The sequence below is a fragment of the Acanthochromis polyacanthus genome, chromosome 10 (assembly GCF_021347895.1).
Source record: "Acanthochromis polyacanthus isolate Apoly-LR-REF ecotype Palm Island chromosome 10, KAUST_Apoly_ChrSc, whole genome shotgun sequence".
NCBI classification, from domain to species: Eukaryota; Metazoa; Chordata; class Actinopteri; family Pomacentridae; genus Acanthochromis; species Acanthochromis polyacanthus.
Window position 1 is genome coordinate 28,040,408 of NC_067122.1, and position 71,820 is coordinate 28,112,227.

The following is a 71,820-nucleotide window of genomic DNA, read 5'->3' on the forward strand; positions in this document are numbered from 1 at the left end:
ATGGATATTCACCAAAAGCCTGATAAAAGGTTGACTCAGCAGTTGCATGGCGTTACCTTCAGTTGTGCTAATCTAATCTAATCTTGAACTTCCTATTAAGATTTGAGAATGGCATCAAACTTCTCATTTAACTCATCAAGACATGAGCAATTGCTAAAACTTTCAACTATTCCTCTTACTGCTACGAATTGTTTCATCAATTCCTACTGTTGCGAAATGCATGCATGGACATGTATTGTTCTGCAGCTTGCAACATGGCAGAGCAGTAATGGGATGTAAAAATGAGTTTCTCTCCTGTTCTGGAGAGTGGCAGGTGCAGAGTTCAGCTCTCCCGGTATGAAAGCAATTTGCCTAACTGAAAGATCAGGAATTAGTCGGGAGTTTAAAATGATTGTCCCCCGTAGCCAAACATGGAAATGACAGACGGTATCAAATAACCGGCGCAGATTACGTGTGTCTGCAGACAAAGGGCAGGCTGTTTGATAGCACTGCACTTGATCGCTGGCCGAAACGTGGGCCATCCCCCCTTTTGCCTCCAATTAACTCCTTCCTGCTATTTCCACGTCCAGCGCACATTAGCTCGATGCCACGCTCAGCCATGACAAGTAAATTGCTGTTTGGTTATGACCGTTTGTCGGGAAACAGGCTATTTCCCCCAGCTTTGCCTAAACCGCTGTTCCTAGCTCTGCTGAAATGCAAGGAGGGAAGGATTGGTCTAGAGTCTGAACTGAAGGCAGGAATTATCACATCAGCGGCTGAACGGGCGTGCCCTCCTTTGGTTCGGACAAAAAAACACAGCGTTATATTTCCCCACAGTAGAGAGTGGTTTTTATTCGACTCCCTGTTCTTTATGAAATTCCCTTTCTCTGAAAAGCCTTCACCATGACTCCACAAGTCAAGCAGCAGTATTGATTTTCTGTTGATCCTGGAACAACATTGCAACACAGCAGCGATGACACGGCCGCTTTGGACTGTTTCAGAGCCTCGCTCCAGCCCTGTAACAGACTAATAAAGGTCTCGGTAGAATAAGCGTTTCACCTCCATGCATCTCTGATTAGTCCTATTATTGGTAATAAAGCACAGGAATGGAAACTGGCTGCCTGAATTCTGGCAGCTGTTGTTTCTTCCTCTAAAAATCACAGAGAGACTTGATGAGCTCATGTTTTTAGTCGGGGGGTGGCCAAGCCTGATACTGAGATTCAACTCAGGAACACAAAATACGCCTTTGTTCAGTTTCAATGAATGCTAGCTGCTAATTACAACATAATATCCATCCTATAATCATTTCTTGTTCAAAGTCACTTCCTCTGGTACAACATGTGTTTCATTTTGCAACAACAGAACTGGGAAACATGGAGAATGTATTTCCATCTTTCACTTTCTTAAGCCATATTGAAAGTTTGTCTGGAAGAAAATCACATTTTTATCTTGATTGATCTTTAAAGACATGAAAAATACTTTAATAATGGTCAGTTTTATCAGTCCTTGTCATGTTACATACCTCAGGTCGTACTGCTGATGCTCTTTGGTAACACCACTGAAGAGGTTAAACAGGGAGACTGAAAGAGACAGATTCTGTGTAGCAAAATAAATGGGCTTTCTGTCCCAGATAAAAATCTGCTTCCTGCCTGAACAGAAATATTTCTGTTTACTCCACTGTTGGCCTCTGGATGCGTGTGCAGAGCTGCTGGTTCACTTTTATGTGCTGGTAAATCCAACACAGCGTATAAAATTGTTTTTTTTAAATACAAAAACGTCCCTGCAGCCGCACTTCTCTTTTGAGTCTCGCTCGAATGGAGAATCGTCCCCCTCTGTTTTGTTGCAATAAGCTTTGGCTTGTTGCTCTCAATGGGCCGGAGCCTGCAAGTGCGGTCCAGCTGTCAGAGGCAGTGGTTGGTGGTCGGGTGCCACGGAGACTGGCGCAGCAGACAGTCTGTGGTGTCTTCGGCGAGTTTGGCGTGCCGGGAAATAGCTGTGAGTTGGGGGTTGAGGGGGAAGCTGTAGTGGTAGAGGCAGTAGGGGCCCGCAGTGTCGGAGAGACGAGGGAGGAGAGAGGGCCCCTGAGGGCTGAGGGGGCCGTGGAGAGGGATGGGGCAGGGGGCCTCCGGAGACCCGTGAGGACATGGGTCCCTGCAGTGGGGAGGCTTCTTCCCCTGCAGCGCTGAGAGGAGCGGGAGGTCTGCTAGCGGAGGCAGCGGGGGGAGGCCTCTCAGTCTGTCGGCTCCCAGGGAGGAGAAGGCTCGGCTGGGCAGCGGGGAGATGGCGGGTGAGGCGGGGGACGTCTTGCTGTAGAGGGGGAGGGTGAGGAGAGCGGCGTCCTGGCAGGTGAGCGCTGAGAACGGGTGAAGGGGCGAGGATGAAGAAAAAGGAAGGAGGCTTTTCACTCCGCTGCTGGGCGACGCTGAGCTCCCTGTGAACAGACGTCAGAACCACAACATTAAAAAACAAAAACCTCAGTTTGGACCAGAGGAGGAAAAAGAGCCGCTACCTTGGAGCTGTATGGTGAAAGGCTTGAAGTCCAAACTGAGAGGGCCTCTCCAGGGATATGACTCCAACAGGCCATCCAAAACCCCCCTGTTCATACAAACACACACCCACATATATACTGTAAAAGCAGCGACAAATGTTATTCCAGGTATTTAAATATTGATTCTGAGAGGTGTGAAATTCTGCACTACACAGTTTGGTTTTATTTGAAGGTTTTATGTGGCTTCAAATTTCAGAGGTTGAACTTAAAATCCCTCTTGGGTCCTTTAGTGGAGTGCTTTCTGAAGTTAAAAAAAAAAAGAAGTGTTCAGTGAGGTTGTTCTGTACCTATTCCTTCCTGGATCTCTGAAGCCTTTGGCGAAAGGGTTCCTGTCGATCTTCAGTTTTGTGATCTTGCCCGGGAGAGAGGAACAGACATGGGTTAGAGGGGACGTGTCAGCCGCTGACGTGTTAAGCTAACAATGAGCTCAGCTTTACAACAGCGTGGAGAGTGGCACAGCTCCCCCCTCTGGGACTGCATCTCCCAGCAGCACCCAGGGCGATCAGCCATGTCAAACAGGGCTCTTGGAGAAAAGGGGGTTGGGGGTCACGGAGTTTTATTCGGCACTTTAATAGGCTGTGGACTCCAACAGTCGGCACAGTCACAGCTCGTTACTGAGTTTCTGTAATAATACGTTCACTGATAGTAAAATGAGCCCTGATGAAAAGAGCTGGTAGTCCCGGTGGACGGCTCTGTTACTGCAGGAATGGTAGCCAGCAGCAGGGTCAGCTCCCCTGCACAGGAACACACACACCCGCTCTGAGAATCTGGCCCCGGCAGAAAACCAAGACACCGTAAATTTATGATTTCGCTGAGACCGCATGGAATTAGGCCTCATCAGCTGCACAATGTGCAGATTCAAACATTTAATGGGAGGTCAAAGAGCCCGAGCTGTTGACGGGATCATCGTAACGACCACTGTGTCGCTGACAAAGACCAAACATCTGCTTTTTGAATTTTTCTGGCACACAGAGGATGGGAACTGTAAATTAGTAATAGAGTTACTGGCTCATTTCTATAAAATATTACATTTTTTTTAGCTTAAAGAACAGAACCAACATTCTCAGTTTATCTTTAGTGCTTAATTTGAAAACGCATGTTCAGGATGATGCTACACAGTGTTCTACTGCTTTATAGGCTAATGCAGTGTTTTTTAGAGTTACCTGTTGATTCTGATAAGCTGTGACGGTGGTGAACTCGGTTTCTGGGAAGGAGAAGCTGTGAACTCCCTCAGCAGGCAGCGACTGGATCTGAGACAAATCCATCCGAGGGTTGTGCCGGATGATGTGGACACGTGGCTTGTATTTGTGCATCGACTGAAGAATAATCTGGATCAAGAAGATGAAAAGGATATTAAATTTTTAGCAGGTAACCTCTGCTAGCTAACAAAACTTTGGTCACAAACAAATAGGACTGTGACTCGTGATTATTTTAGCTATTTATCTCAGAATCAATTATTTTAACGAATTGTTTAGTCAATAAAAGGGAAGAAAACTGAGAAAATAGAATTTACTGAATCTTAAAGCATCATCAAATTGCTGCTTTTGTCATAACAACAGTTAAAAAAGAATTCAGCTTTTATTTTAAAATGAACTGCTTTTCCTAACAGTTTCCAGTATTTGCTTTCTGTCGTTAAGCTAGTTTATTTAGCCTGCTGACTAACTACTTGGCTCTGTTGTTCAGTTAGTAGTCCAGTAGTTTGTTGCCAAAGCTTCTGTTTTGAATTACTTTAAAAAATATTAATTGTAAAAAATCTCAGAAAATTGGTTTTTCATGTTTTTCTCTGCTTAAATCTTTTCTGTTACACTTACACAAATGAACTACAGTAGACTCATAAAAGTAACATGATAAAGGAACAAAACATTTTAAAGTCAAACATGCATTGTTGTCTATAAAACACAATAATGCACAGACTGTAATAAATGTAATGTAGATTTAGCCAAAATGTGCAATTCCATAAACAAAACAAATAAATCAACACATATCATTTAAGTTAATAGAGCATATCAGTAATAACTTAATAACTATTTCACTAAAATCAATTCGATCTCAGCGCTGATCTTCTCTCACATGCACAAGAAGTTACTTGAAACTGATTTCCAAAAAGGTATTTTTGCAGCTCATAGTAAAGCTTTTGCGGCACATTATGTTTCTTAGTAATTTGTGACATTATTATTTGTGTGCGAGCATAACTGCACAAGGGTTTTCTAATCATCATTTAGCATTTCAACACCATTAGCTAACACAATGTAGCATTAGAACACAGGAGTGATGGACGCTGGAAATGTTCCTCTGTACCCCTATGGAGATATAACATTTTAAAAATCAGCCGTTTCCAGCTAGAATAGTCATTTACCACATTGTCTAGACTGTATTTCTGATTAATTGACTGTTATCTTCATTGAAAAAAAAAGCTTTTCTTTCAAAAAAAAAAAGGACATTTTTAAGATATATATATATATATATATATATATGCACAAATAAACACGTTTGAACTCTTCACTCTGGAAGAGAAGCCAAATAAATATATATATAGTGATGTAATATATCTGAGGTTTCACCGTGGAGTTAACAGATTATTTTAAAAAGTACACAAAGCAGCTGCACAGACAAACACAGTATTAAACAGGAATATGTTTAAGGAAGGTACTACAATAAACTTTATCGGTGTTTAAAACTAAAACGAGCTAAATGACACGCTTCCAAAGAGGCCATAAAGTGACCACAAGAGTATCAGGGATTATGAGGCTGCTTTAGAGGAGTAAGTCTCAGCTCAAGTGAAAACAGAGTTTCTGAATCCTACGTTGGAACAGTGAACGTCCCGTACACACAAATGCCAGGGCAGTTTCATAAACACGAGGATTAGGTCGAAAGCCTCTTAGGGCCTCAATGGTCACCACATCTGCACATCACTGATTCTTCACAGGAAGTTTTGGAGCCAAGACAGGAATTGTAATTCCTCTCTCTAGTTTTAACTCAACAGACCTTCAAGGTGTGTATTAGAGTGATTTAAGGAGGACTGAAGCAGATACTGGTGCTGTGCTTACAGACACCAGCAGCACACTGTGAACAACGCTTCTCACCCATACACAGTCTGGAAGGGCTGCAGGAGAGCACCTTCAGTCACAGATTAATTCCTCCTCAGTGCAGGTCTGAGCGCAACAGGATGTTTTTCTGACCAGCTGCAATCAGACTTTTCAATTCTCAGTAATTCCTATCAATATCTTTAATTTGTGAGTATGCTGTGTATATGTTTTAACTTTTATGTATATTTGTTCTAACTATTACAGATATGTGACTAGTAGATCAACATTTAAACTACTGGTTGGTGTTCGTTGGGTTTGTGGGCTGTCTGTGTATTAAATGCTGCTGTTACAAATAATTTCCATGTTAGGATCAATCAAGTACGTATTCTATTCTATTCAAAATATAAAGAAAACTACATTTTAAATACAAATCAAGGATACATGGAATAATAAACAACATGACCTGGGATCCAAGCACCCATTTTATGTGCTGATTATTATCATTACTATTATTATCATAATTATATTGTTGTACAGAATTTACACCGCTTAATATTCTCATTTTATTGTACCAGCACCAACTGTTATTTCTTGCACCTTAACTTAATCTTCTACCAGCACAAGTTTTGCACCTTATTTCTTTTTAGCAGCAAGATTTAGGCATTTTTTTCTTCTATAAGCAAGACTTATGCACTTTATTTTTTCTATAAGTAATATTTACGCATTTTTCTTCTAAGAAAGATTTATGCACTTTTTTCTTCTACAAGATTTATGCACTTTATTTTTTCTGTAAGTAATATTTACGCATTTTTTTTCTTCTACAAGCAAGATTTATGCAATTTATTTTTTCTGTAAGACAAATTTACGCACTTTATTTCTTCTACCAGAACATTTACATAATGGTTTCCCAACTTTTGTGAGCTACTGGATACCTTGCATTTCCTCAAGGGGATTTATAAAATATCTATCTATCTATCTATCTATCATATCATATCAGTTTGATCCACTCTTTTCAGCACAGAGAAAGAGGAAGCAGCTCATCTGTTACCTACATGTCCCTTGTCGTCCATCTCGTTGTTGGTGAGTTTGACCCGGTCAAAGCTGATGACTTGCCGCATCCACGTCTCTCCTGCGCACGGCGAGTCCGGATGCACGTAGAGGCGCGGGGAAATGCACGAGTGGTCCGTGTTTCCAGCCACCATCCACTGCGAGCTGTGGTACACGTACCTGAGGAGGGGTGGATACGTGTAAGAAAACGGGCAGATGGAAGCATATACGTTGGAATAATTTCCTAAACTCGCACCTGTAGCGTTTGGAGTCCACCGGCATGACGTCCATTGCGATGTAGTACTGCTGGCAAGGGTCCAGGTTGCGCACTTTTACGCGCACAGAGGGAAACATTCTCCTGAAGAAAAGAAAGAAGAAGAAGCGTAGAACATTTTTATTTTTTGCAATTAGAAATAAGAAAATAGTTGTGAAATATTTTTGAAACAGACAGAGATGTCATGGATTTCCCATTATAATATGGCACAAAACCAGGCAGAAAAAAAACTTTCCTGCCTGTATCAGCCAAGTTCAGAGGAACGTTCAGGGACCTCGAGAGGCCTTGAGGGCATCTTCACTGCCGAGATTTATAGGTTGTGTTCTCGGTAATTGAATAAACGGAACCGAGATTTCAGCAAGTAGTTATGTTCCATTAACTCATTTCTGGAGGAACAGAGGAGGACGCACATGGCTGATAGCGGACCGTAAATGAATGTCTTTGAAACTGAAACATCAAGATAATTTAATCGACCTACACCCGGAAAAATCTCTGTGTCACAAGGTTTCCTCATGCAGTTGGCAGTCCTGTGTCACATCCAACAGGTCTGCTTGCAAATGTTTAAAATTCAGTTCCATTAAATGTAAGAATTCGTTTTATTTCTTTCCGCATTTTTCGGTTTTTTCAAAATAAGAGCCAGGACTCCCATGTGGTGAAATGATATAATTTTGCATGTTTACCAGGGACAAGGTAAAAAAAATGACACTTTCAGTTAGCCTCGATAATTCCCAGTTCATTTGTTTAGAAAGCATAAAACTGCCAGTTCTTCTGCTCCCCTCTAATTGGCTGCGGCGCCTTTTTACACCTGATAAAGACGCACCTGTGACCGCAGAACAGTTCATGTAAAAATCATATCACACACTGATAAAGACTAATTTATATGAATCATAACAGATAAAAGGAGCATTAACTGAAATAAAAAGCAGATAGGTGGTCCTTGTTTAAACAGTCACGGCCCTGACGCAGAAAATAGTATTTCTACGCAACAAAACCGAGTTTTATTTCATTTTTTTTCTTCAAATTGCTGCTCATAACCTCGATCTCATCAGAAAGTTGGATTTTTGTTTAATTGAAGTTAAACTTTCTCAAAATAAATACATAAATCGTCTCATACAGACCAAACTATATCTTGCAGATAACTTCTCCTTTCAACCTGTAAGGCAAAACAAATCTGCAGAGCATAGCATAAAGCCAGTAAAAGGCCACATTCCTTCACAATAACAGCTACAGATCCCACTAAAATCTGTCTTTTTTCCCTCTGTCTTTCTACCTGCCAGCTTTAGTGATGATCATCTCGGTGCCGATCTCGTAGAATCTCTTCCACAGCTCGGAGCCCTGCAGCTCTACTCGGACCTCTCTGTCCGGCCGGCAGTCGCTCTCCTTCGGCTTGTTCTCTTCGCAGGCCTTGTCCGAGGGTTCGGTCCTTGAGCTGACCGTCTGCTTCTGCGGGTCACAGGAGGAGTCCTCCGGCCTCCCCGCTGTTGAACCTGCGCTCTTCAGCTGACTGTTGGGATATTCGTGCTGCCCTGAAAAATGCAAAAGAAAAAAGGAGGAAAAAAGGGGGAAGATGTTGAGAAATTTTCACTTTTGTTAAAAGAGATTTAGCTGCAACTTTAGTGATTTTTTTATTTTTATTTTGACGAAACTTTTTTATTTTTTGAATACCAGAATATTGTTTCATGAAACTTTGTTGAGGTGTTTGATATTTGCAAACCTTTTTCCTCTAAAGTAGTTTTGATATTGTCATTTGGGCTTTAAATTAAATTTATTAAAGCTGTGAAAGTAACATGGAAGTGAATGTGGCCTGAAGATGAAAAACTTTTGTTGTGCGTTTTACTGAACTCCAAACTGCGTAAAATGTTTGGAACCAAAAGCAGACATGCTGCTGAAAATTCAACATCCGTGTCCTTGTGTCTCACCGGTGAAGATGCTCCTGTCTCCGCTCGTGTCTCCAGCAGAACTTGGCTCGAGTCCCTCCGAAACTTTCATCCTCTTGCAGGGTTTCCCGACCAGCGCCTCCACCGAAAACGCGTGAGCCCGGGAGCTCAGGCCCTGCATTCTGCCGAAGACACCGTCTCCACGAGCCGTATATCCGCCTGAATTTTGACTTTGTCCCGCACAGGGTTCGGTGTCCCGGGTCAGTCAGACCAAGACGGGGGAGAATAAGCACCAGCAGCAGCACCTCAGGGCGCCCCTCTTCTCTCACAGCGGCTCCGTGACGCTGCGTAATTGATCCGGTGCGTTCCCATGTGTTCGCCGAGACGCGCGCCCTCATCCAAAAGTCCTGATTATTGTCACGCCTCTTCTCACTACAATATTTCCCTCTCTCCCCCCCTTTATCCGTTTCAACGTCTCCCCTTCCCTCTCTGTCTCACTGAAGGCTTGTTTCTCTGGTTCCCCTCTGGGCGTCACGGAGAGGGAGGGCAGAGTGCAGCGCGCATTCCTCCACACAGGCCTGCGCTGCAAAAAATATCCATCTTTGCTCTAATCTCGATCTTCAAATCGGATTCCTTGACCCTAAGGCAAAAATGTTCCACGACCAAAGTGAAAAAAAAAAATTACTTTTCTGCCTAAAGTAGATGTTTTAGACATGCCAATACTAAAAAAAAAAAGAACAACAAAATAAGGCAGATTAGTCATCAGCTGCACCAACCGGCGACACCTGAGTCAATTCGCAATTAAATCATTTTAAAGGGAACGAGTTAAAAAAAAAATTCCTTCAAGTTGGAATAAACTAATGAGACTTAATAAATTAGGGATATTTCTTGCAGTGTTCGTTGAGTATCCAGGACAACCAGTAGGAGCATCTTTACGCGCCACTGTCTTGTAGAGATAAATTTAGTAAATTCAGGAGTATTGTGCATGAAGTTTATGCCATTTAGAAATCTTATGCAAGTCCAAGAAATTATCAGAAGTAAAATGCCAGAGAATTAGGCCAAGAAACAACTATTGAAAAAGTGATCTGCTTTTCTGTTATGGTCTGTCTAGAACGTGTTCAAGGGGATTTTGTTAGACATCTTTCCTCGAGGCAACATTTTTAAACAGAAACAAGCCTTTCAGTTGTTTTCCAAGTTGCTTCCCTCCATTTAGAGAGCCGACAGATAAATAAAGTGATTTTTTTAGAGTATTGGAAGTGGAGTCGAGGCATAAATATTTAAGTCTGTTAATTCGGACCATCTGGAAGGTAAAATATCTCCGTGAAACTCGCTGCGTTTTTGTTGAAGCTAACATTTCCTATATTAATTTGGAGGCTTTCCTTAGAGCGCTCTCTTGTCTCCTGGTTCTCCGGTATAGAAGTGGGATATTCCCCCCCCCCCCCCCCCCCCCCTTTCTTCTTCCTTTTCTGTTGTGGTACCCGGTGAGGGTGTGCGTCAGTCTGGTTCTCATAAATGCGGAGATCAGATGGAGTTTGGCGCACAGGGGAAAACTGGGCTGTAATGACAGCTCGGGATTATTACATTACTGCTCGACATGAAATAGATCCGCTTTACACAAATACAAGTCAGCGAAGGCTCTATTTAAAATGTTTTTTAATCACATGCTATAATTGCTGTGAGGAGAAAACAAATGAGGGCTGTGTTTACGGCACGGTTGGTTTGGTTGGTGATGGAAATCTCTGACAACAGCCGGGAAATGGAGAACTATGACCAACCGGAATCACATGTTCTCTGTCATCATAACCTGTTTAAGGACTGCGGCCTGGATCCGTGTTTATTCTTTCCAAACTTCTCTTTCAAAACTGTCACAAAGTGCATCTCAAACGCTGCGTCCTGCGAAAGGAAAATGCGCAAAGCTGGCTGCGCGCGTAAAGGCCCCGCTGCTGCTGCTGCTGCTGCTGCCTTTCATTACAATAAAACGCGAAAAACTGATAGAAATAGCCTGTGTAGTTTCCCTGAGCGATTGCTTTTCCATTCTGTCTGCAGCAGTCAGCTCATAAATCTTCCTCATGGGATTATGGGATGTCAGTGGAGTGATGACGGGCGTGCAGGCCTGTGATCGCCTCGCCTGCCTTTGCTAAGCACAACAGGAAGCTCCTTCTCGCTGCTTTCTGATTCGTAATCCAGTGCAAATCTGCGTTTGTCCCGTTCAGGGATACTTGGCGCACATGTTTCCTCTTATTAAGCACAATACGGCGGTTTGGCGGAAACAAGAGACTCAAATCCAATTTAGAGAGGCCTCAGGTTCCCATTCATGCGGAAGTTTGATGACCAGTTTGCAATTAGGCTTTCCCATCATTTTGCGCCTTCAGGCTCGCTGGCATGCTGCTGATTTGTAGTCTGATTGATAATCATTTGCGGATAATTGGTTTGCCAATGAAGCCTGGTGGTATGGAAGGTCTTGAATACACCCAAATAAAACTCTAGCTCAAGTTAAGTTGAGCTAAAATCCGTCTTCCTCCCCCTCCTCTTTATTAAATTAGGTATTTTTCTCTATTTCAGTACAGATGCTTTATTTATTCAGTGTCATTTGTTTTTCACTGTGGCTTGGTGCAGCTGAAAGTGTGTGTGTTTGGAGCTGCAGGCCGGTGCCCAAACAGTAATCACGACCAGCAGTGCAGCCATGCGAGGCGTCTGTCTGTACTGTATACGTGCACACGCTCACAACTTTAAATGTATCTGTGCGTGTGTGTTTATAAACAGGCCTGTCTGTCTGCAGCTCAGTGCTGAATGGATGTGACGGCCCCCTGATGGTTTGTTTTAAGTTGGATCCTGATGCTGAGCAGTTAGTGTGTGTGTGCGTGTTGTTGTGCAAGTGTGTATGAGGGTTATTCTGGGCATGAGCTGCTGGAGCGGATGCCCGCTCACTGCCAGACGTCAAACTTCCACCACCAGTCTGCTGTGACTTTTGGAGAGTGTTTGAACGCAGAACGCTGTGCACACTTAGTGTATTGTGGCACTAATGGGATGTGAGTTCTCTGCATTGGACTTGAATAAAAGCTCACCTGGACAACAGACACGCATACACTGCTAAGGCAAGGATATGCTAATTGTTTCTAAAGTTGGTTTTCTAGTTACTATGGATACAAATTCTTAAACAATGTGCTTAACTAATACCTGCATGATCAATCAATAATCGCTAATCATGATAATGTATCAGGTATAGTGGACCTTTTTCCATTTGCCGATGAAGTCATTGACATTTAACCATTCAGCGACATAAACATTGTCCTAGTAATATCAGACTTGTCTTCATAAACTGACTGCAGGGCATTAGCTACTACAAAAGTCTCTGTCATGGTGGCCCTTGCTAGCTAAACGTGAAACCACCTCCTCTGGTCACTACAGTGTTAAACACAGCAAATGAAATTCAGTCTTCCATCCTATTAAACAGTAAGAGGTTCCACCTACAGTAGTAGCACAAATGGTGACTACAGCTAATGTAAAGTACATTTTCTGACATGCATGACCTTCTTCTTCTGTCTTGACACATTTAGCCACCACAATATCATCCCTATGGACCTCACCTAACTTCATAAAGGCAAGTCTTTCTGCCAGAAAGCCCTAAAATGCAAATTTCTCCCTTCACTGCGATACTGAATTGACATAAAAGTGTGATTTCTCAGAAGAAGCATTGAAATTTTCGGGTCATTCCAGAATTGGAGGACATTTGGGCTTCAAAATGTTTGAAAAATAAGCCTTATCTTTTACAATTTTTCTGCTCCATATCCATCAAATGCTCAGCTTACATGTCAGTGGTCCTATTTTTATTCCATGTTTTATTTGTTGTTTGCTAACCCTACTCTAATCACAGTAACAGGGATGCTAATCCATGCTAATGTTAGCTTTTTCTCAGCAGCAGAAGCTAGATATTTAGCTAGCTGTTACTGCTGACCAAGAGAACAAACTGACTGATGGAAAAAAGAAAAAATAATTTGTCTCATCCTGATAATATCAGGTAGTGAGACATTCAATCAAGGCTTACGATGTTATGAAAATATGAAAAGTAGAAGAGAGGACATAGCTTTGCTCTACCCATTCTTTAGGAAAACTGTTTGATGATGTTAATTTCCGCATATCTTGTGATTCAGTTTTCTTCTTCTTCTACCAGCTAAAAATTCCATGCATGATAATTATTTAAAATATTATGTTGATTAAAAAATGCTCCCACAATTACAAAAGACATCAATGAAAATAAGGAGATCTAAATTTCATTTTTGCCGTTTTATTTGAGATTCAATTTGCCATCAAGGGGGTGGGACAAGAGAAAAATGGCATTTTAGGGTGAACTCCAGACTTATTTGAGGTTTTAAAAAATATTTTCAAACATTTTTTTCTCCTAGTTTTTTTAGATTTGGTCTCAGGACAAGAACATTTACACAACAACTGCATGTTTTAGTATTTTGTACATAGATTATTTGAAATTTGATGGGTGGGACGTAAAATGTCCTCCAGTTTTGAAATGACCCATTTAGGAGCTAATAATGTCGTATCACTTATCGTTTGTTCCACTAAATTACCATGACTCCGCCTTCAATAACATTGCAGTTGTCATTAAAAGTAATTTCCCTATTTGGTCTCCTTTGCAGCTCTATGGAGATAAAGAGTATTGACTGTAACTTCACCATTTTATGCCATTGAACTACACTGAAATATATCTAAATTGGGAGAATACATTTGATAGCAATGCAACCAAACTTAACTCATTTTTGTACATTGTTGTGTAATTGTTTGAATTAATAGGATTTCTGGGCTAACTATATTTTTAATCAGTAATTATTAACATCCCTAATAGCTACATTAGATCAGGCATTGAGCTGTTTGTTGTGTATTTATATTGTTGTTGCTGAAAATGTGAAGAACAATGAGTAGGAAGACAGAGGAGCAGGAACAGATCAAAGGGAACTAGTCAAAGCTTTTCACAACGCGACCAATTACAGAGTGACAAATTCCTCTGACCCTGACATGTCATCAGCTCCATGATGTGTGCATGTATTTATGTACGAGTGTGTGTGTCACATCTGCTCCTCATAACCTCCGTCTTGTCCCTCTCTCAGGGGGTAAAGCTCAGCTGTCGGAGGTCCTCGGCGTCTCTCAGGCTGTCAAGTCCCTGCAGGAATCCTCAGGAGCAAAGTCTCTCTGGTACTTCTTTAGCAGCTCTGACAGAAGATGCTGATCACATCCTTCTCTGCCTGTAGGAGTTAATGGACTGTGTCTGCCAGCATAGCTGCCACTTGATTTGCTGTTGGAATGAATCCAAATACTCTCCTCAGATTATCTGTCAATGAGAGAAATTTGCTTTATGATTTCTTTTGATTGCCGTCTTGATGTCTGGATGAGAAATAGGAAAGTCTTACCTGTTTAACGCCCTGCATTCCTGTTATTTGTGAGGCATCTTTCAAACAAGTTAGTGCAAATCCAACTGTTTTACAGATTGCTGAGGAAAAGTAACAAAAATGTGAACAAAACAATCAAGATAAAAGACTGAAAAACATTAAAAAGAGAAAAAAATAACTGAAAGAAAAAGAGCCAAAAGGGATTTTCACTTTAATTTGATCTAAAGTCTTATCAACAGCTCTAATAGGAAAAGCCACAAAAGATCAACTGATCTGCTAACAAAGGTTGCTTGTGTATCCGAAGCCCAATGTAATCTCTTCCTGTCCTCATTTAAAAGCACACAACAATAGATGCGCCAGCTGATATGCTTCTTCGCATCAAAGAATAAGGGCACTGTGGTTTATTTTAAGTCAAAACCACGTGGAACATCCTGCACATCAGCTGCAAGAAATCCCACCCAAATCATTAATTCACATTATTTTAGCACTATTTATGTCACATTTGCCAAAGTCACCTGTTTTGCTACATTACTGGCCTTTTTTATTTTAGATGCACATTTTCAGAACTAACTACTGGAACAGATCTGGAGCTGACAGTAGAGAGGCAGACAAAAGCTCTGTTGGAGCTAATTTTACATTGGATTTGTTGACATTTCAAATATACTGAATATTGCCAGCCTTGGCCTTTGAAGATATCAACACAGCTGCTCTCAAATCCTCTGGCAGTCTGTTCCAATGACTTGGAGCATGAAAGGCAAAAAGCTGCCTCACCAAATGTTTTTGTTCATTTCAGAACAACTTAAGGACTCGTTCCAGAAGCTGTGAAAGGCTTTTCTAGTTCACACATAAAAAGCATTTCACACAAATATATAGATGCAGGATGGCTAAGTACTATATAAAATAGTACACTGTAAGCACATATGAGTTGAATTTACTTCAAAAAATTGAGGGAAATAGTTGCCTTTAATGATTAATAATTACTAGTAATGTGAAATGAAAACTTTAGTAATTCTAATTTAAATGCACAAAGACTGCACTGTTTATGACAAGTTGATTTACCTCAAAAAAAATAATAATACTGACTTTTGTTTTCACATGAGACACAAAGTTCCTGGGTGAAATCTTGTGTTTGACCTATCCATCCACCCCAACCTCCTCCCTATGTGGATTTAGTCACTTTTTTTTTAAAGCTTTAATGCTGAATAGATATGAAAACATATTTCAGGGGCTAAACTGAAACATTTAGGAGCTAATCATGTAGTCCTGTATATTTATTTCTAAAATTTAAATAATCTTTGTTTTTAAAAAAAGTAAAACTACCATTTAGGCTACTATACAACTAAAGAAGTGTGCTCATGACTAAAACTAAATCATATGAAGCCATTTAACTTAGTTTTTCACACATTCAAATATGTCTAAATAAGTGGAATACACCTGTTAGATATGCAGCCATACCTAAAATATTTTTGTGCATTTAATGCAATTTTAAAATGAAATTATCATCTTGGGCTAACATTAAAAATTGTTTCTAAATCAGTATGAACAATTAAATAGTGTAGTGACTTCAGATGTTGAATACTAGCCAGTTTGTTGTAAAATAAATTCCTTCGTGGTAGTTTTACTACAGTCCAATGAAGACCTGCTTGCATTGTGGGAAGTGTAATATTCAAGGTTTTCAAAACTCCAGTGAATAAACAACCCTATTTCCTAGAAATTATGTGAATACACTGCAGATTTTTAGTAAACTTGTACTTTGTGCTGCAAGCATCTTTTTCTTTAATTACAAGACCACAACTGAATCATGTGTTATGAGGCCAAACAGAACCACTAATACTGTTTAGTCAGGCTAGATTTGCTAAAGAGAGAATTGAAACGGTGTAAAGAGAAAGAAAACAATAAGTTATCTTTCCAGATGTAGCAGTTATACAGTGGGGAAAATAAGTATTGAACGCGTCAACTTTTTTCTCATCACATTTATTTCCAAAGATGCAATTCAAACAAAATTTCTACCAGACATTGATATTAACTCAAATAATCCACACATGAAAAGAAATCACAACGTTCAGGTCCATAAATAATGATTATGTGGAATTAAGTGCGATAACACAGGAAAAAAGTATTGAACACGCTAAGTGAGACTCATCTAATACTTGGTGGAGAAGCCTTTGTTTGCAATGACAGCTTCCAGACGCTTCTTGTATGTTTTAACTAATCGCCCACACTGCTCAGGTGTGATTTTAGCCCATTCCTCTGCACAGATTGTCTTTAAATCTTGAATATTCTTTGGTGCCGTCTGGTGAACCCCTTTCTTGAGTTCTTTCCACAAATGTTCAATTGGATTTAAGTCAGGTGATTGACTAGGCCATTCTAACAGATTGATTTTCTTTTTTGAAACCATTTGAGAGTCAACTTTGCCGTGTGCTTTGGATCGTTGTCCTGCTGGAAGGTCCAGCCACATCTCATCTTCATCATCCTGGTGGATGGCAGCAGATTCATATCAAGAATTTCCCGATACATGGCTCCATTCATTGCTCCGTCAATTATATGAAGTTTGCCAGTACCATGTGATGAGAAACAACCCCATGCCATGATGCTTCCACCTCCAAACTTCACTGTTGGTACAGTGTTTTTTGGGTGATGTGCAGTGCCATTTCTCCTCCAAACATGGTATGTAGTATGACAGCCGAAAAGTTCAATTTTGGTCTCATCTGACCAGACACATTCTCCCAGTATTCTACAGGCTTGTCAAGATGCTGTTTAGCAAACTTTAAACAAGCTTCAACATGTCTTTTGTTGAGGAATGGAGTCTTGAGAAAAAAGTTGACGCGTTCAATACTTGTTTTCCCCACTGTATTATTTAGTAACATTCAGGTAAACTATTAGCCTAGCCATGCTAGATCCCATGTTTCTGACGGCACAAGGGTCTAGGGAAGCTCGACAGGGAGGGAGGCGGGCAAAAAGGTTGTCTATCAAATCCCTCTGCAGCAATTGGGTAGGTATACAACCAATCAACGCAACGAAAAGGCTGATGTAGTTCCGAGAGCACCGGCGGATTGTGTGGCCAAGTCCCATTAGCTTCCCAACAAGCGGAGCTAACTGGTATATTAAGGATTTGCCATATCCCGTCGGCATAAGTCCAAATACGTCTTTCTTCTCAATGAAACACTTCAATGCCATCCTTTGTTTATCTTTCAAGTTGAATTTTAGCTTCAAATCTTTAAGGGCTGTGGCCAAAGCCGAGTCGAAAGATAACTGCTTATTGTGCGCCGGTTGTTTCTGTCAGAATCGTCGCGCCTCTGTCGTCACTTCATTACGCCCGCCTTCTGACTCTACACTTCATGGTGATTGGTCCGGCCAGTTTTAGGAGAATCCAGCCTCGAGCCTTATGGAGGGTAACTAGACCCACCCTGGCAGAGAATTAAATTCGTTGCCGTGGGTTGTCTAGCGCGGCTAGGCTAGTAAACTATCACATTTGTAGCAAAGTGTATTTGCTGGTGCAATTCAGTACAAGAAGTCACTAGTATTAAAATATCAAACAAGAAAAGCACTCAGAGAGTGCAGTACTCGATCAAGGCTGCTCAGTCATATCATTTCCGACGGATGAAATCTTGAAAAAAATTTGTGGCAGAAATCACAGCACCATAGAATGTGTCCTTTTAACGTAGATGTACCCACAAACAAAATGACCTCATGCTGAGCACAGGCGTGTGTTATGAATGTGTACATTATTTACCAAATCACGGGATCTAAATATGTAGCAGGAATTGATGGGACTTGGAAACACCCCCACAATTTAATCAGTTGTTCCTTGTATGATTTCCAATGGAAGAGTCCTGATAAGTCTGCAGCGGTGGATTTGTAGTAGGATCACAATCATGTGATCGCAGCAGGCAGCTGTTGTCGTAGTTACAGTGACATCGTGACACTATCTCACTATGTTACAGAACTCTTTAACAAATCAGTGGATCCAGACTATAAGCCGCATCGCTGCCAAAATCTAATCAGTTGATTCTTGTGGCATTTCTGACTGTCTCTAAAAATTTCATCCAAATCCGTTAGTCTATTTTTGAGTAATGTTGCACACAGACAGACAAACAAGCGCCAATTGTCACATAACTGTGCCGTACCTTGACGGAGTAAAAAAAAAGTCAGCCTCAAAATGCATAAAAAATATTTGCTCATTTTCTGCTCTTAGTTAGAAGCTAAGAGAGGCAGCAAACTACAAGTCTGCTTTTGTCTTTTTCTGTGAATCAAGTAGGAGAGCGTTGCAGTGGTCACATAAAAGTGTGTCTGAGTCTCTTTTCTTTGTCCTCCGTGCGGCTCTTCTGCTCTATAGGTTTCTGGCTGGCAGCGTCAGGGGATCCTGGGCATGAGGCCTGGTACTACCGCCTTCCCCCTGCCCACAGTGTAGGAAGATTTAATGGCTCATGTGCCATGGCATCCAGCCTTTACTGGCTCCTTCTGCTCCTGCCTGGTCGGGTGGGTAACAAGGGATGAGGGCAGGAGAAAAAACAGTGAAGGAGAGTAACATCCCTGCCAAGATGCAGCCTCCTCCTCTCACCACAAGTGTGTTGTGAATTATCTTCTCCCTCTCCCTCCCTCTTTTCTCCTCCTAAGCCTTGAGTTATCCCTTGCTACTCACCCTCTTCCTATTAAACACATATAGATCTTCATCTGTCCACAATGCTTTCATGAGGCCAACTGTGAAGCTGACTCCATGGCACATTCATCTCACTTGTTTGGATAGCTAATTCTTTTTGATGAAAATTGCCTTTTCTCTCTCTCCCAGTCTCTCTCTTCCCTGCTCTCTCGCTTTCTCTCACACTGCCAGTAACCATGTGGTTAATGGCTGCGGTAAAAAGAAACAAAAACAGACGTAATTGATAATGAGAGTCAGACTGTGCATGTGAGGATCTCCGTGGAGCGTCTTCTCTCCGTCTCGGACGTCCCAGACGGGCATTTCTGCCAAGCAGGAATCTGATTGAACAGGGCACCGGCATCCACGGGGCTCTGGGGATTTGGGATTTGGGAATACAGCTCTGGGAATGAGAATTCTTCTTCCCAGAAGGATGTCAAGGGGTGGAAAACTAATCCGCAGGGTGTTAGTGTGCAATTTCCTAATACTATAATGTGTAACTAGCACATGATTTTTCACTATTTGGATAAAATAAAGCATAAAGGTGAGCAATGCTCCAACAAAAACACACTTCTGGATTGTTAGCAGACTTACGCAGGAGTTTGATATGTGTTGAGGGCTTCTTTTGGTGTTGTTAACATGTATGGTGAGGGGAAGTAGTAATTATTGAGGGGAAATCCATCGTTTTGCGTGCATGTGGTGGAAGGTTGTTGAAGGACCCCACAGTCACACATGTCTTTATCTGTTTTTGTCCTGCTGAACACAATCACTCTGAACACAAATATTTTTGATCAAAACCGCACCACAGCGGAGGGGAAATATTTTTAGATTTCTCTGATAAATGAGGGGTTTCACATATCTGGATGTGGTTGGTGAGGTGGGGGCAGAAGAAGAGTGAAAATTGAGAGAAAAGAGAGAAATAGTTGGGGGGGGGGGAAAACCTGGCACGGTCACAAAAGCTTTTAAAACAACATGTGAAAAATCAGCAGTTCTTTAACAGTTAGCTTGTCATTTTTATTTGCCTCTTCAGATGGTGGCAGCGGCCGTCTTTCAGGCTGTGCCAGCTGGGATTGGCTGCTGGCTGGAAGACGCAGGCCTGGCCCCGGTTAGCACTCTTATTATCATCACCACACACTGTAATTCACATGCCAATCACAGCTCTGAGCAGCGCAGGGCCGAGGGGAGAGGGGCTGGTTGGAAGGGGCCGCCGGCTGGGGTGATGGGCCGGGCGGGGTGGAGACTGTACGCTGAATACTTCCAGCAGGCTCTAATCGGACCTTTCATTCCCACATCTCTTCAGAACGAGCCTGGATAGTGGAATGATTGGTTATACAGGGCTGTCCTGAGCTGAAGCAGGAGACTGTGCTGCCATAAGAACAGGACTGACCTCTGAGGGAGGTTAAACTGTCAGAGTTTGGCTGCTCTGGCCTGGCTCGAGTTAGCTGGGATAGACAGGACAGACTGAGCAAAGAATGACAATAGAGGAAATACTGTTAATCTCACAAGAATTCTGCTTTTCAGCCAAAAGTCACAAAGATGAAAATGGGCCTGTTTAGGCTAAAGAACAGTGGGTCATACTGTACATGAAGGCAATGTGTTTTAATGGGAAGATGATATTTCCATTTGGGGAGAAAAAAAAAAAATCAATGCAGCAAAAGATGTTTTTTTTTTTTTATTCCAACGTTCTTTCTCCAGAGAAACTCTTCGACCTTCTATGGATGAGAGGAGCTCGTCCCCGTCCTTCGTTAAGTTTAGTTATAATGCTAAAAATCAAAACCCATGATAATGCACCACACATGGTTTATACACAGAGATTAGCTGTCTAATTCTAAATCATATCAGATTTTTCGTAATGAAGGAACAAAGTTCAGGCTTTGGATGTTTGCAGGATCAATTTTTTTTGTTTTTTGTCTTTTCATGGGATTTATTGATAATTTAAAAGTTTGATTTGACATTTACCACCATAAAATTGTCATTTTTGGATGCTATTCCACATTTTCTGATGCTACTATGGCCTGTTCACACAAATTTTTCAGCTCTCTCTTTTACATGATTTTTAACCATTTGCAGTCAGCGGACACAAGCTGATATGGCAAACTTGTTGGTGAACAGCTGCTTATTTGCACATCCATCAATTCCAAAGAAATGCTGTCCTTTATGTGGAGTCATGTTTTAGCTACCTGATGAGTAAGTAAGGAAATAAAGTACATGTATAGAAATCATTAACTGTATATAAAATTTAAATGACAAGTCAGTGCAGAAGTGCTTTCAATCTGCATCCTTTCTAATGGCCAGCAGGGGGCGACTCCTTTGGTTGCAAAAATAAGTCAGACTGTATAGAAGTCTGTGAGAACATGACCCAACTTCTCACTTGGTTTGTCACCTCAATAAAAATGTTCTTACTGGGTTTGTGGTGTCAGTTGTTATTTTCAAGTCTCCTTCAATAAAGCATGATGTCATTTATTAAACTTTAGTCCCATTTAGAGTAAAATTGATGATATTTTAGGGTGTGGACACTGTGCTCATCCGGTTTCAGAAGACCAGGATGGTGATGGGAAAATTCCAAACTCAAGACCTTGAAACGACAGTCCACAAATTATTGGGTGACGTCACAGTGGCCATGTCCATCTTTAATAAATTATACAGTCTATGATAAAAAAGCATAGTACACAATTTTGTAAATCCTTGCAAGGACCAGTTGCAGCTGCTGGAAGCTAACTGGTAAGCCCCCTTGTAATTTCACTGCATGTCATCACCACTTATGCTGTGTGACACAACACCTGCAGGCATGAAAATTCACATATAAGGCTTCAGCACTGATGTGGAAGAGAGAAAGACTAATTAATCCTGCTGCTGTGCCAGTGAAGTCAAAATCCAGAAGAAAAATCAGAGCCATTCAACATGCGTTCATTCAAAATGTCCTTGCGTATATTGAAAAACATTTTCTCTTTTCTGACTTTATTCCCACCCGAAAAGACTCTGCAGCCCTGCAGAGACACTATAATTTAAAGGCTGCCGAAACGGGAACTCGAAAGACAACATGCTATTTCAATCAAAAGCGCAGTTCTTGCCCCATCATCCTGCCTGCCAAAGCATGGTGTAGCTCACACATACACACAGACACACAACACTCACAAGGGCTGGCCTGCCAACGTGTGGTTTGCTTTCACGATGCCTTAATGCCTTGTGGTTAGTGCTCTATCAGGGCCATGAGAAATGATTTATTAGTGGCTCCCGCCTGTATTTATAGATAATGAGCCTCCGTCAGTGTTAATAAAGAGATCCATTCTCAGCCTGGAAACACAGCACCTCTTTAAAGGATTACTGTCAGTGTTGAACAATAGCCCGTCCTCCAAAGATAGCTATAGTGTTAAGCTGTGTGTTAAAAGTGTATGCTGTGGGCATGCAGTCCATTGTAGTGGGAGAATTCCTCCTTCTTGACAGAGGATCACTCACTACGGATACACATTTATCTTTCCCGTTATTGTTGTAGTCACAGCTTTTCATGCAGACTCTAAACTGACGGTTTTTATAGGAGCTCATTTGCCTTGCCTCAGATGTTGGAGAGGACTGAAGCAGCATGAATAAGTGTTTCCCTCACAGGCCTGCTTTTGCACTTTTATCTGTCTAAATGTCAGTCACATGTACACGTTTGTGTGTGTGTGTGTGGCGTTGATGTGGATGAAAGATGTGGAGACACATGAGAGCTCTGGCAGCAAAGTGTGTTTGTGTGACATCATTCTGTCTCCCTCTGGTTCCAATCAGCCCATCCTCCCCTGTTAATGACACCTGATAGATTAATGACTGATAAAGAGTGTGTGTCTATATGTGTGTGTGTGTGTTTGGTAGGGGCCCACAGAAAGCCCGCAATCAGACAGCTCTCAAATTAGCGCTCCATAACTACATCCTGACCAGGGATTTTTAGACTTCTGAAACACAGGAAAGTCCTTCCAGACAATCAGACACACACATACATGCACACAGGCTATCGGTTTCATCCTCCGTATATCACGTCACATTTGTCTTCTTTCTAGCATGGTGAACTCTGACATGGTGAGAAACAGGGGTGGTGCTGGGGAGGTCAGCAATTGTGGCAGCTCACTCTTATATCCTCCAACTCCCCCCTTCCATTAAATACACACAAACATCTCACACATAGCACTACAACACTAGCCTAGTCGCGCTAGACCCATGTTCTGAAGACGCAAGGGTCTAGGAACGCTCGACAGGGAGGGCGGCGGGCTGAACGGTTGTCTTTCAAATCACTCTGCAGCAATTGGGTAGGTATACAACCAATCAGTGCAACGAATAGGCTGACGTAGTTCCTAGAGCGCTGGCGGATTGTGGCCAAGTCCCATTAGCTTCCCAACCAGCGGAGCCAACTGGTATATTAAGGATTTGCCATATCCCGTCGGCATAAGTTCAAATACGTCTTTCTTCTCAATGAAACACTTCAGTGCCGTCCTTTGTTTATCTTTCAAGTTGAATTTTAGCTTCAAATCTTTAAGGGCTGTGGCCAAAGCCGAGTTGAAAGATAACCGTTTATTGTGCGCCGGTTGTTTCTGTCAGAATCGTCGCGCCTCTGTTGCCACTTCGTTACGCCCGCCTTCTGACTCTACACTTCATGGTGATTGGTCCGGCCAGTTTTAGGAGCATCCAGCCTCGAGCCTTATGGAGGGTAACTAGACCCACCCTGGCAGAGAATTAAATTCGTTGCCGTGGGTTGTCTAGCGCGGCTAGGCTACTACAACACCAACAACAGGCGGCTTTCCACTGCAGGTACTCGAGGCAGGCATAAGGTGGCTCTAACGCTTATAGGAAATGCCCCGTAATCAGCCCTTGCTGCATCTCTTTGTCCTAGCAAACCACAACAAAAAGTAAATAGTAACTGCACCTAACTCTAGTGTTATGAGCATGTAAGAAATAGAACAATGGAAGCTTGTTAAGTTAACCTATAGGGTGAATCTGACGTTGCTGATGGCGACATTAGCGAGAAGACTTCTATTCAAAGAGGACATCAAAGAGGGCAGAAAAATTTGTTTTCCTATCTCGATTTAGTCAATCAGCGTTTGTGTTCTTTGAGTTTAACCAATCAGCATTGAGATTCTGAAAGCAGTCGGGGTATGGTACTTTATTTCACCTGCAAAAACAAGAACGTGTAAGAGGTTCTGTGGGGTGGTTCTAACAGTCTGAACATGAACAAAGGTTTGGGGTGCCATAAAACGTCTCCCAAGTTTCTGAAAAAAAAAAAAACAACATAAAATGGCCTAAGGGTGCTTTAAAGATTAAAATTTTTTTCTGACCTGCAAAAGACTATGCATTTCTCACAATGACCATTCACATACAGGGGTGTCTTGACTTCCGTTCCTACAGCGCGACGCAATGTAGTTTTCACTGCAAGTTGGAACTCACAAATGCACAGAAGTACCTATGTCACTCACCTATGCTAACACAGTGGTAAAGTCATAATCTAGAACACAAAATCATTGTACAGTAAAAATACAAAATACATTTTAAAAAGAGAACAATTCCTTAGCAACTGGCTGGTGTTCGCTGTGTTTCACCCTTTTCTGAGTGTTATATTGTATTTAGTTTCACTTCCATGCAGATAGCTTTCCTTTTCTTCGAAGCGCTGCCTTCAGAAGAGTCTCATTTACGCTTGGGAGCCATAACGAAGGGCAAAAAGTTTCCAAAAACAACACAGACAAAAGAAAGCCAATGTAGCACAATCCCACGTGGTGTACAACCGTCGAACGTAAGCAAAGCCGCCTTCGTTTTATAGTGGCAACATATTCGTCCGCTCACTCGCCAACTAGCTCCCACGTGAAACTTGTTTTAACGTTGCAAATGGCATACGTCGGAATGATGGAACAAGACTTTCTTAATAAATTATGGGAGATGGAAACATAACCACGGAACACCATAAGTTGAGGACATCGTAAACCGAGGACCAAGGAGAAAAACCTTTTATTAGTTTGTTATAGTCTTCTAATAACAGCGATAATCATCATAATTACCCTGAAGAGATTACAATTGCGTTACAGAAAGGCAAAATGTAAAAACACTTAGAGTGCAGGTAGATTTTTAAAAGAACATACAGATAACTTACTAAGGGATTATAGTTATGGGGTAATAAGCCAATATAAGAGTAAATGCCTATACCACAACACTATTTATAACGGCTTTTAGTGGTTTATGATGGATCTATGAGTTTATGAGCAAAGCTTACTCACTAGGTGCTCACTAAGTATATTTATACAGTGTCTCCTTTGTTTTCCACTAATGTCTTTATTGATATCGAGCATCTGGGAGATTCACAGCACAGCTGTGGTCAACATTCAACCACAAATTAGTCTGTTGAAACGGCCAGTGGTCATTGGCACATCAACTGCAGTTAGAGAGTAGAAGCAGTGTCACTCCTCCCCCTGCATTTTCCCTGTCACCCTGGGATATAAACCAACAGCCTTCCAGCGGCCTCTTCAATAACCTCTGCAGGCTGCTAAAACCTTATTAGGGGCACTTTAGAGTCCAGCGGGGACTATAGCCCCATAGCTTTCAGCCATAGGATGTTAAGTCTGTCACTCCTCTGCTGTACTCACAGAGTGATGTGAGGATAGTTTCTGTCTGAGCTAAGTAAAGGAGCTGGAATAAAAAGCCTTGAAGTGACCTCTGTGTCATAATTGAAGAGAAAATACAGACCAGCCCGTTGCCCTCTGGTCGAAAGGTGTTCTGAGTGTGTTTGTGTGCTTTCTGCTCCTCCTGTGAACCTGACAGAGGTGACGTCACTGAATCTGGAAGTGATTCGTCCAGGCTATGATGCCATTGGCCACAATTCAGCAGAGGGTGTGTGTGTGTGTGTGTGTGTGTGTGTGTGTGTGTGTGTGTGTGTGTGTGTGTGTGTGTGTGTGTGTGTGTGCTCCGCCGATGCAAAGTCAACATGGCTGCAGTGTTCTCGAGCAGTCTCATGATGAGGTAATTTCCCTGGAGTTTAACCCTCAGGAACATAACAGACATTCGTCCATTTCCATCCCTCTATTCTCTCTCTCTGCTTTCATCCGCTGTGATTCTTCCACCTTTCTCTTTCTACCTATGCCAGTAGCTTACCTTGACTTGTATGTACAGTATGTGTGACTCACCTTTTTCCCCTCTTCCAATCATTCCTTTTGTCCTCTAATTCACTCCTGAGCTTCAAAAATCCTTTTATCCCATGGGCTTCCATCTCAATCTTTTTCTGTCTTCAAACAGACAACATGGACAGACAGGCAGGAACATTAGGTCATAAGTGAGGAAAAACAAAACACCCATTCATTTTAAATATGACCAACTTATTGTATGTTCAAAAGTATCTATAAGTAAAGGAGCTTACTATGTAGAGATTTGTTTATAACTAAATTAAAACTGGCTATATTACACTCACTTCTTACATTAAGACTGGTTATTATTTATTTGCACCCAGTAGCTGCCAGGTGTTATCTAACTGAGCTAACCAACAAAACCAACACTAGCTTGTTAATACATCACCCATTAAGAATGAAGAATAAATAAGATAAGCAGAACCAACATTTGATAATATGCGGTTTTAAATCTGGAAAGAATTATAAAATGACCTTATACTGAAATACAACACTGTTAAAATATTTAAAACCTTCAAAAATAGCATTTGACTTAACAACCTACACTTGGTAAGCCAATGGTGACATAATTACATATTTTGAAGACTCATTTATTAGAAAGTATGCATACAAATAAAAGTGAAGACGTCATAGATTCACATGTTCTAGAGCAGGGGTGTCAAACTCAGTTCCTGGAGGGCCACTATCCTGCATGTTTTAGATGTTTCCCTCTTCCAACACACCTAATTCAAATGATCAGCTTATCATCAAGCTCAGCAGAAGCCTGATAACGAGCCTGATCATTTGAATCAGGTGTGTTGGAATAGGGAAACATCTAAAACATGCAGGATAGTGGCCCTCCAGGAACGGATCTTGACACCCCTGTTCTAGAGGAAGGAATAATAAAAGGGGTCTTTTCATTGAAAATTCCTAAATGTGAAATTCAGACAGGACACTTTGTGATATTCAACTGTATATTCCATAATGACGCATATTTGTGATAGGTGGTGACTCTGTTCAAGTAATGTTCTGGATCATTCTGAGCAAGCATAGAGCGTAGACAGTCTCTGACAACACAAATACCCAAACCTGCGTTAACAAAGGGAGCAGATAAGATGAGTCACTTTGTAATGAAATGTGACTGAATGGAATTAGCCTATCTGTACCAGCAAGTGTCACATTTCCATTGAATTCATGCATGACCTTCTCATCTGAATGGAGGGAAGCATGGCTTAACGCAAACAGATGAACATCTGGCAGGACAGTACTATAGTGACTTGATACAAAGGAAATATACTATGTGGGTATTGGGTAATAAGGTTGTGTGTTGCTTCAAGCATGATTCATTTTTTTAATTCATGCAAATGTGTATGACCTTTACAGCTGGATGCAGGGGATTAACAACATGCTGAATGCAAGTAGATAAAGATCGAGCAAGACACAATAATGGTGATTTGATACAAAGGAAATATTCTATCACTGGAGAATGGCATGAAATGTGGAGGCGAATGAACCAAGGCCTCAACATGGCCTTCCCAGAACCTATGTAGAACAGAGGCTCATATCCTATTGCACTGGTTAGTTAATCCAGATAGAGAATCATCCAAGAGAAGGTACAGAAACGGACATGCTCGGAAAACCTCCAAAGGAAGTCTCCCTTCTGAATCAGATGTCTAAAAAACCTTAGCCGACTCCTTTCAGTCCTACTCTGAGCTCCCTTCGGATGTCTGAGCTTCTCACTCTGTCTCTACAGTTGAACCCAGTTACCCTATGGAGGAAGCTCATTTCGGCCGCTTGTGCCCATAATCTCATTATTTCAGTCACTACCCAGAATTCCTTCGCGAAGGAGGTGAAAGTGTTGAACAAATATATATATCAAGTGTTGAACAAATTTATATAATACGAAGACTAGCTGGAGCCATTGGCATCAGATCATAGGGATCCTTTAAAATAAATAAATATAGAGCCAGATTAAGATTTAGATTCAACTGACTTCATTGAATGCTGGCAAGTCAGGCTGCAGGAGGAAAAACCGGGGACAGGGGAGCACTCTTAATAATGTTGACAGAAGCTTTGTTATCTCTACTAATTATCCCAATGCAGGTACAGGAATATATTTCTAACAGAGCAGTGAATGAGAGATAGCAGGAGAGCTCCTTTGTCCAAACATCTGCACAACAGTAGTTGTTACAGAAGACTCCCAAAACTAGTCAAGGGAGCAGCATCAGATTAGCACCCTGAGATGAGAGATAATTTTAGCATGTTACTATAAAAGAAGGTTATGATGTTCCAATGCCTGCACAGTAGGGACCAACTGTAAATCTGATCATGAGCCTTCATCTCAAGATACGATAACAAGTAACCTATTTACACATTAGAGAAGTTGAGAAACCTGGACACCACAGAACCGCCTGGGAAATGTTCCATTTCCAAGATTAAGGCGCCCTGACAAAAACCTTGAGTCATACGTGCCTACAGATGGCGACAATGCAGCACTTGCAAAACATCTCAAATGCGATCTCGCTAGTCCCGGGGCAGAGATGCTCATTAGTGCTGGAATTTAAAGATATTGAGTCAAACCACCATTATTAACACAGTGCATTTAAAACAAAGTGCAACAAAGTGCTTCCAATAAAAAAAAAAAACTATTTCTGGTCACACAAATTACCAAAAAAGTGTACTAGCGAGTAGTGAGGTTAAGCACCCATATCATTATTTATGATGTGAATTTACCTGAGAAATATTGATTATTTAAATTGCCAAAAATTGGAAGGGTTAGGATTACAATACATGATGAGGTTGAGATCTCACAGCTTTATCAATTATAGATATTAACCCAACTAAGCTGATGCTATAGCTAAGACACCAAGGTAGTATTAAAAACCATAGCAAAGATCCTTCGATATTACTGTTTTGGAGGTTAACCTAACTACTTTGGTTATATGCAAAGGCCCCAAAGCATTAACAGCAAGAAAAACACTCAGAGTGTGCAGTACTCTACCAAGGCTGCTCAGTTGTTGTATCATTTCATACTATTTTAATTGGTACATGGGCATTAATCACAATTGCATAAGATTAAAGAAAGCTGGCACAGAGGAGTAGGACTGCTGATAAATCAATCAACTTTACCATACCACAGTAATACGGGTTTTAGCTCTATAAACTCAAAAAGCTTCTGTATGTTAAACTCGTCACTGTCACAATATGACTGTTCTGAATCAAGAACTTGAGAATAACTGAAACATCAGCGCAACCAATGACACTTTCTGTGCTGCCTGGTTCAGATAAAATAAACAGAAATACACTAGTTTAATATCATTACCTTCTGGGATCTTTCTACAGTGACGCCACATTGCAGGTTGAAGGAAAAAAGGCCACACCAGCAGAGGGCGCTCCGGAAACTGGAGTGCAGGTAGCAGGAGTTACAGAAACTTGGATTTCGATGTTTGAATGGAGAGTCTGTGGTGTTAAGAGGAGAATATACAAGAATAGAATGGATGCCTCAAGATGGAGGAAACGTCAATGTCGGCTTCCGCGAAGCTTGTCCCGCTTAGGTGTCAACAATGTAAGGTTGATGCTACAGGTACGGACCCGTACCTGTAGCATCTGTACTAGAGGTACGGACCCGTTAAGGTCAGTGAAGAGCTGGCGCCGGTTAACTACTATTTGCTGCACATTACAGGCAGTTTATATGAATGACTTTGACGGCGAACATTGTATAATTTAACCAAAAATACACCGTCTCCTCTCACACTTTAGACATTGCAGTTTTTACGCTTTTAGACGCCGTGTCTAAATTGCTTGAAGTCCATTTCCTATTAAGTAGTTTACCGCGTTCAGTGGTGGAAGCGGCTGACGAACTCCATTGCAAATGTTCCCATTTAATTTCGGACGCTAATTTACAAGATAAAGTTAAGGTTGTCGAATATGAAACAAACACTCGTGAATGGTGAGGAACAGCTCTTTAATTCGGCATGAATTAAAAAAAAACCACAAACTCGATTTACTGTGATATTGTGAGATTTGTTTGTGGTGATGTAACTTAGCCATTCAACAGAGTCCGCTAACATTAAAGTGACTGACGTGCAGGGTCTGTGTTGACAGACGTAGAAAATACGTCAGGGTTTTGTTTAGGTTGTTAATATGTAATAGTCTGTCGCTACTTTTGAAGGTAAAAAAAAATACTTTTCGTTTGCTGGCTGTTAGTTCCGCCATTTGTTTTGTTTGCTGTTTGTGCTTTATTAGAACAGGGTCACGTGAATAAAAAGTTTTGCTATTTTTAATAGTAGTGCTGATTTCAACCCCCAAATCGCTGTCCGTGAAAAAGTCAGATAATGATATTTATAATACATTATGCATGATAGAAAAGAGAACAGCAGATGACTGACATGACAGGCTCGGCACGCAGATTCACCTCGAATCACGGAAGCGCCTTCATCACTCGGATTACCAAACCGGCTCATTAATATTTATGTACGTCGGATTACCAGCCAATCCCAAAGCGCGTTCATCAGCCGGCTCATTAATATTCATGTCCGTCTCATTAATATTTATGGAAGGTAAAGTGCCGTATCCGTAGGCCACAGACTACGGGTACGGGTCGGTATCTGTAGACACTACCACAATGTAAACCTACTTTGAGGACGGATCAAGACCCCTGGACACAAAGGTGAGAACAAATCCTCCAAAACTGGTGCCTGAGGAGATGAACCGCAGAGGTGATTTTGCAGATCAGTAGAGGCAGGTGTAGCAGAGATGGCGCAGACAGACTGGATGAAGGCTGATTCGGTTTAAAGCGCGCTAGATGGACCGAATTTGAAAGAAAAGGGGTCTTGAGAAGGGTTGACTTCTTGTCTGCCTGAACAAAACGCTTCCGTTTTTGATACTCAAAGATTAGTTTTTTAGGGGTTAGCATTGTCCAGAGAGAGGTGTAACATTACATTTTACAAAACACAGCATACCCCAAATTTTAATAATTCAAATGGAATTTTATTAAATCACAAAGTGATGGCTAGGTTAGCATAATTAGGCTAGCTAGATCTCCTTTTACTTCTCTGCATATTTAAATAGAACTAAACATACCTGCATTTACGAAGGACAAAGGCATTTTATAGCAAGTTCATTTTGGAAAATTATGGCCCAGCTTGTGACACTACAGTGACTACTTTGTGACATTCAATATCTTTAGCTTGTACACTGCCTCAGGTGTCTTCTAGTCAATGGTTTAAGCTAACTGTAGCTGGCTAGAAACTAGCTAGTGGCTAGCAACAAAAGAAGGACTGCACACAAACTTCAAGATAAGATAAACTTTATTGATCCCACAGTGGGGAAACTTCACTGTTACAGCAGCTTCAAATGAGAGAAAATAGTTTAAAGACAGTACAGAATAAATAGAAACACGCAGTCAGTGCAAAAATGCACAGAACATGATATGCACAGAAGATGTTTTTTTTGAAAGAAGACTATTTACATGAGGTTGAAAAATAATTGCACATAGTAAGGGAGAGAAGTGCAGCAGTGACAGAGATAGACCAGTTCATACTGCGGCATTGTACAGTCTGACTGATGTAAAACCCTCTCCATTGAAAAGTGCCATTTCATGGTGTGTTTTAAATGCTGGGCAGCATGTCTTGAGTGAAGCATAAGTGAGTATTTCTGTCTTGAAACTGAAAATCCTGTCAACTTGTGGGCTTTCCAAATCATATTTCACAATTGGTTTCTGGTTTGAATATGTTGGCTGAATTACTCCAGCATTACAATTTTGCCATTTTGTGATGAGGAGTAGTTTTACACTGTTTGAACAGAGTTGTAAATGAGCTGGAGTGCTCGAGTACAGAGCGGTGCACAGAGCAAGAGGCCATGACTTCGTAGATCTGAATATTGTAGAGGTAGAAGTCTAAATGGAATTATTTTCATGTAAAAACAACTTCTAGATATGTTATTTTGATACCCAGAGATAAGTTTTTGGTGTAGTATTTCATGAAAGGACTAAATGTGAAATACAGAGACGCGTTTTTAGGAGCTGAATCAACGACCTAAAAGGGACTTTAACAAACTTCTAAATAGCTGGTGCAACCTGACCCTTATCTTCTTGACGCTTCTGACATTACCCCTCCTCTTCCTCCCCTCAACCTGCCCAACAGAGCAACGCCTTCAGCATGAAATTATTACATTTCCCTGAGGTGAGCCAAGCTGAGAGGATGAAGAGCACGAGACAGGCAGCGCTTTGAGAGAGCGAAGGTAGCTTTAGAAGCTGATACTTGCAGGAAAGACTCATTTGTCACCCTTGTCTCAAAGCCATATGTGACTGCCAAAAGTGTGTGTGGCGAGGCGGGGATCATGAGAGTGTGATGGACGCTGATTTTGGGGGAGAGATGTGAAAGGAGGCTTTGAAGCAGCGTCACTGAGCTCCACCACAGGTCTTACCCAAGGGATCTGCTCCTCTGTTTCTCCATCTGCCCTCTCTCTCTCTGTTTGACCACTAAATGTTCTCCCACTGCAGGCACATGGTGATTATGGTGGATCCACATGAAGACATGTCAGTGACGTTATGAAGCACTGAGCAGTGTCTAACTTTTTGGTTCAACGCAACTCTGCGGCCAGCTGTTACCATAGCAGCTGTGGTCCTCTCTGTGTGTGCGTGTGTGCGCTGTTTGAATGGTTTGAGAGCAGTGAAAAGGACAAAGTCATTTGTCACTTGCGGTTTCACATGTCTGGTATTGAAATTGATGACAAATCTATGAGGTGTGTGTTTGTATGTGTGTTCATATTTGTTGGCTGGTGTGCAGGTGATGTCATGCATGAGAGTTTCTTTTTCTCACACTTTATGAATCCAGCTTTGCCCCTGCAGACTCTCAGTTTGCTGACATTGCAGGCAAAGGGCGTGCATTTTGTGTATGCATGTGCACGAGTGTAGCCGGGGTATTTTTATTGCTTTTATTGGACGTTTGCTGCAGACCACAGGGAAACATTGGCATTCAAACTCCATCATGCTCGCCTGCCATGACGCTCGCTGCCTCTGTGAAACACGGCTTCCCATTTGTGTGTTTTTTTTGCTCCGTTTCAGTTTGAGGGGCACAGAAATCCTACCTAGCAGGCGTGTTAGAAAGTTTGAGATGTAAACTGGACGGACGGCGAGTTTAATCTGCCGTTAATCAGCTCCACGGAAAACTCACTCAAGCATCAGACGCCGCAGATTGCTCTGCCTCTCCCAGTAACTCCCTCTCTGTGTTTTTCCCAGTCATCACTTCACTCTCTCCCTAAATCACTGGATTTCACCCTCCACCTGCTTCCATGCCCCCCCCACAATCATCCCATGTTTCCTTCTGGAAGGAAAGCGCTGTTTCTTTTTTTTTCTTTCCCTCTGTTGTGTGAGATGCCGAGAAGCCCTCAGGATTAAATCTAAGTCTTTTGTTTATCATCTCAGCTATTACTGCTAATGCTGGCTTTCCCCTTCTCTTGCAGCGGGTGTGTGCGTGTGTCCACGCATGCATGTGTGGGCAAGCTCTCAGATCAAACACAGCGTAAGACGAGCCCATAAACAAGCCTTCAGGACCACTTAGGATTTTCAGGCAGAGTCAGTGTTGAGGGGGCACGCGGAGGGGGAGTTAGGTACAGAAATCAGCTGCTCTGTTTATGTACCTTTCAGTGGTGATTACCGGTCCAATCTGTCTGTTTAACAGAGGAAATATCATAGCCTCACTGCGTGTGTGTGTGTGTGTGTGTGTGTGTGTTTGCGAGGCGAGGGAGATGCATATGGTACAGTTGCAGTGCAGAGAGCTGGAGGGATGCCACCGGGCTGCATGGAATTAGAGTGCCGGTGCAGCAGTTAAGTGTTTATTTACTCGTATTCTAACGGAGGAGAGAGGAAGCAGAGGACCACCACAGGCCAGAGGCAGAGGGAGAGGGAGGACTGAGGATATGTGTCAGATGGACTGTATAGCCTTGGCACAGCTCTGTGTTTCCACACGGTGCAGTGAAGGCTGTGTACTGTGCATGTGTCAGTGTGAGTGGGCAGACAGACTGGCAGGTAGCACCCAGTGTGCAGGAGTGGAATTTTTAGAGATGAATAAGCTACATTATACACTCAGCATATTATTTTCATTACATTACAGCGCAGTCAGAGCAAGATTGAGTCATTTTGATGTCATGTACCGCACTGAAAGTTGGTAATGCAATTAAGTTGAAAGTGTAAATAGTTATGTCTAGTGCTGTTTGGCTCAATTTAATGAATGGATTTTTCCTGATGGATAGGAAAAATGTCTGTTTCCAGCTGCGGCCACTAGATGGCACCAAATCTGCATGAAATACGTCTGAAGTGAGGCGGCAATAACAGGTTTCAGTGGTCAGTGTTGCACCGGCAATAGCAGCTGTCTAAATTAAGCCGAGCATCGTCTGTCTGCGTGTTCTGTAGCTCGAGGTTGAAGCGGATCCTCCAGCTTCTGTCTGCCTTCTTAATCCCCTCCAGCCACCGGGAGCGCTGCGTAAAGCCGAGGGTTGCAAAGTGCGTCACAGCACTGAGCTGCGGAGACAAACCACACGGAGCCTGCAGTCCAGCACCGACCGTCTCCCGCCTCCTTCTGATCGCGCAAGAATAGCCCCCGAGCTGCCCGTTTCCTCTCCAGCATGGTGAAGATCGCTTTCAACTCGGCCCTGGCGCAGAAGGCGCTGGGCAAAGAGGCGCCGGCTGCGGAGAAGGTGAGGATTCGGCGTCCGAGCTGCGGCGTCCGGTTGGAGCCTGGAGTGTAGGCCTGCACCAGCCGCTGAACGCACACCGGCCAGTTAATCCATGTGCAGATTCATAGCGTGTTCGTCTTCTTAGTGCATTTAGATTTTCTAATAGATTTGCAGTGATGTTTATTTGCTAAATGCATGCAGTCATATTGCACCTGATGCAGCGGGACCGCCCATCTCCTGCACAGCTGTTCTGCAGAGGGACCAACGCAGAGTGGGATTATATGACTGCTAAATAAAGCTGCATATAGGTTGATAATATCGATATGAAATGCATGACGTGATATTGTTGTTATTAGAAGAGCTGGCGGTATTGTGTGTATTCATGTGTTTATGTGTGTAGGACCCGGAGCTGGCCTTGGCTCCAGCGGCCACTGAGGGCTCCACAGGTCGCTGTCTGCTCACCCTGCTGGGCATCGCTTTCATCCTCAGTGGGCTCATCGTGGGGGGAGCGTGTCTCTATCGATACTTCACCCCAAAGGTGTGTATGTGCGTTTGCTTGTGCTTACGCAAACCGTTAAATAAGAAGTGAAAACTGTCATACACACGTTAAGTCCAAGCTGTTTCTGCGCATTTTTCATTTGCTGCTGTCATATTTTCACTCACTGTGGGTTCATTTTTTTTTTCTACTGCAGTATAAAATCCTGCACCTCCATGGAAACAGCACAGCCATGGCTAGAAATAGAGAGAACCCAATGTCTTCAGTGCAGGATGACTTGGTTCTAATGCCATCGATCATGAAAAATTCAAAGACAAACCTGGTGCCCACAGGTGTCACCAACAATGGAAAAATTGTCATTTTGCTCAATATAGCTAATTCTTAGGTCATTCTATCTCAGATTGACAGGTTTTTATAGCAATTTTTACCCAGCCATCTTTAATTTATTTGACATTTTTAAGTCCTAAAATATGGATATTTATTTATATAAATGTTACTTATTATGACAGTATAATTTTTTCATGTTTCAGCTCACTTCAAGCCAAAGATTATCTGATGTATTTGTCTAATTTTGTCTGAATCATCTGAATCAACAACATGATGAGAAATAACACTGAAAATCACAGGTTTTTATTTTTAGTAGTTCTGAGGTATTGTGGTCCAAACATGACCTCAAAAAGTGTGCGAAAAAATGCGCTAAAAGGAGATCAACAAGAAGTCCCCCCCCCCCCCCCCCCCCAAAAAAAAAAAAGAAAAAAGTAATTTTGTAAAATTTATGATATATCAAGCTAAAATGTTTGCATTTATCATTTTAAATGTCCATAGTTTATAGTCAAACTGTTTCAGGAAAATTGGTGATGGGAGAGCAGAAGATCTAATGGCACGGAATAATTATTTTTAACTGCTACTACCATTGGTTCAGTGTTTAAAATGACACATGTAGAATAAAGTGATTTTTTTGTTTAGGAAAAATTACACAATTTTTCACTTAGATTTTTTTCCCTATGAAGCAGCCTTTCACAGATGAGTAGTTCAAGGGTTGTCTGAGAGATGAAAATTCAATCATTCTTTCAGTTTTTACAGTTTCTGACTCAGACATCAGGTGTAATTGGGACATTCTTTTTTTTTTCAAAAAGACATTTTTAAAACGGACAATCATGGAATTCAGAGCTGTATTATTTCACATTTAAGTAGCTGCAGCAGGTCAAAAATGGTGAAAAAAACTGAAGCAATAGAGATGAAAATGCATTTGTGTGTTCTCTAACTGTCCAGGTCTTATTCCAGCTGTGAGCCTTGTTGCTTGATATAAACTTTTCACTTTTTCCCTGTGTTTTTTTTTCTTCTACATCAACACTGACACTGTCAAATTAATTCTTAGTCTGCACCTCACCGCATTTTGATTTAACTGACCTTTCCCATATTATGAAATTTAAGCTGTGTGACTAGAGACAGCAGCGGTTTGCAGGCATCGTAACAGTCTTTGCAGCTATAATTCACAAACAGAGGATTTCTTTCCCAGAGAAAAGCCTATCCACTCAGATAGCACAGCTTCCACAAGTCCTCCCACATTTTTTTTCATGGCTGAATAAATCGCTGTCCTTTAATTCCTCTGTCACTTTGACCGGAGGCGTGCAGTGGGAGAGAACAGGGGGGTGTTATTTGAGTTTGGGAAGAATTATTAAGGCCAGTCGTGACTGCTGATGGAACACTTTTGTCTTTGTGGGAAACAAGAGTGCTGACTCTCGCTCACTTCCGTCTTCAGGAAAAAGTGCAGACTTCACCTCTTTGAATTCTGCTCTTTGTCAGTGGGAGAGTTTCGCATTCAGTGTTTTGTAGGTTCTCTAGGCTTAATGCCAGCGAAGCCAGCCAAGAATGCCTCAGTAAACTGTTAATGCAATGCATAACCTCAGGGTGAATTCAAATTTAGCTTCAAATTCAGCTTTGTTTAGGAGAAATCAGTTCAGTTTTCAAGTTTATTCACCTTAAATCAATTTTTTCCTGCTCAGAATTGGATAGAGAGTTACTTTGACAGATATAATGCATGTACCTGTTATTTCTGACCATTTGATAAACCAGAAAATCTCCTGTGCTTGAGCAAAAAAACCCTAATAACCAACACTGGTTAAATTTTTCTTTTTTTACCCCATTTTTATCATTTTGCTGCTGGCTGAACCTGTTTGGAGGGGTGCCAAAAATACTCTGCAGGATAGTCCTCCCTTAAATATCTACTGTTTTTTCACATGTAGGCATCATTTTATTGCATAATTCCATACATTACATCCATCCATTATCTATACAACACTTAATACTCTGTAGGGTCACGGGGTGATGGAGTCCATTCCAGTCCACTCAGGGTGAAGGCACCTGGACAGGTCACCAGTCTATCACATGACTACACATAGACACAAACAATCACACTCATATTCACACCTACGGGCAATTTAGAGTCTCCAGTTAACTTCAGCATGTTTTTGAACTGTGGAAGGAAGCTGGAGAAGCCGATGAGACCCACACTGCATAGGGAGAACATGCAAACTCCACACGGAAAGACTCCAGGTGAACATAACCCGGGGAACTTCTAGCTGTGAGGCGATGATGCTAACAACCGAGCCATCATGCAGACCCTATATTACATACATGCACTGCATAATTCCAAAAATGTACGCATTTCCCAAACAAACAATACATTAAAGCACAAATTCAGTAGAGTGTTGATTCATTTTTCTGTTCTTTAGGGCTTTTAGTGTAGCTTTAACTCTGATTAGTGTTTCTCCAAATTAAGTCGTCCATGTCATTACTGAAAATCTCAAAGTGCGCTCATGAGCAAACTGTCTGAACCCAACATGTGCTCTGGCTCCCCCTGGCAGCATTAAGTTGGTGCAGTTAAAGTTATTCAGGTCATCACAGCAGAGAAACCACTGACTGTAAATTTATGGAAGACCAGCTGAGGCACATGTGGTTGCAGAGTCACATAATTACTTTACCAGTGATTAAAAATAACAGCGTACATCAGGGGCGTGTCTTTGTTTTGTTTCCATGTATGACCAAATATTCATACATTTCAACAAGAGCATACAAGTGTTTATCTCCTTTATTGTGTGCATCAGGGCCATATATTTGCTCTCATTTGGTTGCTTCCTCCCCAGAGGCTGTATCACGGCGCGATGCAGTTCAGCGACATGTCAGCCGGAGGAGAGAGCCAGCCATACTACCTGCCCCGGGTGGAGGAGGAGGTGGAGATCTCCGACAGCATGGCCGTCATCAGCGTCCCACCTCCCCACTTCCGGCCCGGAGACCCCGCTTACATCCTCCACGACTTCAACAGGGTGAGAAGGAGGGGTAATGAAACACTTACTGCCCCGCTGTCGCTGATTCCTGCTGTCGATGTGCTTTAAATTCTTTCCTGATGGTTTCACGTGTTTGTGAGCAGAAGCTAACAGCCTACCTGGACCTGACTCTGAGGACCTGCTTCGTGATTCCCCTGAACACCTCGGTGGTGCTTCCCCCTCAGGACCTCATTGACCTCTTCTCGCAGCTGATGGTGAGTTACTGAGCAGCTCGTATCATGGAGATGTAAACAGGATCTGCGGATGCAGCTGAGAGAAAAACTGTGAAGACAAACTACGCACAATGCTCTCACTCAAGCTCAGGCATTAGCTCTGTATTCAAGACAAAATATCACCTAGGAAAATCCAGGGAATTAGAGTAATTCCTGGATTGTCTGTGCTTTAATCCTGTGCAAATCGGCAGCGTCTTTTATTTGTAAGGTACAAAATTCTAGCACATATCGCCTGGTAAGATCTGTTCCTCTTTTCTTTCTGTTAGATGTAGAAACTTTCATTTTTTAATGTGCAGTCAGTTTTAATTTTGTATAAAGTTTTCCATAAACCATAAAGCCAACAAGACCAAAGCTGTGTTTCTATTCCAAACTACATACAAATGCTGTACAGTATGTTCTACTTGCTAGTATACTGTGGCTGCAGATAGCATATGCAAATATCAACATGCTTGAACATTTTATGCTAACAGGAAATGATGCATTAGATGTGTTGCTGGGGATGAATCAAACTGCAATAAACAGCGAGAAAGCGAGTTTTACCACCACCCACATGTTTATTTTTTCCGGATCTGCTTTTTTATTGATTGCGTTGTTGATAATTTGTCCATCGCTAGTAAACTTAGATTGCATACGACGTGTGAGCAGCAAGTCACTGGTTCAGTTTGTGACATTCACCTACTTTGTTTGGCCACTTTTCATGAAATACAAGCATAAAAGTGCTCTAAACACAACTGGGGAAAAAAGCCAACATTTATGCTGCGTGCTCTCTTAGCTTTCTGGTGTGTGTGCAAGACACACTAAGCTAGCATTAGCATGCTAATAACACACATACACTACCAGTAAAGATGTGTCCAAAAGGTTGGACACCTTCTCTTTGAATACATTGTAGATTAATACTGAAGACATCAAAACTATAAAAGCATACATATGGAATTATGTTGTTAACAGAAAAGTGTTGGTCTTGAGCATTAATCTACAATGTAGAAAATGATACAAATGCATAAAAAGCATTGAATGAGAAGGTGTGTCCAAGCTTTTGACTGATAGTGTAAAATGACAATGCCAAGATGCTCATAGGTTATAAATTTTGATCTTATGATGACACTTCATGAAACATTAAGGACCACATGACATTAGTATGGAGCCAGCTGTTTCTTCAAATAACTTTAACATCACATGCTACAGGTTGGATTAGTTTTTTTGTTTGTTTTTTTTAAAAAGCTCAACTATTTGTGCTTTTAATGTTTTACTTTCTTTGTTTTTTTGCTTTAGTTCAGTGTTTTTTTTTATGTAAATATTCATGTTATTGTATGAGATTTGTTTTTTGAGTTTTGGCGAGAGCAGAATGTGTTCAGCATGTTTAGAAGCAGCCAATCCCAAGAAGGGATGGAGGCTGAGAGTTTCAGTTTCAAATGATGGTGTTGCACAGCATTTGATATTGCTGGCGGGTGGTGCAATCAGCAAATGTTATTATCTTGCATGAAAATGTTTAACAAAATGCAGAAGTTTGGGAATGATTCATTAAAAACCAAGTCCTTCCCACTCTTAGTCTGTCCGGTTCACTGATCTGCTCTTTCTCTTGTGAAACAGTGAAAGTGGTTTAAAGATGATGATCTTATCTGTGTTCTCTTTGTTCCAGTCGGACTCGTATCGCAGCTATCTGGTGCATGAGGACCTGGTGGTGACAGAGCGCATCGATGATATCAAGCCTTTGGGCTTCTACATCCGCCGGCTGTGTAATGGAAAGGAAACGTACAGAATGCAGCGTCGCTCCAGCCTGCCAGGTATGGATGTGTGGGACACATAACTTACACCTCCTAATTAACTGTGTGTCTTTTAATTGTTGTTTTTTGTGACTATTAAAAGCGAAAGCCGTATCTGAATTTAAATTTGGCTGATATCTCCTTTGAAGTCGTCTCCCAGTGCTGCCGCCATGTTTGGAACGCTCTCTGGATGTCCTTATCTGTCATTTGCTAGCCGCGATGCTGTGTTAAATCGCCTAAATTGGGTCAAAGTAGGAACCCTTCAACTTGAATGTCATTTTAGGGAAGAAGAGGGTGAATGTGGATTTTGCAGGTGCAACCAAAAACTTGTAGGTTTTCAACGTGTAATCAGCCCACAGTTCACACAGTTTTAACTTGTTGCACAATTTCTCGTAGAATTCTGACTCCTGACAGTTACTGATTGCACCTGGAACTATTTTGAGCACACCTTGTTTTTTTTATAAAGCAAAAATTCAAACAAAGACAAATGAATTTTAATTTCTCTGTCATCTCTTCACTCAGTAACTTCGATGCTGCCACTGCTGCTGTGTGCATTAGGTTTGAATTTCAAAAAGTAAAAGCTTGTTAGCTTACTGTTTGCAAGAAACCAGACATTCCTTTATGCTGGTGTTATTTCAGTACCTGCTCTGAGTCGCGCTCATCCAACATTGTAGAAACATGTGACAACTGCTAGCTAACATTAGTTGCCTTTCTTCCATGTTTTGTCCAGTTGTTATTAAATGACTACACTGGTAGTCCTCTAGCTTCAGCACTCTGTAAATTACTGGGGCTGAAACAATTCCTTGACTTATCCAAGTGATTTGATTACTGAAATTCCTCAAATTAAAAATTCTCTGAATCAATGCTTTGTTTAATCCACTACATACTAGACCCCAGCTCAATAACTAGTGGACTGCGGTCAGAGTCTGGACCCAGACTTTATCCCATACAGATCCCGACCTATAGTCATTAAATTATAAGAGAATTTTAAATTTGACAGGACGCCTCTATTTTAACCGGCGCAGTTTTTCTAGTGTTTACGGCATTTATCAGATCAGAGGACTGAACTACGAAGACAGATCGACATAGTCAGACTTTCTTTGTTTAAATCGGCTCACAAAAAACTAAAACCTCAGTCAGAGTTAACAGGCATGAAGGCGTTTATCAGCTTTCTCTGTTAACTCAGACTTTCTGCTTGAAACTGGTCACACAAACAAGAGCATTTAAACGCATCATTTGACTCATTTTCTGCACAAAATAAAACGATGGTGTTCAGCTGCTTCAGTCAACAGGTTGATTTAATGGAGAACAAAGAGGAACATAAAACTTTATGACGGTAAAAAGCGCTGTGACTGGAAATTATGTAAGACAGGAATGCTGGTAGAAAACTGTTGAATGTATTTTGATTATTAAGAATAGTCAACTATCAAACTTCATCTATTCAAACATGATATTGTATTGAAGTGCATGTAGGTCTGACATGGTCTCATAATGAAGGAAATTATTTTAATTTGTGGCCAAATCAAAGTGAAACTAAAGTTACTGATTGAATATTCTCTGTAATAAATACCAAAAACTGGTTAGTTCTCTTATTTGTGTTCTATCAGCTGCAGTTTAAACGGACCAAACATAGAAACATATTTATGTGATTTCTGCATCACCAACTAAATACATGTGGGGTTTCCATGCTTTGAGTTTTGGGTGAATACCTCTGTACTACAGTGCCTTGTGAAAGTATTCGGCCCCCTTGAACTTTTCAACCTTTCACCACATTTCAGGCTTCAAACATAAAGATACAAAATTCTAATTTTTTGTCAAGAATCACCAACAAGTGGGACACAATCGTGAAGTGGAATGAAATTTATTGGATATTTTATACTTTTTTTTTAACAAATAAAAAACTGAAAAGTGGGGCGTGCAATATTATTCGGCCCCTTTACTTTCAGTGCAGCAAACTCACTCCAGAAGTTCAGTGAGGATCTCTGAATGATCCAATGTTGTCCTAAATGACTGATGATGATAAATAGAATCCACCAGTGTGTAATCAAGTCTCTGTATAAATGCACCTGCTCTGTGATAGTCTCAGGGTTCTGTTTAAAGTGCAGAGAGCATCATGAAGATCAAGGAACACACCAGGCAGGTCCGAGATACTGTTGTGGAGAAGTTTAAAGCTGGATTTGGATACAAAAAGATTTCCCAAGCTTTAAACATCTCAAGGAGCACTGTGCAAGCAATCATATTGAAATGGAAGGAGTATCAGACCACTGCAAATCTACCAAGACCCGGCCGTCCTTCTAAACTTTCACCTCGAACAAGGAGAAGACTGATCAGAGATGCAGCCAAGAGGCCCATGATCACTCTGGATGAACTGCAGAGATCTACAGCTGAGGTGGGAGAGTCTGTCCATAGGACAACAATCAGTCGTACACTGCACAAATCTGGCCTTTATGGAAGAGTGGCAAGAAGAAAGCCATTTCTCAAAGATATCCATAAAAAGTCTGGTTTAAAGTTTGCCACAAGCCACCTGGGAGACACACCAAACATGTGGAAGAAGGTGCTCTGGTCAGATGAAACCAAAATCCAACTTTTTGGCCACAATGCAAAACGATATGTTTGGCGTAAAAGCAACACAGCTCATCACCCTGAACACACCATCCCCACTGTCAAACATGGTGGTGGCAGCCTCATGGTTTGGGCCTGCTTTTCTTCAGCAGGGACAGGGAGGATGGTTAAAATTGATGGGAAGATGAATGGAGCCAAATACAGGAGCATTCTGGAAGAAAACCTGTTGGAGTCTGCAAAAGACCAGAGACTGGGATGGAGATTTATCTTCCAACAGGACAATGATCCAAAACATAAAGCCAAATCTACAATGGAATGGTTCACAAATAAACGTATCCAGGTGTTAGAATGGCCAAGTCAAAGTCCAGACCTGAATCCAATGGAGAATCTGTGGGCAGAGCTGAAGACTGCTGTTCACAAACGCTCTCCATCCAACCTCACTGAGCTCGAGCTGTTTTGCAAGGAAGAATGGGCAAGAATTTCAGTCTCTCGATGTGCAAAACTGATAGAGACATACCCCAAGCGACTTGCAGCTGTAATTGCAGCAAAAGGTGGCGCTACAAAGTATTAATGCAAGGGGGCCGAATAATATTGCACGCCCCACTTTCCAGGTTTTTATTTGTTAAAAAAGTTTAAAGTATCCAATAAATTTCATTCCACTTCACAATTGTGTCCCAATTGTTATTGATTCTTGACAAAAAAATTTAAATTTTATATCTTTATGTTTGAAGCCTGAAATGTGGCGAAAGGTTGAAAAGTTCAAGGGGGCCGAATACTTTCACAAGGCACTGTATATGTGTACGATACACTGCAGATGTTCGCCCCTGTTCTGCTAGGACGGTTATTTCTGTTGCACGCTGCATTCACTTCCGCTTTTGATGCTGTAACACCAAGCGCAGAATCTGACAACTTGATTAATCACCAGAACAATCTATAGAATACTCGATTACTAAAGTAATCGATAGCTGCAGCCCTGTACATTACTCTGATTTTTTTTTTCAGAGTTCCTTTCTGAGTTATCAAATAATTGTACAAAAGTGTTAAAATTACAGATTTTACTCTAGAAAAGTCAAAGCAAACCTTCAACTTCTGAGCAAAAACCTGAGAGCACTTGAGCCTGATGTGGAATAGGAATGTATCCAACATGCAGCTGGCTGAGTTTTTAAGACTAATGTTTGTGTTTATTAGGTGGAGGCATCCAGAAGCGCTCTGCAGAGGAATGTTTCACCATCCACCACTTTGAAAACAAGTTTGTGACGGAGACCAAGATCTGCAAGGCTTGATGGGAAAGTGTGAGCATAGGTCAGAGAATGAAAGCCGAGTGACCGAGTCGGTGGAAAGTGGGTGACGGAGAGAACAACTTTCAGCAGAAAGTTCCTTTTTGTATAAAAACAGTTTTTGCCTCCCTGCTTTAGTGTTCAGTGAATTTAAGTTCCTGTGTTACAGCCTAATCCTCCTATCCTCTGCTGTATACCCCTGAACCTGTATAGGCCATAGCTCTCTTGCTCAAGTATTCACTAGCTAGTCTTGTACTGATGAGTCAGCCTGCTAACTCCACTTATACTAAGTTTCGTTTATGTTGGTTATTGTTTCGTTGCTGTTGCTTCCTGCAGACTGATCTTATTGATGTTTACTGTATTGCCACCTCCAGACGAGAGCTGTGAGTCATCCTACTGAATATTCTAGTGAACCTGAGAAGTCCCTCATATTAGACTTGTCTTGTGTCGGCCTACAGTCACCGCTCGTTCCAGGGTTTTATAGAGCAGCTTCGATCAGATACGTTCTGGTGCGATTATAGCACAAGTCAGCATGGAAATGCCTGGTACTACACACATGCTTGTCATTGACTTTTACCGAAATTAACGGAGATGCACAAACTCAGAGCTCTCAGTCACCACTTTTGTAGATATTTCCCAGAGTGCCCTGCTGCTCCCAGAGGCCTCCGCTGTCCTGCTGTGTGATGATTTCGTGTAACCGATGGTCTCATACCTGATGGTAAACAGTCCAGCACCGTATACGAGCAGTTTTTGTCTTTGTGTAGAAACCTCATTTGTGACTTGAAGGAGAAGTGAATAAGCTAAAGGGAAATTTCACTGAATTTGACTTGAAAACTCTTAATTGACTTCTAATTTATGAGTTTGTATCCTCATAACATGAGTTGACTTTTACTGAGACAGCTGAATCTCAATGTTACTTTAGGTGTCTGAAGAACACTGTGGATTTAAAATGGTCACAAAAACACCTTATTATTTATTTGCATAAATTTTGAAATCCCATGAGAAAATATGAAAAAGTTTTTCTGCCAAATAACTTCTAAGTCATTTTCAGTGGTTTCCTACTTGATGCCTGCACAGAAAGACAATCAACAGGAAGTCTGCTTGTGAAAATGAGTTTCTTAGCTTTTTAACCGAATACTAGAAGATAGATAGGAAAAAAAAACATGTTGTGTGCAACTACTGAACTGAACTTCACTTTGTTGTTGAATAAAGTTGCATTTCTTTACCTACTGAACATTTTGCAGTTTGGCTGTTATTAAAACTGACTCATTTTTTCACTCGAATTGAGAGGAAAAGTGGAGCTGATTTAAGGATTTCCCTGTGTTTTCTGTTTCCTGATGCTTATTACTGATGACAGATTCATCCTGTTTAACAAACTGCTCACTCCTCACAGGGGCCATGCAAATTTAGAAAAAAAAACATGTTTTATTGAGAAATAAATAGAAAAAAAATCACATTTTGAAGCTTGGTCCCATACTTTCACATACTTGCTTGGATGTAAATCATGTTTCTGTTTGTGGGAATACTTCATCTGAGGGATTAGTGGTTCAGATTAAACTGTTGGCTTGCAGGAGACTAATCATTGTCTAAGTCCTCTCCTCCAGTTATGCACGACAGGCGCCTGTTGAAAGTCATGCTCTCTGGTATCTCCGGCTTGCTCAACCGCCTCCAGAACTCATCGGTTGTGAAATAGTACATGAGTGGGTCCAGGCTGCAGTTGAGGCTGGCCAGGCAGAGCGTGACGGGGTGACACCGCAGGATCAGGTCCCTGAGGCCACAGTCGCTCAGAGCGTTGGCTTTAGCCAGAAAGTCCAGAGGCATCGTGATGTGGTAAGGCACAAAGCACACTAAGAAGACAACAGCACAGCTTAGAACCATCCTTAATGCCCTCCGCTTCTCCCCTCGGTCTGGAATAGCCCCTGCTGCCGGCTGCCGGAGGCTCCCAGCGGTCATGATTGTGCAGGCCAGCACCAGGATGAGGGGGATGACGAAGCCAAACAGCTCCGCTATGATCAGCAGCGCCCAGGCTGCAGGAGCGCTGACAGTCCTCAGAGGCAGCTCAGAGAAACACACCAGCTCATGTGCGGCTGAAAGGTTTGAGTTCTCCTCAGAGATGGGGTTCCTCAGCAGGGGGAAGGGCAGGCAGCAAAGGCAGACCAGCAGCCAGCCGAGGCCACATATCAGCAGGTCTCCCTTTCGCCTCGATGAGTTGTACATCAGCGGACGCATGATGAGCTCACAGCGGCGCACGCTCACGCACACCAGGAAGTAGATGGAGGCGTACATGTTGACGTACTTGAGATAGAAGCAGATCATGCAGAGGGGATGACCGAAGGGCCAGGTGTTGTTCAGGTAGTAGTAGATCCGCAGAGGCAGGGAGAGAACCTGGGGACAGTCAGAACAATGCAGCAGCCAATTAACATTTTCTCTCAATCAATTCAATGCTCAACAAAAACTGAGTCAACGATTCTAATGATTCATTTTTGAAGGGATTATTTCTCTTTTTCGATATAAATCATGTCGAACATACCGGCTTTATTTCTGCGACACAGCGAGCTGAAGCCTCATTTCTGCTTCTGCTGATGGCATTTTTACACTTCCACTTTTACATGCATTGTTTTGTTTGACATTGTTGGATGTTTCTCTTTGTAATTTGAACTGTTTCTGAAATGCATGTCAGCATCTGGCATTTAATTTTGACTTCCCACTTACGCATTATTAATATCAGTAAATGTAATGACCCACTTTCATACACTTTATTGTGGTTATCAGTAGAGGAAATTACATTTATCGAAGTGCTTACACCCCCTGTCAAAAGTTTTAGGACAGGTTTTAATTTATTTGAATGAGAAAATGTCCTACAACTTTTGACAAGGGGTGTACATGCAATTTTGAGCAATGTGCGATTTACTTTAGCATTTCCTTTTTTTTTTTTTTTTGTTGCTACTTTATACTTTGCACTTTTTACTCCACTGTTTTTATTTTACAGCTTTAGTTACTTTACAGATTTTGATTAAGAATACAAAATGTCACAGACTAATAAATTCAAATGAAATATTAAAGATGAATCTAAACTAATTAATTGTAGAAATTCACAAGCTACTAAACATCCATCCATCCATCCTCTATATACCGCTGTATCCTCACTAGGGTTGCGGGGGGTGCTGGAGCCTATCCCAGCTGACTCGAGCGAAAGCAGGAGACACCCTGGACAGGTCGCCAGTCTGTCACAGGGCTACATACACAGACGAACAGTCACACTCGCATTCACACCTACGGGCAATTTTAGAGTAATCAATTAACCTCAGCATATTTTTGCACTGTGGGAGGAAGCCGGAGTACCCGGAGAAAACCCACCCATGCACAGGGAGAACATGCAAACTCCATGCAGAAAGATCCCAGGCCCACCCCGGGATTCGAACCAGGGACCTTTTTGCTGCAAGGCGAAAGTGCTAACCACTACGCCGCTGAGCAGCCCCAGCTACTAAACAGATGAACTATATTAACCAGTTAAACTACCTTTACCGTCTTTAAAATGTTAAACACATGAATGCATCAATAATTATAATCAAATACTACACGTTATTGTGAAATGTGCTATCTTACATAACAAGAACTGTTTCTGTCACGACTTCAGATACATGTAAATGCCAATGCTTTTGTACTTTTGCTTCAGTAGAAATTGTAATGCAGGTTTTTACTTGTGCAGTGGATTTTTACTTTGTGTTATTAGAACGTTTACTTAAGTACAACAGACACAAGATATACTGACAGTCAATAGAAACTTTGAGGTAGAAATGTACGCAGAATTCTACTTGTAGGGGGGTTGTAATTATTCATTGTGGATTTACTGATGATCTAGTGCCCTGGTAGTTGAGATAATGATGAGTTGTCATTTTGTCATGATTCATTGCACATGGGTTGGTCACTTTGCAAAAGTGAATCAAATACACACCAAGCAATACTCAGTGAGTATCTGCACAATTTGAGAATGGGTTTTGAAGGCCTATATAAAGGCCCAAAAAAGGCCACCATTGTTAGTCCAGTGAACAGCATCATGCCGCGTCTATCACATGAACAACGTCTCCGGGCACTGGGTATGGTGGAGGCCGGTTTGAGCTACAGTGATGTAGCCAGGCGTATGGGCTGTTCCCAACCCACAATCAGAAGCCTGGTCCAAAGCATGCGCCAACGGATTGCTGCCTGCATCGAAGCAAATGGAGGCCATACTCGGTATTGACTGATGTGACTTTGTGTTTGGCAGGTGCCGTTTTCTTTTGTGAAATTCTTTATTTTGAAATCATTCTTGAAACTTTAGATTTTTGTTTCTGTATGCCACTATGCTAAACAAATGATTCATATGAAGAAAATCCAGTTTCAGGCTTCAAAATAAAAATTGTGTAGAAAAATATGGTCTCAAAGTTTTTAATGACTGTCAGTGTATTTCTTCCACCTCTGTTTTATACACCACCTGGCCAAACAAAAGTTTCCACTTGGATTTAACTAAGCAAACAGGTAAGATCCTTCCATTGCATAATTACTGCAGTGATGAATACGTTTCAGCTGCAACAACTTATTTAACCCTAGCTGATGCAGTGAGGAGCTTCTCATTTCTGAAACAACCATGTTAGAAGACATATCCTGTGGTCATAGAAAGGATGTTAATCTGTCTCAGAAGAGTCAAACTATCGGCCTGCATCAAGCAAAGAAAACAACTAAGGAGATTTCTACAACTACTAAAATCAGGTTAAGAACCAGCCAATGCATTATACTGAATGTATATATATATATATATATATATATATATACACTGAATGACCAGGTCTTTCCATCAGCGGAGTTTTTCTTCCCTGATGGTCATGGGCATGTTCCAAGATGACAATGCCAGGACCCATGGGGCTCACATTGAGAATGAGTGGATCAGAGAGCATGAAACATCATTTTTACACATGGATTGTCCTCCACAGAGTTCAGACCTCAGCCCCATTGAGAATCTTTGGGATGTTCTAGAGAAGACTGTGCATCGGTCCGACTCTCCCTTCATCAATATAAGATCTTAGTAGAAAATGAATGCAACTCAGGACAAAAATAAGTGCTGTGACTTTGCAGAAGCTTATTGAGATGATGCTAATAAAATAAATGCCAATAAAATATTAGAGTGTGCGACTTTTTTTGGCAGGGCAGTGTATATTATTATGTTATTTTTTTTAAGTATTTTTGATTGATAGCTATTTGAACTTGATTTTCTGTGTGTAAACTGAGCAGACTTCAGCCACTGACAGGTCTGAGCCTGGGCTCTAAGTTAAGAATTTAACTGCATTATCATCATATAATTACATCATTGTTTTAAGCAAAATTGGATTACTCATAAATGCTTATTAGTGGGGTTACGAATTAAATTACAAAAAAAAAGAAGTAGATCATCGTAATACTACGAATAAAGCACTAGAGTATGAAGTGCAAAAGATAAGTAAAGGTTTTTACCTGCAGTAGGTCGGCCAAAGCCAAGTTCATCATGTACACCACAGCCTTCTTGGTTTCTCTGACGTAGACCCTGAACACCCAGAGTGCCAACACATTACCCAGCAGGCCCGGTGCCAAGATAACGCTGTACACCACAGCATACACATGGTGCTGGTATGTCCTCAGATTGTCACTGCTTTCACAGCTTTGGTTAACAAAGGTCATTGTACTGTGAGCCCAGCCACGTTAATGTCGATGAAGTTGTATCAGGGGAGCCGAGTGTAGTCGGATAGCGTAGGGTCGGTTTGAGCTTCCATGCTGTCCTTTATATTGAAGAGGAGTTTATGCCGTGACCTGTGCTGCTCCTTCTCTGCAGCATGCCACACGAGAAGAACAATGTCCTTTGGTGAGGTTGAAGTTGTCAGTGTGTCAAGCTGCTACTAGTCCCTGAAGCATAATCTGGTGGTAGAGAGAAAATAGGGTTAAAGTTGAAGAAAAACAGACTGAAAATTGTCTGCACTGTCACCTCACACAGAGAAGTCCTGTCTCTGTCCTCCCTCAGTCTACAAATGTGTAGGTCAGATGAAGTAAAAACTCCTAATTGCTCTTGTGACACAGATGTCGTTGTGTGCCGCTGCAGTAAACTGGTCACCTATTTCCTAGTGCATGGTGACATAAATGACGGCAGGGTGATATTTGTGAGTCTGTAAATCAAGCCGTGTTGGCTGCCTGTTTTGCATGTTGCACAGATAACCATTAGGTTTTAAAAAGAGCCTTTCTCCATCAGCCACGTATCACACTGTACAGCACAGTCACACACACAAACACAGTGACACCTTTCAGCCTTGGCCTGTTGTACATTTCTTGTACCTATGTATGAAGTGACAAATCATGTTTGTGACCACAGCTGTTTGTGGTGACCTTTAATGTAAATAGGTATACCCACAGAGAAGGTGATGCTATGTTCTCCCACGTAGTGTTCACTGCTGAACATCTCCAGCTGCGGGGTTTAGCTGACAATAAGCCTTTGTGAAATGCCTCAGCATCAGTGAAACAAGCGCGGTTAGCAGGCAAATGGTTAACTTCTCAGATAAACCTGCCATCTCTGCTGAGAAATGCTTCATGTTGGTTTGCAAAATAGATAACGCGACCTTCGTGTTGTATGACACACCACCTGCACAAAACGAAAGTTGTTCAGAAGATGTTTCAAGATATGAGGGTGATCTTAAACCTTGATGAAGTTTAGATACCGATTTTAACTTCAGTGGGAAACGCACAGTAATATCTGGAACAGAACTTCCAGCTTGTAGGTGTGTTACGCCCACCGCTCATAACATGAGTTGGTGGTTCAAATGTGTGCTTTTATTCACTTGTTGCCACGACTCATATGAACCATTCAGCTATAAATATTCACCTCATTTTTGACCCGCTTTTGGCTCTTTTCTTGCTTGGACTAAACAGATTTTACAGAGAGGACACTGAACTGATAATACCATTATTTTTACTGAGTTGCTGGTCTTTGAGAACATTTCAGTAACCCCAAAGGAAAGTTGGTAGTGGAAACTTTATATCATCCAGGAAACATCTTTAAAGTCCCCCTCTGGTGGTTGATTTAATCCCTAAAAACTCATCTCTGTCTATCAAAGTTACATATTTAGAAATTTATTATAGGAAAATGGTCTCCTCTTGCTTTAAAATGGCTTAGCTGTAACTTCACAATGTTGTTTCCTCTAAGATTTTCAGATCTATAAAACCCTCCCCCTCATTCTTCACCCACTACTTCACACTCACTGCTGCTTGAGCACACCAGCTCACCTACGACTTTGCTCAAACCCAAAAAAACTAATCTCCACTACACATTGGAAAGCTGTTATACTGGAGTGCCTTCGCCATACTTGTTTGAGCCAGAAACTGATTCTGAAGTAGAGTAATCATACAAACCACCTGCAAGTTGACAGGACTGACTTTTTAGGTTTATTAGAAATGGAACTAGAAGTATAAATCTGTTTTTGTGGCTGTTAACGGTACTCTGCAGTTTCAAGGTGGAAATATTTAAATATGCTCTGATATCATCTTGATACGTTCTAAAGCATGAAGTAAAAACACTAAATGGACATGTTAAAAAAGTAGAAAGAACTCAATCAACATTTTGACAAGGATCCTGAGAAGGAGTTATGAACCAAAAAACAAGATTGTGAACCACTGCCTTTTAACAGCGTGTTGCTAACCTTAGCAATCTTCATCCAAAGTGTAGTGGACTTTACGCTTCATGGTACTCCTGGGAGCTTCAGTAAAAAGCAAGGTGGAAATACTGAATACGCTATGGTATTGCTTGAAGAGTTAGTAGGAGAGTCAGTGTGGCATCTAAAGCTGCAGTCTGCAGATGTCTGGAAAAGGCAAATAAAAAGACAAACAAACGCCATGATTGGAAAATATGCGCCCTTTTACTGCAGCTCTTCTCGTTCTGTTTTAAACTCCTCAGACAAACTCCAACAGACAAAAATGCACCCCTCTAGCTGTAAATTCCTGTATATGTTGTGTTATATTTAATTTCATTACTGCTATTTTTATTTTCCTGCCAAAACCAAATTCCTTGTATGTTGTGTACTTGGCCATTAAAACTGATTCTGATTAAAACACTCAAAGACAGTTGAGCTTAAAGTCAACATTCATTTGCCAGTTGGCCATATATTTTAGCCCTCCCTCTAACCCACTGCACTACCACATCCTGCTCTCACCATGGATTGTTGCTACTGACACACCTTCTGACCTGCTCTGGGTAAAAAATAAACCACAACTCACTTGTGATGGGCTATAATCTCTGCCTAGATTTTCTAATCTTTGGCCAGAGATTTTCAGCCAGTAGCAACTTCTCTTAGCCTGAGCCAGAAACTGCAGAAGTCAGGGTTAGTATGACATTTTCTGCCCAATGATACCAATTTAAAAAACTCTCTATCCTAGTTTTAAGTCTCACAAGCCACAAAGACAACTGTTTAACACTATATTGTACCTTCTGAATATTCGAAACATGTATTTATATTTTTTGGTGGTTGCTTTTGCCACACTCAAGGTGCTACTTTAGTAACAGTCATTGTTACTTGTATCTTGCATCCCGCTTTGCTTTATCTTCTTTACAAACCTCTCATCAGATTGCAGATTTACTGACACCTGATTATAATTACACTACTAAAGCACAGGTCACAAAAACGGTAAACGTTGTCATTCTGTAGATTTTCACTGATTAATACTGATACTTGGTTGCACTTTACTACCATTTTACCGCTATAGCTGGGGATCTACCTACTTTAGCTAAAGGGTCATTCCAGGTGAAATGACCAGATATTCCTTGGGGGTGTTGCTGCACCATTTTCAAATTAGTCCTAAATTTGTATGCCATTAGATAGTCACAAAAGTACTTTCTATGCAAAATTGTAGGCCTGTAGCTCAAAGAGTTGTGGGGGTCTGAGATTTTCAGAATTTGGGCTATAAAAAGCCTCACCAGCGTTTTTTGCATCTTTAAGTGGTTATTTCTCAGCCTCTAGACATACCAGAGAGCTGTAAGTTGGTAAACAAGGCCTCTGCATGTAGCTAGTGCCCCACAAACATCCCCAGGTGTTTCCCTACACTCTGCAGGCCGTGGGGGCTTGATAAAAATGCTAAAAATTAAGAGATACCTACTCACGAGTGGGGTTTGGGACCTTAAAAGTACTAGAAATACTGCACAGAAGTGTTCTAACACCCCTGGGTTCCATTCTACACAAACTTGTGTGATAACTTAGCAAACTGGAGCTTTCTAGGTACCTCAGTTTGGAAAATATGAGCTCCCAAAGTTGGATGAGATTTTTAATTGGCAATTTTTGGTGGCAAAAATCTCAGTGTGGGACAGGTACCAGATACCCAAAATTTTTCTACAAGACAGTTCCATCTGTCTTCTATCACTGTACAGAAAAGCAGCAAGGTTATATTTGTAGTTACTGAGATATTCTTACTCAAAATGGGATGGGTAATGTCAAAATCGTTTTTTGCTTTTCACTACTTTAAATTGGGATACAAGTATTAGTAGTCATTCCAATGGTAGTATCATGTATGTTTGTTCTTTTGAAATGTTAGTTGTTAAAATAACCTATACCTAAGTTCTAACTTAGGTATAGGTTATTTTGCTTGTAGGTAGCAAAATATTATCTGTCATGTTTGCTTGTAACATGACATTGTACAATTAAATTTAACATGTTTAATCCCACTGCACTGATACTGTAAAATTCAACATTATTGTTGTTATTTTTAAATTAATCAACCATGAACTACTACAGAGCTCCCTGAATTCAAGTTAGTACATGTAATTTGTATGTGTATGTCATAATTACATGTATGCATTGCAAATGGGTGTCAACATGTCATTACACTTTTTGAAGGTAGTCACCTTTAACAACTAACATTTCAAAAAGAACAAAACATACATAATACTACCATTGGAATGACTACTAATACTTGTATCCCAATTTAAAGTAGTGAAAAGCAAAAAACGATTTTGACATTACCCATCCCATTTTGAGTAAGAATATCTCAGTCACTACAAATATAACCCTGCTGCTTTTTTGTACAGTGATAGAAGACAGATGGAACTGTCTCGTAGAAAAAGTTTGGGTCTCTGGTACCTGTCCCACACTGAGATTTTTGCCACCAAAAATAGCCAATTAAAAATCCTGTCCAACTTTGGGAGCTCATATTTTCCAAACTGAGGTACCTAGAAAGCTCCAGTTTGCTAAGTTATCACACAAGTTTGTGTAGAATGGAACCCAGGGGTGTTAGAACACTTTTGTGCAGTATTTCTAGTACTTTTAAGGTCCCAAACTCCACTCGTGAGTAGGTATCTCTCAATTTTTTTAGCATTTTTATCAAGCCCCCATGGCCTGCAGAGTGTAGGGAAACACCTGAGGATGTTTGTGGGGCACTAGCTACATGCAGAGGCCTTGTTTACCAACTCACAGCTCTCTGGTATGTCTAGAGGCTGAGAAATAACCACTTAAAGATGAAAAAAACGCTGACAAGGCTTTTTATAGCCCAAATTCTGAAAATTTCAGACCCCCACAACTCAGAAACTATTTGAGCTACAGGCCTACAATTTTGCATAGAAAGTACTTTTGTGACTATCTAATGGCATGTAAATTTAGGACTAATTTGAAGATGGTGTGGCAACCACCATCTGGTGAAAACACACGGAATGACCCTAAAGACTTAAGTTTGTGGTTCACTTCCTGCAAAGATAAGTTGGCGTGAGATGATCAATGGAGTGGAAGGAAGAAATGAACAAATCTCGGCTACATATGCTCATATTATTCAGCATTGCATGGCAGAAATTCTAAATAGGCATGTAGACATGATCAAGAGGATTTGTTGACATTTAAGCCAAGAATCAGTAAAGCGAATCAAGGTGATTTTGAATGTGATGGGATTGTTGGTGCCAGACCAGGCGGTTTGAGAGTTTCAGAAACAGCAGATATATTGGGGTTTCCCGCATTTCTATGGTTTACAGACAGCAACGGGTGTTAGTCCTATAAGCTAAGAGCTGGAAAGTGAGGATACATTGGTAACTGGCTCATCAAAACTGGACAACGGGCAATTTGAAGAACGTTGTCTGGTCTGATGAGTCTTGATTCCTGCTGTTTCATTCAGATGAAAGGGTCCGAATCTGATGTAAGTGGCATTACAGCATGGATCCATCCTACCTTCTGTCAGCACTTAAGGTTTGTGCTGGTGGTTGAGGCTTAAATGGCCATTTAAAAGGAGCCAACCCAGAAGTTGGCTCGAGCACACCAGCTCACCTACAACTGTGCTCAGACACTGTAAAACAACTCAGGATGACAAGCTGTAATATTGGAGTACTCTAGCCACACATGCTCAAACATGAAACCGATTCTGAGGAAGAGTAATGATACTGAACGTTCCACCCTGCTAGTTGACAGCAATGTCTCTTTAGGTTTGTTAAGTATGAAAAACCGGAAGTTTGAATTTGTGTTTTTGGGACTGTCATCAGCACACTGTATTTTCAAGGTGGAAATGCTCAGTTGTGGTGCTGACTGCTTGTTTCATGCTTGATTTGTCTTCCTGCATGTAACAAAAACACCATATGATCATGTTGACAAGGTGAAAATAACTGAATTGGCTTCAGTACCTTGAAAAGGGCCCTGAGAAGGTGGTGAACCACTGTCTTTTAGCAATGTATTGGTTATTACAAGTCTGTCTATGTTCCAAAATGCAGTGCAGTATAAACTACAATATGTCTGTGTAGATTTGTTTAGACCATATTCTGGGAGCTTCAGTAAAGAGCAAGGGGAAACACCTTCAAGAACCTAGAAGAGAAGCTCAGTTGTTGTTTAATGAAGATTTCAGGAACATAAACTGTGATGTTTGCCTCAAAAATGCAGTAGTATAAATGTATAAAGTAGCATAAAATCAAGTGACAGCACTAAATACTTGCGCTGAAGTGCAGTTTCCCATCAGTGACATCTACAAGCAGTGGAATTTTTGGAAGTGAAGAGGGGATTTTTTTTAAGTTTGGACTCCTCCACAGCTCCCTGACAGCCTTTAATCCTTCTCAGTTCCCAGTAGACTTCCAGAGTCCCCAGACTGGCTTTTAGCTCCAGTGACTGCTGACCTGTGTGATACTGTTTTAATGAAGCTCCTCTCTTATTGCAGCTACTTTTGCACGTACCATGTGCTACTGTCTATATAATACTAAAGCAATAACCATACAGTCATCAGTTTAGCGCTCATTTCCTCTTTGTGGTTGGCAGCAGTGGACTAACATGTAAAATCAACACAAATCCGTCTGAAGTCCAACAGAAACCTGTTTGTATGTATCTGGAGCTAGTTTATATTTGCATATATGAGAGAAACTGAAGAGTTCCAGCTGGAGATTGGTGTATAAAGAGTTAGGGATGAATTAACATTCTCTAGTTCTGATATTAGCTGCACCCCTACCTCAGATCTTACCAATGGAAACATATCACTCTATCTGCCATGATTCATCTTTCCGTGGGTTGTCGGAACGTTACAGCTTTCCCACTCAGACACGACATCTGGCCTCATGCATCAGCACCCAAAAATTTAGCAGCGAGCACCTGGGCTCCCTCAAAACATGCCGCCATCTCCACAAAACACACTCACATGGACACCCTGACGCTGGCTCTACAGACACACACACACCCTCAACATAACAGGCATTCCTCACAGTGGAGACACACGAGATCCCCCATGAGGCATGACTCCACACTGAAAGCATCCAGCTGCTGCACAAAAGCACACTGTTTTTCTGCTGTAGTATTGAAGGTCATTCTCTCACCTCAGTCTTCCTGCCGTTGTAGCATCAAGAAAGCAGAAGGGTGAAGCATCAGCTGGCACATTCAATCCCCTCCCTTCTCCTTCTCTAACAGAGTTCACTTTTCAGTCTCTCACTCTTTTTCTCTGACTTTATCTCTTCCTTTGTATTATTTATCCATCTGTCTGTTGCCTCTCTTGTGCCGTTTCCTGTTTCTCACTCGATTTGATCTGCATATGTGTTGCCTCTCTCTGCCTCTGTCTGCCTGCTGTAGTGGGGATTTCAGCAGACGTGGGGCTTCCTGTGAGAGTAGGGGTGTGGTTTACAAGAATTTTTGACACTCTGACTTCTGCTATTATGCTCACAGCTGCTATCTGTTTCCTTGTGGACGTTGTCAACCTGCTATTTGTGTCCGATTGACCACAGATCAACTCATGATATAGGTTAATATCATAAGTGAGGATCAATACTACAACTAGAAACCAAGCAGTTTTTGGTTTCAGATTCATCACCGCAAAAAATTATCACTGAAACTCTGATGCCAGAATGTGACGACAGACAGATAAGAACTGGACACATTTTGGTGAATGACTCAGACTGGGAAAACAAAATCAAGTTTTTAAATGGATGTTTTGTTGTTCAAAATTTTTTAAAAAATAAATTAATTAAAAAGTTGCCTGTTTTGTTAAATTCCAAATAATAACTAATAAAATTGCAATAAATTAATTTACACTGACATGTCAGACATCAAAAATCGATATGTTTAGTAATGAGAATTCAATTCTTTACAACATTTGACAAAGATTACACATTTAATTTCTGCATTTAAATCATTAATGATAAATGCATTTTATGAAAGTGTTATTTTAGAGATATTTGCCTTTTTTTTAAATTAACTATCTTTATTGGAAGCAATTTCAATGACATCAACATGACATATGATACAGTATGGCAGAGGGCTTCCAAATGATCATTTTTTCCAATATATTTTTCTCTCCCACCCACCCTCCCCCTCCATCCTATCCCAAAAAAGCATTCTCAGTGTATAACCAGCACAACATACATACAACAAATACAAAAACAAAAGGAAAATAGTGATAAATAAGTGGGTAAATGGCATAAAACAGTATAATCAAAATAATTAGGTACTAAAATTCTTAAGAATTTTTTTTTTTAAAAACTTCAACAAATAATAAAACGAAGGGAGGGCTCAGTCGTCACAATCAGGCACGGATGTCAAAGATTCAATATAATTTAAGAGAGGTTTCCAAGTCTTCTCAAATAAGTTCAGGGAACCATGAAGGGAAAATCTAAGCTTTTCAAGTCTAATGGACAGTAACACCTACTTCACCCATCTACCATGAGATGGAGGTTGAGGGTTTTTCCAGTTGAGGAGTATGAGTCACCTAGCCAGTAGGCTGGTAAAGACAAGAACAGTTTGTACAACTTTAGAGGTAAGAGGCTCCAGGGGAGTACCGAACAATGCCAATAGAGGATCAGGAGAAATAGTGATGTTATTATGTGTTGTACTGAGAGTTCTGAAGATTTCAGACCATAATGTGGATAGCCTGGGACAGGACCAAAACATGTGGGAATGGTCGGCTGGACATTGTTTACATCTATTACATGAATCAGTTACCTTGGGGTAAAATATCTCCCGAGATAGCCTTGAATTAGTGTAGTGAACTTTGTGTACAACTTCACATTGTAAAAGGCCATGCCTCGCACAAATTGAAGAAGAGTGAACCAACTGTAAGACTTGTTGCCAATAATCATCAGGCAGTGTGATTCCAAGCTCCTGCTCCCATGAAACCTTGGAACCAGTAGCTGGACTGTCAATGGTAGAATTGATGAGGCTGTAAATGCTGGAAACAAGTCGCTTCTGTTCAGGATCAAAAGCTAACAGTGAGTCAACCAGAGTTTCGGGGGGGCGAATAGGGAATTTGGGGTTTTGGTTGTGAATGAAATGTCTTATCTGAAAAAAATGAAATAGGTGAGATTTAGGCAAGTCAAATTTCTCTGACAGTTCTGAAAAGGACATGAAAGTCCCTTGGTTGTAAAGGTCCTTAAATTTAGTTATCAGACCAGGTCTGAAAGGTTAAATCAGTGCAAGAGGGCAAAAATAGATGATTGTTTGCAATAGGTGAAAGGTCTGAAGCCCTGTGGAGGCCCATTCTTTTCCTAATTTGAATCCAAATCCTAACAGAGTTAGTTACCATTGGGTTTGAGGTAAAATTGGAGACAGTTACAGGGAGTTGAGAGAAAGTTTAGAAGATGCCAGTTCCATATCTACCCATGCAGGACGCTCTTCATCTGATGTGTTGGTAATCCAGTACAAAAGTTCAAGAATATTACAGGGCCAGTAATAGTGTAAGAAATTAGGCAACGCTAAGCCACCAAGAGCCTTAGTGAGCTGTAACACTGATCTTTTGATGCGTGGATTTTTATTACCCCATAGGAAGGAGCCAATGAGTCGATCGAGCGATCCAAAAAAAATCTTTTTAAGAAGAATGGGGATATGTGAAAACAGATAAAGAAACTTTAGTAAAACAACCATTTTAACTAAGCTAGCATGACCTACTAGGGATAGTGGGAGACCAGACCATCTGTCAAAATGTAATTTACACCTCTCAGTGAGAGGAGAGAAATTTTTGGAGAAAAGTCAATTAATTGAGTCTGTAATATATACCCCCTGTAATATATACCCCGTACTTTAACGGGTTAAATCCATCTAAAACGTATTTGAAAGGGAAAGAGGACAAGGGAATATTTTTTGCCAGTGAATTAATGGGAAGAAGTTCGTTCTTGTGGAGGTTAAGTTTATAGCCAGAATAGTTCCCAAATTTGTCGAATATATCTAGAACTATGGGGAGAGAGGCAGCTGGATAAGACTTGTATAGAAGGAGGTCATCAGCATATAACGACAATTTATGAATTTTCCCAGCTCTGGTGATGCCCTCAAACCCACCCTCCTGATGCAACCAGATGGCTAGAGGCTCAATGGCTATGGCAAATAAGAGGGGGAAAGAGGGCAGCCCTGCCTGGTTCCACGATGAAGAGGAAATGGGGCAGACTTGAGTCCATTTGTGTGGACAGAGGCGACTGGGCTGGTGTAGAGCAATTTGACCCAGGCGATAAAATCAGAATTAATACCAAATTTTTCCAAAACAAAAAAAAAGGAATCTCCATTCCACCCTGTCGAAGGCCTTCTCTGCATCTAATGAGACAATCACTTCCGGAATGTTAGAGCTAGGAGCACTGATAATATTTATATTTAATATTTACTGAGAACAGCTTAAAAAACTCCACAGTGAATCCATCAGGGCCTGGAGTTTTACCATTTTGAAGTGACATAATAGCCTCTTGCTAGCCTAGCCGTGCTAGACAACCCACGGCAACGAATTTAATTCTCTGCCAGGGTGGGTCTAGTTGCCCTCCATAAGGCTCGAGGCTGGATTCTCCTAAAACTGGCCGGATGAATCATCATGAAGTGTAAAGTCAGAAGGCGTGCGTAACTAAGTGATGACAGAGGCGCGACGATTCTGACAGAAACCACCGGCGCACAATAAACAGTTATCTTTCAACTCGGCTTTGGCCACAGCCCTTAAAGATTTGAAGCTAAAATTCAACTTGAAAGATAAACAAAGGACGGCACTGAAGTGTTTCATTGAGAAGAAAGATGTATTTGGACTTATGCCGACGGGATATGGCAAATCCTTAATATACCAGTTGGCTCCGCTGGTTGGGAAGCTAATGGGACTTAGCCACAATCCAGTGCTCTCGGAACTACGTCAGCCTATTCGTTGCGCTGATTGGTCGTATACCTACCCAATTGCTGCAGAGTGATTTGAAAGACAACCTTTTAGCCCGCCTCCCTCCCTGTCGAGCGTTCCTAGTGTTTTAAGAGCTGGATCTAGTGCGGCTAGGCTAGCCTCTTGCATTTCTTCAGTAGAATTTTGACACAAATTTGACACAAATTTTCGTCTATTTTAGGAAAAACAATCTTATCTAAAGGGTTATCTCCATCCCAGACCACAGGCAAGCCACAAAGTCTGCCAGTAATAATCACAAATCGGCCATTAGGGTCTTCAATGGAATTTGACAACTCAAACAGAACATTCTTATGTATGAGGATAGCTGCGCCTCTTGCCCTTGCTGGAAATTTAGAGTGAAACACATGCTGTATCCAGGGTCGCTTAATATGGTTAACTTCTAAAGAGCAGGGGTGAGTTTCCTGTAGAAAGAAAATATCACCCCTGAGTTGCTTTACATGGGTCATAACTAGGGTTGGGTATCGAAATTCGGTTCGAAGTAGGAACCGAATCAAAAACGGCGGGTACCTGGTACCCATAAAAAATATTTACTTTCAGTTCTGCTTTTCGGTTCTTGGACGGACTTATAACCTTTTTTACAATGGCTGCGTGTCTGCCAGGAAACTTCAGCGAGAGGGCTCTGGGAGACCTGTCTGTTACGCTGATAGCGCTGATAGCGTGAATGTGCGACATAGTCACGTAAAGGGGGAAAAAAAACAACACCGGAGAAACTTTGCTAACTATGGACCATGGGAAACGCTCTAAAGTGTGGCTTCATTTTGAAAGACAAAGAGATGAAAAAGGAAAGTGCAACATACGTCATAAGCTTATTAGCTGTAAGACAGGCTGCACGTCAAATTTGACGAGACATTTACGACTCCATGGCATCGAGCTGAAAGACTGTACAGTGTTCGATCTTCTGCGGACCGACACAGCCAGTGCTAATGTTGCTACAAGCAGCGTTAGCACCTTGCCAGCAGCCCCAAAAGAGACACCGTTCACGTTGGCGAAAAGGAGGCTGACAAAAGAGAAAGCTGAGGAGTGTCACAGTGCGGTAACCAAGTTTGTAGTGAAAGGACTACATCCTTTCTCGGTCGTTGAGTCTCCGTCATTCAGGTAAGTTAAATAATGTAACGTTGCATATTTCCATCCTAAATCCTGTGGCAAAAATACATATTTCGTCTTGTGTAGGCTTATATTTCCCTGCAAACGTCAATGACATGCAAACTATAAAACGGTTGAATTTGTATAGAATTAAATCAAGACGAATCTATACAATAAAATAAACACAATACAGACATTCTGTATTCATTTGAAATATTTTCAGCTCTTGTATTTGTGTATTTCTGCCACTGCGACACTGTATTACTGATTTCTTAACAACAAAACAGTGTGATTTAGGTTGGAAATGGACGAGGCCTAAGTTTGTAGAATCAAATTTTCCTAAAGGTTAAGGAATAAAGTTACTTTAGTTAAATAAACTATTGACCTTCTATTTTTTTTACTATTTTGGAATTGTATTAAGGAATCGTTTGGCACCGGAATCGATAAGCAGAACCAGAATCGGCATCGGATTCATAAAAATCCTAACGATACCCATCCCTAGTCATAACCTTGTTACGGTTAGCGGGGTTGTTGACACCTTTCAAGTTCCAAGAGATAAAGCGAAGATTCTTGCCCTGGGTTGTCATATTATAGAGAAACAAGGAGCGATACTTCTCCCAGGCCTGACGTGACTCCCGAGCCAAAGAAAAAGGGAGGACAAACAAAACCAAAACACACAACAAGCATAACAAGTATACAGAAGAAAAAAAAAACCCTGAATCCATCCCTCCACATCTCTCCCATTCCTCTCCCTCTAATACAAACCAAACGTGTCCGCATCTTCAATCCTAACAGGATAACGCTTTCTGCTTCCATAACCTTTTCTTGATCAAGAGGTCAACCAGATGAACAATACAAGTACTTACACCATATTTTTTAAAGAACAATGTATGATGACAGAAATTTAACATTAGTCTCAACATTTTACTAAGGCAAACCGGCCAATAACAATTTCGCCACAGTAATCACCCCAAATAGAGAGACTGGCCCCCACAACAAACTCTGCTGCTGGATAGCACATGTCACAGAAAGAGGGGGGAAGAAAGTAGGAAAAAAATAATAATATAAAGGGTTAGAGGGGAATAAATAATTCCGCAAATTGCCTAATATACAACGTTGAAATCAGACAGATACATCCAAGGCACATCAACCAAACCAGAGATTCATTGATGTCAATGTAGCATGTTTACCATCATAATCAGGAAAAAGAAGAGAAAAAAAGAAAAAAAAGATGGGAAAAGGAAAGAAAATGGTTATAGCGTCATATATGGCATCCAAATAACACAGTCGGGAGAAAAAGTCTCCAATGATACAGAACAAAATACTTTTAAGTCTGTGCTTGCACTCACAGCACATGCACTTACCCGTTTCCATGGTTACCATGACCCCCATGAAGACGTCTGTAAAACAGCTAGTCCACAGGGCAGCATACAGTGTCAAGTGGGCAAAGTCTCCTTTAAACTAACGTGGCAGAATAAAAGCACAGGGTGAGGCGACAACGGGAACCACCACAGCAGCCTACTACGTCTCACTCTTTGTCCCTCACTCGCTCGTTGTAAAAAGCATGCGCGTCCTCTGGAGTCTCAAAAGTAAAGGTTTCCTCCTCATATGAAACTTGCAGGTGGGCAGGGAAGAGAAGTCTGAACTTCACTCCCTTTTGGTAGAGGGCTAGTTTGATTTTGTTAAAAGCAACTCGTTTCTTTGCAGTGATTGTGTTGACATCAGGGTACACTCGCAGCTTGATTCACGATGTTTAAGTCCGTGTTGTCTGGCCCAGTGAAGCACCTTCTCCCTCTCCTGAAAACGATGGAAGCATATCACAAAAGGCCTGGGGCTACCTCCGGATCCTGGTTGAGCGACTGGGGAGCGATGAGCTCTCTCAAGCTCCGGGGGCTTGGGGAGGACGTCGGGACTGAGGTTTGCCATCAGCAGGTCAGATATGAACTCGACCGGGTCCCAGCCCTTCTCACTGCCCTCGAGAATGTTAATTATCCGGAGGTTGACTCTACGGGACCTATTTTCAAGATCGTTGAGGCGGTCCTGAAGAGGCTTGTTTTGGGCTTGCAGAATCTTCACTGTTTTTTCCGTGCTTGTTATGCGCTCAAAGTTATCCCCGGCCAGTGTTTCCCTAGGCGGCCATTAAAGTTATTCACCATTTCACGAAGTGTATCCACCGAGGTCTACAGTGGTTTAACAGACTTCTGGATTAATACTGACATGTCATCCCGAAGCGAAGCCCATTGCTTCTCCAGTTCTGAGATTAACTGGGTTGTTAAGAAAACATCGGACGAGTTATTATTGAGACCAGGAGTGTTGCTAGCATCTGGGCTAACGGCTGCCATTTTAGCAAGTTTGCCAGCTACAGTAGCCGCTCCGCCACGAGTGACTGGGCAGCTCGATGTATTACTCTCTTTAGATTTAGAACCACTCATTTCTCGACCAAGTTTATGTTATTACCGTGGTCCGTGTTTTACAGGTATATATTGACAATTCAACCAGGACACCTCTTCATGCGACCTACTCCTACATCGTCACCACTGGAACTCCGACATCTGCCATTTTTGAAAGAAAAAAAATGTATATTATGGACTGAAGAATGAAAATAACTTTTCATTTTTTTTGTATTTTTCCTGTTTTGTTAAATTTCAAATGAAAACTAGTACAATAAAAGTTTACTTTATTTTAAACTGCTTAACCATTAATAAGCTTTTTCTTAATCTGTCTGCTTATCTGTCTGTAAAGCGTCTTTGAGTGTCCTAAAAAGCGCTATATAAATTTGATGTATAGACCTTTTCGCAGTGACGTCAGAGTCGGGGACACGTGACCATACCTTCCTTAGCAACGCACGCCGCCATTTTAAGAGGGGGCAACAAAGTCATTAGCAACCATGATTTGACCGCCGAAACCACGCGGTTTTGACCCGGAGAAAAACGTCTGGTGATTATTTCGGAAATCTTGAGCCAAAAGCCAAGCTACGGTATAAAGAAAAAATAGAACTGGTTGGTTTGCAGTCATGTCCGTACCAAATTCCTCTGGTTTCATGGGAAAACGACCCTACTACGTGTCCAGATCTTCATTGGCACTCCATTTACGAGTACCTTATCAACAGCCCAGGCATCCACACAATGGAGAAGATGAAGACTTATAAAAGCCTGGACTCATACGTTTTCTTTGAGGTATGCTTATATTTATACGTTTTTGTGCATACAGGTCAATGTCAGAATGATAAATGCTTTGTAAGATATGGCTACACCAGCTCCGCTATGCTAAGCTAATGTTAAGCTAACGGGGTGAGCCATTACACCTTTTAATTTCAAGTGGAAGTAGTGTATGTATATTAGTTAGATGTGCATTATCAAAACTAAGAGTCAGATACCTGTAAATGAGCTCTACCCACCCTGGGCCCAAGGGTATGAGGTGCTAACAATAATGAGGACAATGCTGCTGATTACAGCATAGTAGTTAGCAGAACGAAAGGGAGGAGAGAAGGTTTAAAAATAGCAGTGTGAGTAGAAAGACCCCTGACTTTTTGTGGGAAGCACAGCTAGCACTAGCCTAAGTTAAGTAGCTAGCCCTCAACATTTCAGATAATTATAGACATCATAAGCTGCAGTCAATTCCAGCCACTTTTAGTACAAAAAAATCGGTAATATTCTATTTGTAAATAAAAATATGACGAGAAATACAGGGAATATTGGACGTGCATCGCGAGGTGCATTTCCTTGAAAACGACCTATTCGTGGATTATATACCGACTTCAAGACATGTTTTGGACAAAATATGTTACTGGCTTGTTTCGTCTGGATGTCCAAGGTTGGATTATGGCCATTTTTTGTGGAATATTTTCATCTGTGTGTAATAATGAACCCGGAAATGTGAGTCGCGCTGTGTATGTTGAAGCCGTGTACAGAGAAAGGATGGATGGATATTCGTTTTTGTCGGACAAATGTGTTTATATTACCCGCTGTGGTAATCACATCTGAAAGTGGTTTATATCGGCGGATTCATGAGAATCTAAGCTTTCCATCGGCGTACAGTGTTTGTATAATCGTGTTTGCAGTTTCAGACATTTAGCAAATTGCTTATGCAGATTTCAAAGTGTACCGCGGGCGGGACACTGAAGCGCAACGGGTTAAGCTTATTAATTAATAATTTCAGAAAATCAGTTAAGGGTTAATAATTGCATGAAACACAACATACTATTGACGAAATGCTGACTGCAAACATAGGACCATTTTGACTGTGGGCTCCATGTGGTTCCATCATTGTTAATCCGCCTCAATGCTTTGAGCCATAAACTCCTTTTCTGGCCCTTTTCAGTCGGAATCCTGTAAAAGGAAACGTTCTTGTTGCTCCATGACTGAGAACTACAGCCAAAAACAGCGCAGGTTTTGGGCATATCTGCTTTTGGTCGTTCAAATCGGGAGGGAAACGTGGGAAAGTAATGGTCGTCAAGGCAAAGCATACCCCTCTTAAAATGGCGGAATCGCGTTGCTAGGGCCGGTGACCGGCGGTGACGTTCGATGATGACGTTTCGGAAAAAGGTCTATTATTATTATTAAAGATTGTCCAAACAGTATTAAAAAAAATGTCCACAACAAATGTTGCAAATGGCACTTTGTTCTTTCACAGTTTAGATTTTTTTTGTACTTTAAAAAATGTATTTTTTACACATATCTGTCATTATTTGAAAGGAAAAATAATTTTTGCTATAGAATGAAATATGGTAAAAAATATGATAAAAAAAATTAAATGCTATTTATAAAAATGTCCCTGTTTTATTTTTTTAAATTACAGTTATCTAGTAAAATCACTATATATATATATATATATATATATATATATATATATATATGGCATGCCGTTTAGGAAATTATGTATATAATGAAAGTTGATATATATATAATGAAACTTGATATATATGTCACAGTACCAGTTATATTTTTGTTAGTTTGTATTTTAGTGCATGGTTTGGAGTGCTTATTTTAATTGTTTAGGTTTTTATTTTATAGTTGCATGGTTTTGTTTGTGGTGGTTATTTTGTTATGTTTCTATTTTGTAGTTGCATGAGTTTATTTTGAGTGTGCATGTTACTGGGTGGAGTGATCTTTTTTTTTCTTTTTTGAGTTGTAATTAGTGAAGACAGCTGGGACTGATTTAGCGGAGACCGCGACTGATTGGACAGAGCTATCTGAGCTGATGCAGAAAAGAGGGACACATGTGCAACAGGAGGAGGCGAACAGAGGACTAACAGAGCGCACAAGGGGGAAACCAAGCGGAGGACTAACGGAGCGCACAAGGGGGAAACCAAGCAGAGGAGTAACAGCCCAGCCGTGAGTAGAACTGGGGACAGACGGGGAACCAAGTGGAGCGACACAAGAGTGGACCGAGCCAAAGAAACTCCACGCTACATGCAGTAAGCAGCGCTGGTTCGAGGGGAGAGGACGGAGGCGGACTGAGTCGGGTCGTGGCTGCACGGAGGCAGGAACGGAGGGCTGAAGTGAGCGACGGATGCCGAGGAGGATTGAGACAACGCAGATTCCCAGATAAGGGAAGGGACGTGAACCATCCTACCCAGCAGTGGGTGTGTGGTTGGTTGTTTTTATGGTGTGCCGAAAACTGAGTGACGCTCCCTCTTCCACAGCGCTGCATCTCGTCGGACCAGCCGTGAGGAGGACTCGGAGGTACGGAGGCCAAGGAGGAAGTGTGCGGCTCGTCACTCATCGCCCTGCGTCGCCTGTTCCCCAGAGAATATTCCCTTTGAAGGACTATCACACCGGCCAAGATAAGCATAGCCTCAAAAAGACCAGTGTGCTCTGTTTTATTGATCGGATGCCCCCAACGGGACTGTTTTTTTTATAGATTTTAGTAGGATTTTAGTCTATTTTTTAAGAGATTGTTTTATCGATTCTAGTAGGATTTTAGTTTATTTTTTTAGAGATTGTTTTTATCTTGTGTTGTTGGTTTTAAAATTGAGGAAATAAATTTCCTTCATCGCCCATTGCATTGTGCATGACGTTTTTAACAGTGGAAAATCCAGTCTTTTGACTGCTGGTAACAAGTATCTGAATCTGTGCAGTCCATGTGACAGTACGGCTTTTCTGGCGTTGTCAGCAGGATACCAGCTCCACTGTTAAAAAAAATATATATATATATATACAAAAATGGACACAGCTCAGAGTAGTAGTGGTTCTCCAACGGTTGCTCAGTTTGTGATGCCATGGTTTCTGGGGGCTGCTTGGATTCCTAAATTTTCTGGTGACAAAGCAAAATTTATAGAATGGAAGAGTCAGGTGGAGGCCATGTTGAGGGCGCAAGGACTGAACCAGCAACAGCAGGCTGATTTTATTCTAGGTGCCTTAGAAGGAGAGGCTAAACGAGAACTGCAGCTCATTAGCCTTGGAGATAAAAATACTGGACAGAAGGTGCTAGATGTGCTGCACAGACTTTATGCTAGGCCTGCCTCTAAAGCTCAGCTGCGGGTTAGTTTTTTTAATTGTAGACAACAACCCACTGAAAATGTAAGTGCTTTTATACTCAGACTGAGGGAGTCTTTCAGCAGATGGCAGGAACGAGATGAAGAAGGAACAGAAGAAAGTGATGATCTGTTGTTGGACCAGTTGATGGTCGGTCTCCAACCTGGATCAATCAAACAAGAGCTAAGCAGGCAGTTGAGGCGGAACCAACGTATGACCTTTGATGACTTGTGCAAAGAGGCCCGGGCCCTCGAACTGGAATCTCAAGAGGGGGAGGAGGCCGTTTTGGCACAGAGGGTTGCTGTTCCTAGAAATGCCACCATGAACATAGAGCAATTAAAAGGACAGATACAAGCTGAATTACAGCAGGAGTTGTTGGGAGAGATGAGGAAGGAGATGGTGGAGCAGATCAAGGCCCTTTCAACCAACTTAATGGGGAGGTAAAAGCACATCTAGCATCTAAAGAAGTGCCTCTAACCTCTAATACCTTCCCTTCCAGTAGTCACACAGCTATCTCCCAGGTCCCGGAAATGAGACGAAGGCGCCCAGTAACCTCTACCTACCAATGGGATGCACAAGGCAGGCCTGTCTGCCTGCGCTGTGGTACGGCTGGACACGTCCAGCGTCACTGCCCCCAACGTTCATCTAGGCCTCAGGATTTTTAGTTCCCCCTGCAGCTGAGGGCCAAGCAGTGGGGGCAGTCAGCACAGATAAGGTGCCCAGATCGCAGCCGAGGTCCGTCCTGGTGGGTGAGTGTCATGATGTGACGGTGAGAATGAATGGTTGTGAGATACCATTTGTGCTTGATACTGGATCACAGGTTACATTGTTGAGCCAAAGTTTGTATAAAAAGCACCTCCAAGGCACCTGTTTGACGAGTGTTGATGCCACCCCTTGGCTGACCCTTCGTGCTGCAAACAACCTTGAAATCCCCTATATTGGCTATGCTTTGGTGGACTGTGTGGTAGGAGGTGTTCAGGTTTTTGAAAAGGGTGTGATTGTTGTTGACGATAAATGCCTTGGTTCAGAGAAGGGCATACTTGGAATGAACATTATTAAACCTGTCTGGCATGCTCTCACCCAGGGTAATCACCCAGGGCTTTCAGCATTTAAAACAACCGTGCCTCCGACTGTTGGAAGCCTCTGGTCTCGTGCCTTTGTGGAGTGTCAGCGAGCTGCCGCAGAGTGCCCTCCTCCCCCCTACCAAGGAGTTGCCAAGCTAACACGACAGCAGCCAGTCATCATCCCACCGCAGTCAGAGATGGTTTTGTGGCTACAGGTATCTGAAAGTGCTCCTAAGAAAGTATGTACTGTTATGGTGGAACCTTTTCTTAATGGTGACACAGAGTGGTGTGTGGGCCGCACCCTGGCTGATCTGAAGGACGGCAGAGTGCCTTGTAGAGTTTGTAACCCTAACCCGTATCCAGTTGAGGTCCCCCAACGCCAGCCATTGGCTCAGGTAACAGAGATTGCAGATACAGACATTCAAGGGGAGCAAGAATTAGTTATTAGTACAGTGGCACCAGATGTGGTAGAAGTGTCAGTAAGGCGAGTAGGAGTGGAAAACTGTACAGACCCGCAGGAGCCTCATCCAGTCTTGTCTTTACAGGGAGATGGACTTAGTTGTGAGCAGCAGGGGGTGATGATAAACCTGTTAAGGAAATGGTCAAAGGTGTTTTCTAGCCATGACGAAGATTTCGGCCGGACCGGTGTGGTCAAACACCAGATACCAACAGGTTCAGCTCCCCCAAGCCGTGAGAGATACCGCCCTGTCCCCCCAAGTTTGTACACTGAACTACGAGCCTTGTTGCAGAATATGTTGGACACTGGTGTAGTGAGGGAGAGCTCGAGCCCCTGGGCAGCCCCTATTGTGCTGGTGAGAAAGAAAGATGGGAGTTGGAGGTTCTGTGTCGACTACAGGAGGTTAAACGCAGTTACCCACAAAGATGCCTACCCACTACCTCGTATTGAGGAGTCACTGACTGGACTGAAAGCAGCCAAGTGGTACTCCACCCTGGACTTGGCCAGTGGATATTGGCAAGTGGAAATGGACACGGCTGATCGGGAGAAGACTGCTTTCACCACCCCTTTGGCCTGTACGAGTTTGAGAGGATGCCATTTGGCCTGTGCAATGCCCCAGCAACCTTTCAGAGACTGATGCAGCGTTGCCTGGGTAACCTGGTGAATGACTGTTTACTGATTTATTTGGATGATGTAGTGGTGTTTTCCCCTGATTTTGACAGCCATATCAGGCACCTCGAAGAAGTGTTTGAAAGGCTTCACCAACATGGGCTGAAACTGCAACCCAAAAAATGCCACCTGTTCCAAAGAAAAGTGACTTACCTGGGCCATGTGATCAGTGAGCATGGAGTAGCTACTGATCCAGAAAAGACTGCAGCTGTGAGAGACTGGCCAACACCTCAGACCGTCAGACAGGTAAAATCTTTTCTTGGTTTTGCTGGCTATTACAGACGTTTTATACCTGCATTTTCCAAGATTGCTATGCCCTTAAATGCTCTGACCCGTGGTACTGCCTCGACAGCAAAGAAGACGGCTTCTGTCATCTGGTCTCTGGAGTGCCAGCAAGCTTTTGACAGGTTGAAAGAGGCTTTGTTAAATGCACCTGTCCTTGCCTATGCTGATTTCTCTCTCCCCTTCAGGCTTTATACAGATGCTAGTTTTGAGGGTTTAGGGGCAGTACTTGCTCAGGTGCAGGATGGAAAGGAGAGAGTCATTGCCTATGCTAGCCGCAGTCTCCACCCCCCAGAGAGGAATGACCAGAACTACAGCTCTTTTAAACTGGAGCTGTTAGCTCTTAAATGGGCTGTCACCGAGAAGTTTAAAGATTTCTTGTATGGTGTAGAATTCAGTCTTCACTGATAACAACCCCTTGGTGCATTTGGAGACTGCACGGCTTGGGGCTGTGGAACAGCGTTGGGCTGCTCAACTGGCAAATTTCAGGTACACCATCAAATATCGGCCAGGTACCCAAAACAGAAATGCAGACGCCCTATCCCGGTTGCCGGAGCAGAGTGAACCAGCCAGTCTGGTACGGACAAACCAGGTTCTGGCTGGTGCGGATCACACCTGGAGTGACCGTCAGGCCAGTGACCCTGACCTCCTCCAGATTCGGCAGTGGAAGGACCAACAGGTGCCTCACCCCCAGGTATGTGACTCTGCATCTCTGTATTTGAAGCAGCTGCTGAAAGAATGGGGTAAAATTGTACTACAGGATGGTGTACTGAAACGGTCTCACATGGAAAGAGGTTCTGACCTCCGGCTTTTCCAGGTGGTTATTCCCCAACATGAAACAAAAGGAGTGTGGAGAGACTACCACAATGAGATGGGACACCCCAACAGTGAACGGACCCTGACAGCCCTGAGGCAACGCTGCTATTGGCCGAGAATGACAAGGGATG

General features: G+C 41.8%; 3 protein-coding genes across 3 annotated transcripts; 1 reads left to right on the forward strand and 2 right to left on the reverse strand.

Moving 5' to 3' along the window:
• Positions 1-1,152: 1,152 nt before the first annotated feature.
• tbx22 (T-box transcription factor 22) lies at positions 1,153-9,420 on the reverse strand. The gene is made up of 8 exons (XM_022212190.2): positions 8,794-9,420; positions 8,145-8,400; positions 6,857-6,958; positions 6,606-6,780; positions 3,691-3,855; positions 2,815-2,879; positions 2,489-2,574; positions 1,153-2,410 (listed from the first exon to the last, which is right to left on the reverse strand). Exons 1-8 carry the CDS (start codon positions 8,930-8,932, stop codon positions 1,881-1,883), a joined length of 1,518 nt encoding a protein of 505 aa, XP_022067882.1. The 5' UTR covers positions 8,933-9,420; the 3' UTR covers positions 1,153-1,880.
• A 24,767-nt stretch (positions 9,421-34,187) lies between these two features.
• LOC110963722 (integral membrane protein 2A-like) lies at positions 34,188-45,462 on the forward strand. The gene is made up of 6 exons (XM_022212193.2): positions 34,188-34,592; positions 34,972-35,109; positions 38,214-38,393; positions 38,498-38,608; positions 40,266-40,410; positions 44,140-45,462. The coding sequence occupies exons 1-6, from the start codon at positions 34,521-34,523 to the stop codon at positions 44,232-44,234; spliced, it is 741 nt and encodes a 246-aa protein (XP_022067885.1). The 5' UTR covers positions 34,188-34,520; the 3' UTR covers positions 44,235-45,462.
• Positions 45,463-45,629: 167 nt separating this feature from the next.
• Positions 45,630-57,282, reverse strand: gpr174 (G protein-coupled receptor 174). Its single transcript, XM_051954395.1, has 3 exons — positions 57,034-57,282; positions 49,713-50,150; positions 45,630-46,613 (listed from the first exon to the last, which is right to left on the reverse strand). Exons 2-3 carry the CDS (start codon positions 49,914-49,916, stop codon positions 45,804-45,806), a joined length of 1,014 nt encoding a protein of 337 aa, XP_051810355.1. The 5' UTR covers positions 49,917-50,150; positions 57,034-57,282; the 3' UTR covers positions 45,630-45,803.
• Between the last annotated feature and the right edge of the window lie 14,538 nt (positions 57,283-71,820).

What these genes read in the sequence shown, in the direction of transcription:
- tbx22 (XM_022212190.2), bottom strand. Translation starts at nt 8,932, where the DNA reads ATGCAGGGCCTGAGCTCCCGGGCTCACGCGTTTTCGGTGGAGGCGCTG. An exon ending in AGATGGACGACAAGGGACAT is followed by an intron (nt 3,856 to 6,605) that starts GTAGGTAACAGA and finishes TTCTTGATCCAG; the next exon opens with ATTATTCTTCAGTCGATGCA. An exon ending in AGAGATCCAGGAAGGAATAG is followed by an intron (nt 2,575 to 2,814) that starts GTACAGAACAAC and finishes TTGTATGAACAG; the next exon opens with GGGGGTTTTGGATGGCCTGT.
- LOC110963722 (XM_022212193.2), top strand. Translation starts at nt 34,521, where the DNA reads ATGGTGAAGATCGCTTTCAACTCGGCCCTGGCGCAGAAGGCGCTGGGC. An exon ending in ATCGATACTTCACCCCAAAG is followed by an intron (nt 35,110 to 38,213) that starts GTGTGTATGTGC and finishes CTTCCTCCCCAG; the next exon opens with AGGCTGTATCACGGCGCGAT. An exon ending in GCGTCGCTCCAGCCTGCCAG is followed by an intron (nt 40,411 to 44,139) that starts GTATGGATGTGT and finishes TGTGTTTATTAG; the next exon opens with GTGGAGGCATCCAGAAGCGC.
- gpr174 (XM_051954395.1), bottom strand. Translation starts at nt 49,916, where the DNA reads ATGACCTTTGTTAACCAAAGCTGTGAAAGCAGTGACAATCTGAGGACA. An exon ending in CTTTGGCCGACCTACTGCAG is followed by an intron (nt 46,614 to 49,712) that starts GTAAAAACCTTT and finishes GACTGTCCCCAG; the next exon opens with GTTCTCTCCCTGCCTCTGCG.